Source organism: Cornus florida, unplaced genomic scaffold (genome assembly GCF_030987335.1).
Source record: "Cornus florida cultivar Cherokee Brave unplaced genomic scaffold, ASM3098733v1 CherokeeBrave_3.0.0_Hap2_Chr05, whole genome shotgun sequence".
In the NCBI taxonomy this organism is placed as follows: domain Eukaryota; kingdom Viridiplantae; phylum Streptophyta; class Magnoliopsida; order Cornales; family Cornaceae; genus Cornus; species Cornus florida.
Window position 1 is genome coordinate 16,009,888 of NW_026775575.1, and position 72,089 is coordinate 16,081,976.

A 72,089-nucleotide genomic window follows, 5' to 3' on the forward strand; every position below is an offset into this window, starting at 1 on the left:
AAAACTCATAAAAAATAGATAAATACAAGGGTTATATACTTATATGTGATAGAGTTCTCTTTTTGTATTAATTAATAAATATTTTTTATATTTAAAAATGAATACTGAAATGTTCAAATTCTTTAACATTTATATTTTATTTATATGTATTATTATATTATTATATATTTTCTTTAAATATATCATTGTCTAATATAATAGAGTTATAGAAATTGTTTTATTTTTTTAAAATATATCCTTATTTAATTAGATTTTATTTAATTAGAAAACTTATAATAAATAGATAAATATAGGTTATATGTGATAGAGTTTTAAAGAAAATAAAATACTTAATTTGTGGTAAAATTTTGGTAATTTGTGTTAGAGTTTTATAAAAACTATTTAAATATATTGTTATCTAATGTGATAGAGTTTTATTGCAAATAAAATAAGTAATTTGTAGTACAATTTTATATAAATTATTTATTTTCTTTAAATATATATATCCTTGTCCAATTAGATTTTTTTTTTAATTAAAAAACTCATAATAAAATATAATTTGTGGTAGAGTTTTAGAAAAATTATTTTATTTTTTATACCAATTATTAAATATTTTTTATATTAATAATTCTTATCTAGTTATATTATATTTTATTAAAAATTTCATAATAAATATATAAATAGGTAATTTTTATTAGAATTTTATATTAACTCTTTTAAAAAAATAATTTATTTTCTTTAAATATATCATTGTCTAATTAGATTTCCTTCATATAAAAACTCACAATAAATAGATAAAAAGAAGTTATATGTGATAGAGTTTTAAAGAAAATAAACTAGATAATTTGTAATAGAGTTTTATAGAAATTATTATATTTTCTGGAAATCTATTTATAATAAATAAATAAATAGGTAATTTGTGCTACAGTTTAACAGAAATTCTTTAAAAAACTCTTTTTATATCAATTAATAAATATTTTTTTATATTAATAATTCTTGTCTAATTAGATTCATTTTATTAAAAAAAATTCATAATAAATAGATAAATAGGTAATTTGTGTTAGAGTTTTATAGAAACTCTTTTCAAACCTCTTTTTATATTAATTAATAAATATTTTTTTATCTTAATAATGCTTGTCTAATTAGATTTTCTTTTATTAAAAAAACTCATAATAAATAGATAAATAAGTAATTTCTGATATAGTTTTATAAAAACTCTTTCTACATTTAATAAATATTTTTTAAATAAATAATTAAATACTGAAACTTTAGATTTACTTTTATTAAAAAATTCATAATAATAAATAGATAAATAGGTTAATTTGAATTTTATTAGGTAGATTTTAGAGTTTTATTAAGTTTTATTTTTTCCTTTATTTAATTTTTTTTTATAAAAACTCTTTTCATATCAATTAATAAATATTTTTTTATATAAATAAATAAATACTGAAACTCTTTGCACATTTAATATTTTATTTTCTTTAAATATATCCTTGTCTAATTAAATTTAATTTTATTAAGAAACTCATCATAAAAGTTAATTTGTGGTAATGTTTTAGAAAAATTATTTTATTTTATATATCAGTTAATAAGTATTTTTTATATTAATAATTCTTGTCTAATTCAATTTTCTTTTATTAAAAAATTCATAATAATAAATATATAAATAGGTTAATTTAAATTTTATTAGATAGATTTTGGAGTTTGATAGAGTTTTTTTTTTTTTTTTAAATACTTTTCATATCAATTAATAAATATATTTTTTAATAAATAGATACTTAAATACTGAAACTCTTTGCACATTTAATAGTAGTATAGATAAATTTTTTTTTTATATTAATTAATAAATTTTTTTTTATATAATTAAATAAATATTGAAACACTTTGGTAGAACTTCTGTATTTTACTCTGAAAATTAGATTTTCTTTTATTAAAAAATTATAATTTGTAATACGTGTTAGAATATTATATAAAATATTTTAAAACTCTTTTTACATGAATTAATAAATATTTTTATATTTTAATAATTCCTATCTAATTAGATTAACTTTTATTAAAAAAAAAAAAAAACTCATAGTAAAAGGTAATTTGTGGTAGAATTTTAGAAAAATTATTTTATTTTTTATATCAATTAAAAATATTTTTTATATTAGTAATTCTTGTCTACTAAGATTTTCTTTTATTTAAAAACTTATAATAAATAAATAGGTAATTTGTGTTAGAGTTTAATATAAACTCTTTTTATATCAATTAATAAATATTTTTTATTTTAATAATTATTGTCTAATTACATTTAGTTTCTTTAAAAAACTAATTATAGATAGATAAATAGGTAATTTGTGTTAGAGTTTTTTAAAAACTCTTTTAAAACCTCTTTTTGTATCCGTTAATAAATAATTTTTTATATTAATAATACTTGTTTAATTAGGTTTCTTTTTATTAAAAAATTCATAATAAATAGATAAACAAGTAATTTGTGTCAGAGTTTTATAGAAACTCTGTTGATAGATGTTTATGGAAAATAAAATAGGTAATTTGTAATAAAATTTTATAGAAATTATTTTATTTTCTTTAAATATATACTTGTCTAATTTAATTTAATTTTATTAAGAAACTCATAGTAGAGTTATATAAAAATTATTTTCTTTTATATATCAATTAATAAATATTTTTTATATTAATAATTCTTGTCTAATTAGATTTATTTTATTAAAAAATTGATAATAATAAATAGATAAATAGGTTAATTTAAATTTTATTATGTAGATTTTAGTGTTTCATCATATTTTTTAATAAATATTTTTTTACATAAATAAATAAATACTGAAACTCTTTACACATCTAATAATAGTATAGATAAAAACTTTTTTTATATCAATTAATAAATTTTTTTTTATATAAATAAATAAATATTGAAATAGTCAAATTCTTTGACAGAGTTTCTGTATTTTACTCTGAAATTCAACTCTTTTTATATCAATTAATAAATATTTTTTTATATAAATAAATAAATACTAAAACTCTTTGGCAGAACTTCTGTATTTTACTCTGTAATTCTAGATTTTTAGAATTCTCAATTTCTGTACCCCTTCCTCCTTCCTCCATGCCTCTATATATAAGCTTCTTGAATGAATAGGATAATGACATGTGTCCTTTCTGATAATAACATAATTATAACTGGGCCGGGGCGGTTATATTGTGATAATTATCTATAAAAAATAACTAAAAATAAGAGTTTTATATAAAATATGATTGATTTTATTAGGTAAATTTTAGATTTTTATAAAAACTATAATTATCCATAAAAAAAAAAACTAAAAATAAGAGTTTTATATATAATGTGATTGGTTTTATTAAGTAAATTAGATTTTCTTTTATTAAAAAACTTGTAATAAATAAATAAATAGGTAATTGTATTAGAGTTTAATATAAACTCTTTTAAAAACTCTTTTTATATTAATTAATAAATATTTTTTATTTTAATAATTCTTGTCTAATTAGATTTACTTTTAGTAAAAAAAACTCAAAATAAATAGTTAAATAGGTAATTTGTGTTTTAAAAAACTCTTTAAAAACCTACTTTTGTATTAATTAATAAATAGTTTTTTATATTAATAATACTTGTCTAATTAGGTTTCCTTTTATTAAAAAACTCATAATAAATTAGTAATTTGTGTTAGAATTTTATACAAACTCTTTAAATATATATTGAAATTATTTTATTTTCTTTAAATAGATACTTGTCTAATTAGTTTTAATTTTATTAAGATACTCATAATAAAAGCTAATTGTGGTAGAGTTTTATAAAAATTATTTTATTTTATATATCAATTAATAAATATTTTTTATATTAATAAATCTTGTCTAATTAGATTTTCTTTTATTAAAAATAGATAATAATAAATAGATAAATAGGTTAATTTAAATTTTATTATGTAGATTTTACTGTTTTATAGATTTTTTTTTTTTTTTGTTTTAGTAAAAACTCTTTTCATATCATTTAATAAATATTTTTTTTATATAAATAAATAATGAAACTCTTTACACATTTAATAATAATATCGATAAAAATTCTTTTTATATCAATTAATAAATATTTTTTTATATAAATAAATAAATACTGAAAACTCTTGACAGAGTTTTTGTATTTTACTCTGAAATTCAACTTAATTAATAAATATTTTTTATATAAATAAATAAATACTGAAATACTGAAACTCTTTGGCAGGGCTTCTGTATTTTACTCTGAAATTCTGAATTTCTAGAATTCTCAATTTTTGTACCCATTCCTCCTTCTTCCATGCCTCTATTTATAAGCTTCTTGGATGAATAGGATTATGACATGTGTCCTTTTCTGATAATGACATAATCATAATTAGATCGGGCCAGTTATATTGTGATAATTATCTATAAAAAATAACTAAAAATAAGAGTTTTATAAAAAAAATGTGATTAATTTTATTAGGTAATTTTTAGAGTTTTATAGAAACTATAATTATTCAAAAAAAAAAAAAAAAAAACTAAAAATAAGAGTTTTATATAGAATGTGATTGATTTTATTAAATAATTTTTAAAGTTTTATAGAAACTATTTTTACAAAAACTATTTTTATATCTATTAATAAATATATTTTTATATAAATAAATAAACACCGAAACTCTTTGCACATTTAATATACTAATAATAGTATAGATATTTATATATGCTCATATATGTGTATAACATAGATGATCAGTTTTTCCAATCGCCCCCTGCCGCCGTTCGATTCGATGACGCGATTCCGAAGGGAAAGAACATGGACAAGTCCAATATATCGTCAGATTTGGGCGAGTCTCCGGGCAGTAAGTAGGATTGGAACGAAGTCTCATTGATCAACCAGCTCTTCAAATCAAAAAGCCCAGCTGACCCATATTGAGGTCCATATTTGTCATGGGAAGCTTTGTTTTCCTTGTTTTAAGGTCCAACGAAACCAATGAAATGATCAGAGGTTCCATGAGAACGACGTTGGCACGAGGTTTTCTTTCGGCAATTTGTCGTTCCTCACTCCCAATGGCTTTTCGCGCCGTTGGACTTACAGCTGCTAGTGATACTTACGACGGTGGCGGCCTTGGCGGGGTAGACGAGTGCTTCGTGGTGTATATGTGTGTATATATACATATAGGTTTCAATCAGTTCCTTTTGTCCCAAATGGGTCTACTAATATATTGAGTTTCTGTGTTATATATATATGTGTGTGTGTTTCTGTACCTTAAACTTTCACAGTTCTTGTTCTATATATATATAGAGAGAGAGAGAGAGAGAGAGGTCTATATATTTGGGTCCTGTTATATTCTTTTTTTTGCGTGAAAGGTTACCATAGGGTTATTTTGGTCCATACAAATAGTTTGAAAAGGTTAAAAAGGTAATTATATTATTCAATTAGGTCCATTAATAAGTCAAAGGGTAATTAGTATCAATTCATTGGGTGTCAGATGTAATTAGGATGCCATTATTAACTTTATATTAACTTAAATTCAATTATGGCAATATATATCTTGGTTTGGGAGACTTTTTCTATTAAATCTTTAAATAATTAAAACTAGAAGTTATAATTTTTTTACCATGAATTAGTAATCTCTTTTTTCTCGTGAATAAAAACCATTTCTTATTGGAGTGCGGATTAGTGCTTCTAGTGAATTTTGGAGTGCCAAATTTCAACTCTCTGCATCTATTAATCTAATTTCTATCCCTTCTTATCTTGTAAAAAAAATAATAACAATAAGGTGAAGAACTATTTCTATTAAATCATTAGATAATTTAAACTATAAGTCACAATTTTTTACCTTAAATGAACGATTTATTTCTGATAAATAAAAACCCTAATTTATATAATTTACTTGAAACATTTTATGATTGTTTTTTTATTTAATATTTTATGATAAAGGTTAAATTTGAAAAAGATACTCAGCACGTATAGAGTAGTTGAAAAATAAAGACAGTGCGAATGATATATATATATATATTATTTTACTAATTTTATAATTATAAACTATTTATATATTTATGACTAAATCATATCAGCTCGGTGAGCGGCAAGTCTTTTCGTTTTTTATATCAACCACTCCCTTAGCTTTGTCGTTGATAGCTTCCATGTAAAGGACCATGGACACGTATGTATATTGTATGCATGTGTACAAGTGTATTTTTCGTAGTTTAAAAACAACATAATTCACCACTATTTCTAGAAAGTCATATAAACAATATTGTTAATTTATATTATTAAAAAGTATAAATTAATTCTCTTGATCACATTTATCACGCTCTTTAAATAATATCAAACGGTCCTCAAAATAAGGAAATAGGAGGTGGGCTTAAGAAATGTGCAACCATCTAAAAAAAAACGTGCGTGCCACATATATAGAGAGAGAGAGAGAGAGAGAGAGAGAGAACTGGGAAATAGTAGAGAGGATGTGATAAAAGGTGGACCTTTGAAATATGGCGCGCAAATGACAATGTGTCGGAGATATTTTAAAACGTGCCAAATTATGACAGCTAGCATTTACCATAATATATGGATCTCGCCAATTGACATGATGAGCACAAACAGATCTGAGCATTGATTGCTTTTCTGATTTTTTTTATTGTTGTGTTTTTGTTATTTATCCTTTTTCCTTTTCTTATACTAACATGTGTGTGTGTATATATATATATATATATTACATGGTGTGGGCCTTTGCCCAAAGACAGTCCAATAATTGGGAAAAAAAAAGCCCAAGGTGCGCAAACAATGGAACAAGCCCAGCCCAGTAATACCAACAGATGACCACACTTAATGGCCAAATCATAGCCATTAATGGAGTGTGTGTGTGTAATATTCCGAATGCGGGCAACTCTAGACATAAAAATGCCGAGAATAAAGAAATTTGAGGAACACGGCTCTGGTAGAGTTACCAAAGGTAGACGTCCCTCAGAAAAATCTTATGGGACACAAGAGTGCCAAGGGGAACTTATCAAAGCGACCTGCCTCGAGTAGAAATACTGAAGACAAGTATCCATTGTATAGTCATTCCAAGGCATAGATTGGAAATATTTAGTTGCAAATTCAAGGGATACACGACTCATTAGCATGATAAATATATATATATATATATATATATATATATATATATATTGTTTACAAAAAATTCTGGAGATAACATCTCCATCATACAAAATATATGAAGAAAACAAGCCCTTGCACAGGCTACTTGTTCTTTTGATTAACAGTGCCTGAGGGGAACGCCATAGTTATGTTGTGGCCAGGGACGTTTGGAGTAGAAGAAGAAGCGACATCACCCTTGGCTGCAGAGCTATTCTCCTTGATTAAGGCAACAAAGAGTTTCTCTTCATCCTTAACTGTAGGCTCGGCCAGATAGGGAAAAGAAACTCCATAATCCTCATCAAACTTCTCAGGAGTTATTTGCAAACACATCTAAAAGAGTAGGCACTCCTCAGACGAACTATTTAAGAGTACCTCTCTTGTGTTAGAAATTAAATTTGATTATATTTTTAAATGTCTTTGAAGGTTATGGACGTTTTTTATTTGATGTTTAATTTTATGTTTATGTGAGTTTTTATTGAAGTTAGTGGGGGGCATGAGAGTTACAACTAGTAATGGTCATATTAGTGGGTTAGTGTGAGTTTTGCCTACTAAATGTTATGTTAGTAGGGTGTTAATTTTTCATTTACATTTATGTTTTGAAGCCTATATAAACCCATGTATTGTACCCATTTTCAATCAAGTGAAATAAAAAGTGTTTTCCTCCATTTTTATTCTCTTCTAAATAGTATAGTGTTGTGTGTGTAACTAGGCCACTATTTCCAATAAAATGGTATCAGAGCTAGTTTGTGTGAGAGAGAAGAAATGGCAAACAATTAAGTTCCATTTCAAATGCCTCGATTCACCAAAGATAACTATGAAAATTGGTGTATCCGTATGAAGGCAATTTTGGGAGCACAAGATGTGAGGGAAGTTGTTTCCAAAGGTTATAACGAGCCAGAAGATGAGGCAACTTTGTCTTAAGCCGAAAAATATGTTTTGTAAGTGTGGAGGAAAAAAAACTCCCTCCAATAAAAAGCACACACGTCACCACTACACATATCTACATTCTAAGGACATATAAGGTCCATCATGCTCAAGCCCAAATTGAGGGTATTCACAGCCCAAGACCATTGTTATTTGTCCTCCAACCTCCATCAAGGCCGAATCAAGAGGTCATCAGCCCAACTTGTTAATATTTAACATCCGGTCCGTTACTCAAGCCCAGCCGGATCAAAATATGTTCAGCCCAGTTATTCAAGAATGCACAAGTCCTACCAGTTGAAGGATTTACTGTAGAAGGAAAATTCTGAGATAGGAAGTTCTGTACAAGGCAAGTTCTATGTATGGAAAATTAGACAATGAAAAGAACTCTATTAGTAAAGAATGTTTATATAGAAAGAATTGGAGGGCAAGCAACGCGAGTCCTACCATAATTTTATAATCTTTTGTATATAAATAGAGGCTAAGACCTCCAATAAAGGGATCAAGCAATTCTACGCTTCTCTATACACTGTTCTTATTTATTCTTATTGTTTTTTGAGTGTGTTGTTCTATTTTTCTCAATCATTGGTTGAGCGAAATTTTGCACATACACTTTGGCGCCGTCTGTGGGAATCGTATAAAAATATACTCCCACTTGTTCTTCAAATCAAATCCTTAGTTGTATCTGGAATGTCAAACGGAGAGTCAGCAATGAATCAACAGATAGAATTGATGCAAAAGATGCGAGAGGAGTTCTTATACCAATTTGAGACACTCCGGCAAGCAAACGATACAAGTGTCGCTCAGATAGCTGCGCTTCAGCAGCAGACTCATACGCTGCACACGGCAATGGCCAGGCTAACGCCACAACCACCACCAGGCGATGCTGCAGCACCACCCCCCACCCAGAATTTACCTCCAGTTCACGAGCCTCCGGCCAATGGGACACCACCCAACGGGGCTCGGCCTAATGAGGTTCAGCAAAAGCAAGGGACGAGGTCCGAGGCAGTTACTTCAGATAATCTCCCGTGCCGCACACAGGACGAACAGGCCGAGTCCAGCCATAGGCTTACGGTATGGTCCAATGGCGTTCCAGATGGCGCACGCGTACAAGATGCCTTCGACGAAAAGAAGCTATTAAGAGTTCAGACACCAGCCGAGATGGCTAAAGAGCACAAGAACTCCTTGGTCAAGACCCCCTTTACTGACGATGTGTACCTTGTGGAGAGACCAAAGAAGTTCACTATGCCATCCTTCACCCAGTTCGATGGGGCAGGAGACCCCTCTCGGCATCTCGATCATTATGCGCAAAAGATGGCACTGGACGATCATAACGATCCGTGGATGTGTAAGGTTTTTCCTACCAGTTTAACCGGAGCAGCGTTAGAATGGTTCAGGAATAGGCCACACAAGTCTATCCCTGATTATGAGACCTTGTGCACTATGTTCTTAGCCCAGTATTGCGGAAATAAGAAGCAGAAGAAAAGTATCGCCAGCCTTTTCACCATAAGGCAAAGGAAGGGAGAAACTCTGCAAGATTTCTTATCCAGGTTTAACATGGAGGCCTCGGAGATAGCAGATTGCCACCCTGCCACGGCAATCGAGACATTTAAGTTGGCAATGATCCAGGGAACCAAGTTTCACACATCCTTGGTCAAATATTCCCCCCCGGATATGCAAACTTTGAACGCTAGGGCACAAATCTACATTCGGTTGGAGGAAAACGTAGCCCACCGTGCATAGCACGCTACCCTCGTCACAGTGGAAAATAAGTCTCGAGAGAAAGCTGCGAGCACAAGGATGCAGAAGGTTCCTCATACCGCCACACAAGTCACCCAAGCGCCTGAGAAGAGGCGAAGGACAGAGGACAGGCTTACCCCTCTCCGTACTACCTTAGCGCGCCTATTCCAAGAGAATAAGACGAGGTTCGCAACTCCTCAGCCCATGAAACAACCCTTGGAGCAGAGGGACAAAAGCAAACATTGTGCCTACCATAGAGACTATGGTCATACCACCAATGACTGCAGGTCCCTTCAGCGACAGGTAGAAAGCATGATAGCGAGAGGAGAGTTGGTGAAGTATCTCGCCACGAAGGAGTACGTAAAACCTCGGGAGGTTAACCCTCGACGGGTAGAGGGCGGTCAGGTAAAGGTTATCCATGCTATACACGGAAGGTCAGAGGATGATGAAGAGTCTGAAGAGTTGTACAGATCCAGGTTGAAAGAGGCTCATAAGTTACGAAGATTGTCTTCGGTAAACACGGTTGCACCAGGCAACATCAACATTGGATTCGGTAACAATGATCTGTCTAGAGTCCAGCGCCCGCATGAGGACCCCTTGGTCATTAGCCTCCTGGTAGCGAATTATATGATCAGGAGGGTGCTGATAGATCCGGGAAGTAGCGCCAACATCATTACAAAAACAGCTTTTGATCAGTTGGGGGTTTCACCATCGTCCATCAGGCCAACTTCCAGCCCCCTAATGGAATTTGATGGTACTAAGGTGAATCCGCTTGGGGTGATCGATCTATCCGTTACTGCAGCAAAGATGACTCTGAAGGAGAACTTTGTCGTGACGGAGATTCATCCATCTTATAACCTCATTATGGGGAGAGGTTGGATCCATCGTATGAACGGAGTCCCCTCTACCCTTCATCAAGTAATGAGGTGTTTATCTCCAGATGGCAGGGAAGTCATCGACCTCTGGGGAGACCAGGTGGCTGCAAAAGAATGTTACATGCTAACGCTACATGAAGCAAAGAAGGCGTCGAAATCACCTCAGTTAGAGGCGAATCCCAAAGGCGCAATCAAATAGCAGTTACAGTATCCTCTGCCCAAGTATCTCAAGGCAGAGGAAGAAGCCGAGGCTGAAGCACCTACCGAGGAGTCCCTCGAAGCTATAGAGGTAGTCCTCGGAGACCCTCAGAGGGTCACCTACATTGGCTCATCTTGCACAGCCGAAGAGAATGAAGCATTGATCAGGGTCATTCGGTGCAATTCGGATGTCTTTGCCTGGGATCACTCGGACATGGTGGGGATCGATCCTATGGTCTCATGCCATAGTTTGAGGGTTAACGCAGATGTCAGGCCAGTCAAGTAGAGGCACCGACGGATCGCACCTGAACGGAATCGCATAATAGCCAAGGAAGTAAATAAACTATTACAAGCAGGATTCATTCGAGAGGTGCAATACCCACAATGGCTCTCAAATGTAGTAGTCGTTCAAAAGAAGAATGGGAAATGGAGGGTATGCGTAGATTGATCAAATGGTGGATGCTACGACAGGTTATGAGAGGCTCACATTCCTCGATGCATACTCCGGCTATAATCAGATTCCCATGAATCCTGAAGATGAGGAGAAAACCGCTTTCATCACAGAGATGGGCACTTACTGCTACAGGGTGATACCCTTCGGTCTAAAGAATGCCGGAGCCACCTACCAGCGACTTGTCAATAAAATTTTCAATAATCTACTAGGGAATACAGTTGAAGCTTATATCGACGATATGGTGGTCAAAAGTATATGGAAAGAGGACCACTCGAAGCACCTCCAGGAGGTCTTTGATACTCTCAAGAGGTACAATATGAAGCTGAACCCCACCAAGTGCTCCTTCGCCGTCTCGTCAGGACAGTTCCTCGGGCACATTAAAATATAAGAGGAATAGAAGTAAGCCCAGCTCAGGCAAAGGCACTCATACAGAACCAAGAGCCAAAAACCCGCAGGGAAGTGCAAGTTCTAACCGGCCGAATTGCGGCTCTTAGCCGGTTCATATCCCGATTATCTGATAAGTATAAACCTTTCTTTGATGCTATTCGATCCAAAAACAAAGATATGTGGGGACCTCAGCAGCAGGAAGCTCTCAATCAATTGAAAAGCTACATGACAAAACCCCTAATCCTTTCTGCTCCAGCGCCCGGAGACACTCTCATCCTGTACTTGGCAGTATCAGCTGTAGCAACAAGCGCAGTGTTGATCAAAGAAGGAGGCAAGGTTCAGTACCCAATCTTTTACACAAGCAAAACGATGACGGATGCCGAGACACGGTACAGCAAGACGGAAAAGGTAATCCTGGCGTTAATTTATGCCAAGAGGAAACTTCGACATTACTTCGAATCTCACAGCATAGTGGTACTTACAAATCACCCTATACGGGCTATCCTAGCTAAACCAGACTTGTCTGGTCGAATTACAAAATGGGCTATTGAACTTAGCTCTTTTGACATCACCTGTGCACCGAAGGTATTTCACAAGGGGCAGTCAGTAGCGGATTTCTTACTAGAGTATGAAGATCAACCTGAGGAACCGACACTTCAAGAGCCGTACTAGGAGTTACGGGTTGATGGCTCTTCCAACCAGAAAAGGGCAGGGGCCGGGATTGACATCACAACACCCGAGGGTACCAAGTTGCAGCAGTCAATTTTGCTAGATTTCCCAGCTACTAATAACGAGGCCGAATATGAGGCGTTGCTTGCCGGACTTCGGCTAGCTAAACAGCTACAGGTACGGTGTTTAAAAGTTTTTAGTGACTCACAGCTTGTGATCAATCAAGTGACAGGGCACTATTCTCCCAAGGAGGAACGTATGAAGTCATACAAAGATGCTGTAGAGAGTGCTATCCGGGAGTTCGATCAAATCGAATTCCATCAGGTACCACGAGATGAAAATGCCAAAGCAGATCGATTGGCCGCAGCCGCATCATCTTCAGACGAAGAGTTGATTCGGCTTGTTCCAATCGACGTTCTCGAAGAACCCAGCATTAATCCCCGGCAAGAGGTGATGGTAATCCCAGAAGTTCCACGCGAGCCATGCTGGATTGATCCAATCGAGGCCTACCTCAAGGAAGGAGTTCTCCCAAATCAAAAAGCTGAGGCAAGAAAGCTTAGGCTTACCGCGGCCAAGTACCCAATCATCAATAACCAGTTGTACCGAAGGTCATTCTCCGATCCTTATCTCAAGTGTTTAACCCCCACTGAGGCTCTCACAATTTTAAAACAAATTCATGAAGGAGATTGTGGAAATCACTCGGGAGGAAGATCCCTTACACACAAAATTCTAACCTAAGGTTATGTTTGGCCATACTTGGCTCGGAATGCCGAACAATACTCAAGAAGATGTGACAAGTGTCAGCGCCATGGTCCAATAAAGCATCAACCTGCCGAAGGTTTGCACGCCATGGCTAATCCATGGCCGTTCGCCCAATGGGGGATTGATGTAGTAGGACCGTTACCCAAAACCATGGAAAAAAAGGAGCATGTGCTTCTGGCTACGGATCACTTCACCAAGTGGGTAGAAGCTGAAGCCTTCTCTAGCGTCACCCACGAAGAAGTAAAGCATTTCATTTGGAGCAACATTATTTACCGATTTGGGGTACCAAAGGTCATCATAATGGACAATGGTAAGAACCTCGATAACAGAAGTACAAGAAAGTTCTTTAGCGAACATGGAATCCTGCAAAAATTGGCTGCAGTTAGTCATCCACAAGGCAATGGGCAAGCTGAAATAACTAATCGCACGATATTCGGGTGCTTAAAGAAAAAATTGGAAAAATTGAAGACAAAGTGGGACGAGAATCTCCCTCAAGTGCTCTGGGCCTATCGAACCACTCCAAGATGACCCACGGGAGAAAGCCCATTTGCTATGGCATATGGATCCGAAGCTGTCATTCCTACCGAGTCCATAATCCCAACCCTTCGGACATCCTTGGTACTGGAAGGGAACAATGAGCAACAACTCGAACATAGCCTTGATCTTATGGACGAAAGGAGAGATGCAAAAGCAATTCAGCTCGCGGCATACCAACAGCAGGTGTGTAACAGTTATAACAAACGCGTCAGATTCAGGAGCTTTGTGGTAGGCGATTGGGTTTTGAAGCAGGAGACAGCTCATGTAAAGAAACTGGAACCTAATTAGACCGGACCCTACAGGGTTACCGAAGTAGTGGGGAAAGGAGCATATCGTTTGGCCGAAGCTGGCGGACGTCCCATTGCGCGTCCTTGGAACGCAATACACCTTAAAAGGTATTTCCATTAGTTAAGTTTGTTAATTTTGCTGCAAATTCTTCACAAATAAGGCTGAGTATGTCCACAGTCAGCCAAACTTCTCTTTATTTTGCTTCTACATTCAGTACAACTCTACTCTATTTATTTCTTTCTATAAAAATGGGGGCCATACTACTCTATGATTATTCAACTTTTATGCATGCGTCGCATTAGGCAATTTTTAGGCATGCCAAGTCGCACTATGCAATTTTTATGTAATTAGAAGCAAGCTGCTAAACAGCATTCGTCACAATGATTTTTAAGAAAAAAAAAAAAAAAAAAAAAACATAAGTTATGGCCTATGCTTAAAACTTTCTATCCCACATCGACAAAAAAGTATGTGCTACATTCTGTTATATGTGGGAATATTCAAATAGTTAATTACGGTGTAAGGAGGGCCCACTGGTATTTAAGGCTGTCAAGCTCGATACCAGAGGCATTCCTTACACCGACCTTTTTGACAAAATTTAGTCTATATCCCACATCGGATAGAAATAGAAAAGAAATGCGGTTCATATATGCGTGGTCCACAACATTTGGTTGCCAAGAAGGGAGTATCAGTGGAGGAGGAAGGTCTCCAAAGTCAACAAATGGGAAACTTCACAGCCACTGTTACTCGCTTTTTTGGCCTCATATCATTTTTGAATCCTCGGCCTCATGATAAGTTGTTTGAGGAAAAATATAAACAAACTTCCCCTCAGGCTCAGCGCCGTGGAGTAGTTCATTCGCCTCGGACCCTAAGTGTCGGCTCGGCAAAACCTCCCCTCTGGCTCCGCGCCGGGGAGTAATTCATTTAAACCTCCCCTCAGGCTCAGCGCCGGGGAGTAGGTCATTCGCCTCGGACCCTAAGTGTCCGGCTCGGCAAAACCTCCCCTCTGGCTCCGCGCCGGGGAGTAATTCATTTAAACCTCCCCTCAGGCTCAGCGCCGGGGAGTAGGTCATTCGCCTCGGACCCTAGGTGTCTGGCTCCGCAAAAATCTTGCCCCGGACCCTAAGTGTTCGGCTCGGCAAAAATCTCACCTCGGACCTTAAGTGTCCGGCTCGGCAAAACCTCCCCTCCGGCTCTGCGCCAGGGAGTGTTTAATTCGCCTCGGACCCTAAGTGCCCGAGGCAGCTTCGAACCCTAAGTGTCCTATTCAGCACTATTCCTCCACGACTCAGTGCCGAGGGACAATTCGCCTCGAATCCTAAGTGTCCGAGACAGCTTCGGACCCTAAGTGTCCTATTCAACACTATTCCTCCACGACTCAGTGCCGAGGGACAATTCGCCTCGAATCCTAAGTGTCCGAGACAGCTTCGGACCCTAAGTGTCCTATTCAACAATATTCCTCCACACTCAGTGCCGAGGAATAATTCGCTTCAGACCTCTGGTGCCCGGATCAGAACTCTTGCCTCCGGAATCCAAGTGTTTAACACCCAGTGGATGTGGATATATCATAAGTTCATCATGATCCACCCCACATCAGGAACACACGAGAAGGAAAGAGTATGTATACGTCTACTGCAGGCAAGTAAAAGGCAAGAAGAGTTCATTTAACAGTTAAATCATTGTCCATATGAATCATCCTGAGATATCAACTAAAAGGATCTCCTTCTTCCCACCATCCTTGCTTTTTCTCGGATAGCATAAATCCGAAGCATAAAGACAATGTGTTTTGTTTAAACACATTACCAGTCAGAAAAATATGAACAGTATCAAAAGCATACAGCAAAAACAAGTCAGGTATTGGAAGCCTAAAACAAAAAATTATATTCATTATCCAAAACATGCTGTCCATAAAAACAAAATACATGGTTTTACTTTCTCTTCGGATCGAAGTGAGTAGATTCAAAAGCATCCACTACAGTAGGACTTGGGGTAGGAGGAATTGGAGCCGCAGGGGCAGAAGAGCTAGGAGTACCCTTCAGGTGCGCCTTCACCATCTCGGCAAAGCGGATTTTAGCTTCCAAAGCCTCTGGCCCTTCATCATATGGGAAGTGCACCCCCACCTGCTTGTCAAAAGCGTCCGGATCCATCGTCCTAGGGCCTGAGCCCTGATTATAGCCAGACCGGAACGCTTTAGCACTAGCCAGGTGTGCCAGACAGGAGTAGCGCCCCTGCATTTGCTTCCCCGCCTTGAAGCAAGTAGTAAGAGCCTCGGTCAGGCGTTGAACTTCGGCCTGAAGAGAATCCACCTTAGCCTCAGAGGCTGACAACTGCCTCTTATACGCATCCTTGGCTTCAGAAGCTATCTTCAGATTGGTAGAGGCAGTGGTGGCTCTCTTCTCTGCATTGTCAAGATCCTTTTCCAGCTTCTTGATGGAGAGGGATTGGGCTTCAGCAGTGGCGCAGAGGGCCATGGTGTGGTATAGACTCTGTATAACAGAGGAACAAATATGAGCATAAATGGAAACATAAGCAAGCAAGAGTAACATAATTCTGAAGGAGCAATGCGAACCTCTATGGCCCGGACCGGGGCAGAGGGGAGTAGTTGTTCCAACCCCATTTGGCTGATGGCTTCCTCGTCCTTTGGGAGCCACATCCCTCGAGCCACCGCCAATGCAGCTGAAAGGTCTGTAATCACAGAATCCCCTGAGTGCAGGACTGACCTGTCAGCCCTGGTGAAGGAATGAGTCCAAAAAGCCCCAGTCTCAGCCAGAACAAAGGCCCTGACTTCATCTTCAGGTTCGGCCTCTCCAGCCTTTTTCCCTCTGCTTTTAGAAGGGACCTTACCCTTGCCAGAGGATGGGGTTTGAGGCGAGATTTCTTCATTGGTGGTTCCTCAGTCTCCACCTCATCCTCAGTTGATCTAATAACAACCAAGGGTTGGGCATCTTCGGCTTTCTTTTTTAAAGCCTCGACCCTCCGTATCTCCTCCTCAGTCATGGGGAAACTGTCAAAGGATGGTAGAGACAGATCCATGAGGTCTGCAACAACAGCACTGGAGGCAATATCCTTGAGGTTTGAAGAAGTTAGCAGGTCCTCGATAGACGAGGGGTCACTCCAGACTCGTTACTCAAGAAAAGAAAGTCTGTTCCTTACTGCGGAGGATGGGAATGTAGCTGAAAAAACACCAAGAAACTCATAAGTACGGCAAAACATTAAGACTTGGCAAGGAAAACAGCCAGAACACTTGGTATGAAGGGAGGTTAAGTATTCTATACCTAATCTCCCGAACTTGCACAGGATGGGGAGCGTAATTGATTGGGACACGAACCATTTTCCTTTAACTATAACCATCCTTTCTTTCCATTTCTTTTCGGATGAAGGAAGGTTCGTGCATATCCTCTGATGAAGGGGAGAGGTAAAAAAGAAGCGACCAGGCTCAGTCCCATGCTTAGATATATTGTAAGTAAGTAGAAGGTCGGCAAGGGTCAAATCCAGAGCCTCTAATTTCCGGCGCACCAACAGTGCCGAAAGGATGCGAAAGAAATTAGGATTTACCTGAAGGGGGGCAAGACCTAGCTTGTTGAAAACTAAATGATAGAAGGGATGAAGAGGGAATCGGAGGGCGTTAAGATGCCCTACCGAAAGAAGCAATTCATTTTCCTCAATTCCCTCGCCGGAGGTAAAATCGGCACCCTCGGGATATTCTGCAATTTCTACTCCCTCAGGAATATCAAATTCTTCCATTACCGAAGCAATAGAGAACTTGATGCGACGAATAGAGATGATTGTTTTCCTCTCTTCATGAGTGAGAACATAATCAGAGCCTGAGGTGGATGTCTCGGCTGGAAGGGGGGAAGTACCTAATGGATTCAACGAAAGACGATCTGTAGAAACCCTAGGAGGGGGAGCCTTAATGCGAACGGGGGAAGATGAAGGTGTGGATTCAGAATCCCCAATGTCTATACGTTCGGGAGTAGATGAAGTACTCATAATGAAAGATTGAAGAGAAAGATGATAAACTAACCTGACAAAGCAATGGAATGAAGAACGCAGAAGTGCAGCAAGGGCGAATGTTACTCTTGCAAAATCTTGTATGACGGAGTAATAATGAAAGACCTCGAACTGTTTCTGAAGTAAAGTAAAAAACCGGTTTCAATTCCCTCTTTAATAGGAGCCGTCACTCAATTAAAAATGAAATTTGGGGCAAAGTGTGGAGGAAAAAAAACTCCCTCTAATAAAAAGCGCACACGTCACCACTACACATATCTACATTCCAAGGACATATAAGGCCCATCATGCTCAAGCCCAAATTGAGGGTATTTACAGCCCAAGACCATTGTTATTTGTCCTCCAACCTCTATCAAGGCCGAATCAAGAGGTCATCAGCCCAACTTGTTAATATTTAACATCCGGTCCGTTACTCAAGCCCAGCCGGATCAAAATATGTTCAGCCCAGTTATTCAAGAATGCACAAGTCCTACCAGTTGAAGGATTTACTGTAGAAGGAAAATTCTGAGATAGGAAGTTCTGTACAAGGCAAGTTCTATGTATAGAAAATTAGACAATGGAAAGAACTCTATTAGTAAAGAATGTTTATATAGAAAGAATTGGAGGGCAAGCAACGCGAGTCCTACCATAATTTTACAATCTTTTGTATATAAATAGAGGCTGAGACATCCAATAAAGAGATCAAGCAATTCTACGCTTCTCTATACACTGTTCTTATTTATTCTTATTGTTTTTTAGTGTGTTGTACTATTTTTCTCAATCATTATTGGTTGAGAGAAATTTTGCACCTACAGTAAGCCATGAGAAAGAAGGACCAAAAGGGGGTGATGACCATCCATCAATGCTTGGATGATGGAATGCTATAAAGAGTTGCTACTGTAGAAAATGCAAAACAACTATGGGAGATTCTTCAAAATTCCTTCCAAGGAGTTGATAAAGTGAAGAAGATATGACCCTTATACCTTCAACGTTACGGGGTGAATTTGAAGCATTGCATATGAAGGAATCTAAATCAATTTCAGATTATTTTTCGAGGGTCCTGGCTATCGTAAATCAACTAAGGAGATATGGCGAAACCACCATGACTAATATAAGGGTCGTTGAAAAGATCCTTCGGTCGTTGGATTCTAAATCCAACTACATTGTTGTAGCCATTGAAGATTCAAAGGATTTGGATTCCATGACTGTTGATCAACTCATGGGTTCGGTGCAAGCTCATGAAGAAAAGGTGGTGAAGAAACAAGAAGCTTTGGAGCAAATGCTACAAATAAAGTTTTAGTTGAATGAAAGAGACGAAAAACATAGAGGAAATCAAAGGGGTCGATGACGTGGAAATGCATGTGGCCGAGGAAGAGGAAGAGGCTGTGGAAGAGGAGAAAGAAGCGGTCAACACGCAACCAACAATGAAGAAAAAATCCGTGACTCGCAACAAATAAGAGGTCGTGGTAGAGGAAATTACTCAAGGTCATATGGAAGGAGGTATGATAAGTCTCAAATTCAATGTTACAATTGTCAAAAGTATGGTTATTATGCTTCGGAATGTAGAAATGTTGCTAATGATACTGAAGAAAATGCTAATTTTGTTGATGAAGAAGTGGAGCCAGCTTTGTTGTTGGCATACAAAGGTGAAAGGAGTGATCAAGAAGATGTGTGGTATCTTGACACCAGTTCTAGCAACCATATGTGTGGTAGTAAAAAGAAGTTCGTTGATATTGATGAATCAATAAATGGCAAGGTGCCATTTGGAGACTTATCACAAATTCCGGTAAGAGGGAAAGGTAAAATATTGATTCTGAGGAATGTGCATCATCAATTTATCTCTAATGTTTATTATCTGCCTAATATTAAGAATAATATTTTGAGTTTGGGACAACTCTTAGAAAAAGGCTACAATATTTCCATGAAGGATTGTAGTCTTTCGATAAGAGACCCATTGGGTAATTTGATTGCCAAGGTTCTAATGACAAAGAACCGGATGTTTTTGCTAAATATTCAAGCCGACAAGGCTAAATGTTTGAAGGCTTGTTTTAATGATTTAACTTGGCTTTGGCACTTGAGACTTGGGCACTTGAATTTTGGAGGATTAAAGTTGTTGGCCAAAAAGAAGATGGTGAAGGGATTGCCTTTCATTAGCAATCCAAATTAATTGTGTGAATGATGTCTCGTTGGAAAGCAATTAAGGAAAAGTTTTCTCATAGAAGCTACCATAAGAGCTACGGTGCCACTACAACTTATCCATTCGGATATTTGTGATCCAATTTCTCCATCATCATTTGGTAAGAATAATTATTTTTTATTATTCATTGATGATTTTAGCTGAAAAACATGGGTATATTTTCTTAAACAAAAATCGGAGGTGTATGGAATTTTTAAGAAATTTAAAGCATTTGTTGAAAAACAAAGTGGCTATGATGTAAAGACTCTTCGATCCGATAGAGGTGGTGAATTCACATCAAATAATTTCAAAAAAAATGGTAAAGAAAATGGAATTCACCATCCTTTAATGGTTCCGACACTACAAAAAAAATAATTTTTTACCACGGTGGAAAAACCTTTCTACCACGATTTTGAATGTGGTAGAAACAGCCGTGGTGGAAAGTCGAGACTTTCTACCACGGTTTTGCACCGTGGTATAAAGATGACTTTCTACCACGGTTAAAAACTTTAACCGTGGTAGAAAGTCTATTTTCAACCACGGTGGGGAACCGTGGTAGAAAGTTTATTTTCTACCATAGTTCCCCACCGTAGTAGAAAGTCTTTTTTTTCTACCACGGTGCATAACTTTCGTAGAAAGTGTTACATATATTTTTTTTTTTTTAAATAATACTTTAGCCCTTATGAAGGCCTTTTTTTTTTTTTTTTTTTAACTACTACTAGCCTTACAGAACCATAAATAAATCAAAAAATAGCATCATAACCAAAATAATTTACAACTCATATAGTTTATAACCAATTCCAAATCATTGTTTTATACAAAAATTAACCATATACAAATTTGAAAGAAGTACATGATCCACACCTTATATATTTACTTAACCAAAATAAAACAAAAATTCTTCATAACTTCTTGCAACTTCTTCATGAACCATACAAAAAATATAGCGGCAACAAAAACAGTAACTGCAACCGCAAACCGCAATCCTAACTTTGACTTATGATGAGCGCTGAAAAGTGCGTATTTAAACTGTGATGACCCTAGTTTTTAGGCCAGCGTGTCCTGTAATGAACCGAAGATTTGACCCGATAACGGATCCAATATACGAAAGCGAAAACAGAAAACAGGACTCTAAGAAATCAAAGTGACCTTCCATGAGGTCATGGAACTCAATGAGAACTGATGCGGAAGCAAAATGTCAAAATATGACAAATAAGCCCCCATGGGCAAAATAGTCATTTTTGAAAAATGTGGATTCAGGTGCCACCGAGGACACCGCTGGAAGGACAACGAAAAACTAATCAAGATGGACTCAAGAATCGCATGATTCGGAGTCCGGACGAAGGAGAAACGGCATGACGATAAAAAACAGACACTTAAAGCTTTAAGGGCAAACTGGTAATTATCCAGGAAGAACCGGGTGTAACCGAGCACACCGTTGGAAAGACAGTGAAAAATTAGTCAAGTTAAAAAAAAAAATTCACTTGAATCGGAGTCCGGACGAAGGAGAAAAGCCCAAAAGAAGAATTGACGTCGCGGCGGCCCGACGAGGGCCATGACACACACGGCGCCCATGCGCGAGCCCACCGGCGCCCAAAGACATGGCTGGTGGCAGCCCTTGGCTGCTACTACATTTTTTTTTTATCTGCCCAGAACTGAGGCTTGAAACGGAGGTCAAGACGAGTTTTTCTAGAAAAACACAAAGAAGAAACCCCCCTTAAAATCGAGTTTTCTACCCGACTATGCGAACGGAATCGGAAAAAACTCACTATGAAATCCCCAAAATGTCCTTAGATCAGAACTGAATAAGAGGGTCATAAAGCTGCTAAATGAAAACTGGAAGCTGAAACTTCACGAGGGATTTCCGGTACCAAGACAACATTTTCTGAAAAAATACGAAGAAGAAACACCCCATAAAATCATGTTTTCTATTCAACCATGTCAAAAGAAGAAAATAAAACTGATGTGAGAGGTCCATAATGCACCTAGATCAGAATATGCAAAAAAAAAATGCGAAATGAATTCACAAGAGGCTCAAAACACAAACGATAAGGTTTTGCCCTGAAACGACCATGCACGCAAACATAACTTACTTATTTGGACGTGCTAGAATGGTCCACAACTTAAAAATACCACCGATACAAAATCCGACCACCCAACGAGCAAAAAGGCAAAAATGGAACTTGGAATGAAAACTCGAAATCCAAAAATACAAAACGGGATCAAATAACCGTTTGACCCTTGGCCACACTTTAAACATGATTTATGAGACCCTATGAAAGAATGAGAATGGAATTCCCACACCCGATGCAACCATGGTGAAGTAATGACTTGCGATTTTTCAAGATTTTCACAATATTTTATGAAGTTAAAAAGTACATAGAATACAATATAATGTTCAGTGGCCTCCGGCCTCATCCCATACATATCAAATACATTGAAAGAAGTGTACTTAAGTAAACATTACATACATGGAATCAAATATACAAAATGACATTTCATGCTAACATTCGCATGAAATGGAAACTTGAAAGCTACACGACACCCAAGGAATGCTAGGTGTCACGAGCCAAGTCTTCGTATTTGAAATATGCCCCAGTATCGTAGGGGTAAGTAACATAAAGCTACTCGTATGAGATGAGCATGCATCGACCTAGCATTTTACATATTTATCACCTTAAGGTGAAACATGTTAAAGGGGTTCATGCCACCTAACGTCTATATCGAAATGAGACTCAGGGAGCATCCTAAGCTACCTTCGAGTGTTTCTAGCATAAATCACATCATCTATGCCATTTAAACAATATGAAAGTACGTTATACAAAGCAACAAGATATAGGTTCTTAAAGGTATTAACTTGCAATCTCGAATACAGAAACAACTAAAGTGATCATGTCACCTAACATCTATATTCTAAATAAGTCTAAGGAATCATCCTAGGCCATGCTGAATAATCAAACCGCAATTTACAACTTCAATGCAATCTAACCACATAAAAGTATATTATACATGGCAATAAAATATAATTTCTTAAAGCTATCAGCTTGAAATCTAAAGCACGAAAACAACAGAAGTGGGTCATGCCACCTAACGTCTAAGTTATAAATGAATCAATAGGATCAATCCTAAGCTTTGTTAGAACGTCAAAACACAATTTTCAATATCGATGCAATTTAACCAACATTGGAACTTTCAATACAACGCATAAAGCACAATTTCACAGAGTTAACATCATATAACTTAAAATGGAACGACAAATAAGAAACAACAAGTTACACATCATCTAGTTATCAACTTGAAAATGAAATGTGAAATCAAACAAAGTGGATACTCGGACGTCACGCCGGATCAGACCGACAACATAGTTACTTTAGGGTTACTAGCCCATGGGTAACCTCCCTATGTACGCACTAGACCATATAGAGGGACTATCCCCCGTACTAGAACCACGTCCTAGCCATAGTCAAATAACATCCCCAAGTTTCCAAAATCAACAAGTTGTGCAACAACGCATTATCAACAGGAATATGCAAGATAATCAACTATCTACTAAGCACAACCAAATTTGGAAACCTATACAATACATGCTCTAAATCCACAACTAATATGATATGATGAATGTCGAATCTTCAGTGTGCGATTCGTTACACGCTATGCATGAAAGATGTTAAATACGAAGTGTGCAAATCATTACACAAGGCAACAATATATTCAATAAGGAAAACATATTATCACGAATACAAACATAGCAACTATGTTATCCAATGTTTAAAACATAACCAAATGAATATACAATAAGTCTAAATCCATGATTTGAATATAGAAACCATTTTTAAGACACAACTAGATTATGGAGCAAATTGATAGAATTTAAATAGATAAACACAATTAAATTCTTTAGATTCCGATTCAATTCCAAATAATCTCAATTTAATACATGTTAAATGACATGGCATGGTCATCACCTATATCCATTCTAAAACTCAATTAGGTTGTTGGAACAACAAAGTAGAACTTTAATTAAATCATGCTAATTTAATTACTAAGGTTCTAAAACAACTTCTAACAGTCCCAAATTAATATATACTAGTAAACAAGTCATGGCCAATACAAATATCACGTTAAAACCTTAATTAAGCTAATGGGACCACAAAATAGATTTTAATTAATTCTTTTAATTAAAATCTCTTGATTTTCAAACTTAACCAAATGCTCTCCAATGAACCTATGTTGGAAAACATGCCAAGGACTAATGTAATATCACATTACAAGTTTATTTCATTCAATTTACGACCATGCAAATTAAACCTTCACTAAAGTTAAATATAAAACAAAAGTTGCAATTCTCATACAATAAATCCCAATTTAATACATGTGAACAACCATACCAAAACTTAATTTTCTAGCATGCCACAATACAATTCCAAGTTGTATATCACCATGAGGATTAAATCTTAAATATGGAATTTAATTAAATAAAAGGTTTCAAAACATAACCGAATATTCTAAATCAAATATATGTGAAACTATATGGCATGTAAATCAAAAATATCAAGTCAGAATTTAAATAGAGTGAATAGTGCACTCGAGGCAAATTAATTAATCAAATTAATTAATAATTACTAATTTTCAAAACACCTCCAATCACTTTCAAATTCAACTATATTGGAGAGCATGCTAAGGCCTAATTTAATATGCTAACACATATTGATTTTAAGCTAGTTAAGGTCATGTGAATTAATCTTTCACCTAAGATGAATATTAAATAAAATCTTTAATACTTATTCAAATGTTCCAATTTTAATACACAACAATGAGCATATCAAGGGGCAACATAAAATCATGCTACATGTTTAAACCAAGTCATGAGCAACCGGGAAAATTAGATCCCGTACAAGAAAAATAAATAATAAAATCTTTAGATTTTATATTTAATCATACAAACAAGTAGTATAAGCATCGCAAACATGCTATATAACAAGAATTTAAACCTAGAACATCTCCTACCTCAATTTGAAATGAAAATCCCAAAGGCCCACCAAAATGGAACGGCTCCAAATCCGACGAAACTACTAGGTTTTGTCGGGGACAACGCCGTGAACATAACCCCCATGAAAGCCCCATCAAAATCATAACTTGACCTCAAAACCAAACTCAAAAAATGGTCAAAACTGAATTCTAATAAGGGGGAAAAGTAGAGCACGGCTAGGGGAACAACAAACTTTAAGGCCGAAGACTTTCCATTAAGGAAAAGTGAACCAAAAGAGGAGAGAGAAGATGGCAGCACCCCTTGGGCTGCCATGGGAGCTCCAGGTCGTGCATGAAGAGGGGAGAAGATGAAAAATGAAATATCTCACCCCCCTTTTATAGAAATCTCAAAAAGTGCCCCGAACGGGCCCCGTTGGGTCCGAAAAAGTAAAATTTGAGCAGACGCTCTCAAATGGCAAAACTTTGTGAATGAAAAAGATTTAAAATGATAAAATATGAATAACGGAAGAAACGGCGTCGAAAACCGAGTCCCGAGCAGAAAGTTATGCCCAAAACAAGTTTGGCGCAAACCGAGGCCAGAAATCCTGAAACTGGAAAACATCGACCAGGAGGAAATTCCAAGAGTACACAACTCGACAAAATATGAAAATGAATCCCGTACAAGGATCTAGGCTCAAACAAGACATTTTGCAATAATTTTCATTAATTGCACAATGGCCCCTCCAAAAAGTGAAAATTGCACTTATGGCTCAGAAAAAAAAATATCTTCCAAAAATATTTTCTTAAAAACTCCTGAAATAAAATATCTTCAAAAGATATTTATGAAAAACACCCAAGAAAAGAAAATAATTTCAAAGAACTTTGTATCCATGCCCCTATGAACACCGGGAGTAACCAGAGTACTTTATTGCAAAAGTAAAGATACGTATTTCGTGAAAACCACTCAAGATGGAGATACATGAAGTCAAAAACCAACTTCGAACACAAGAAGTGTGGTTACGCCAACAAAGTGTCAAACGGGGAAAAGACAAAATAGGGAAAAGGACGAAATAGGGAAAACGACGAAAAGTGAATAGTGTCGAAAAACGAAAAATGTGAAAATGACTCGGTCCTCAAAGGAAGTTGTCAATCCATGGAAAAGAGTCTCAGGAACCAATTCTGAGCACTCGAGATGACACTAAGCGACACGAAACAGAGCTCAGAAAAGAAAATTAAACGAAAAAATTTCATTCGTAAAATTTCAGGAAAAAGGAAAGGAAGGCAAATGACTGGTTCGTTACATAAACCCCTTAAGCTTAGGTATTCTAATACCCTTATCTATCTTACTTTACCGTTTTAGATTGATTTCGTGTTATTTCCATTTTCAGGCACTTATCCCGAAAATAAGCTAACTCAGTCAAATAAGAGCAGAAATGAAGCAATTCTAGGATGAATAAAAGAAAAGAGCCAAGTGGAAGCAAAAGGAAAAAAAAGGTGGAATTCAACATCTACGATCGATCTCAGGTCAAAGTTCGATCGATCCAACATGATCAATCTCAGCACTTCAAGGTGGATCAGAGCTATGATGACATTTTCAGAGATCTCAAAGTTCGATCGATCCAACATCATTCTTTGATCGATCGAACTACCGTATCCTTATCCAAATGATTGATCTTATCTAGTTGTACCACCCGACCAACCACTTTTGTCTTTTTCCCAAAAATATCTTGGAAATATTTCAGATTTGTTTTTATCCAAAAAGGCGCCGCCATTGAGGATCGATCCAACTTCAGTTCGCTAGATCTCAGCCATGTTCAATCGATCCAAGTCCAAGGTTCGATCAATCGAACTTCCTCTAGTGCGAAAAAGTTAAATTTCTAGCTCATTGAAAGCTGTCCTTATCCAATCATTGGGAAATATTTTGTGCACTACCCCAGCCCATTTTGTGTGTCACTTAACCTACCTATATAAAGAATATGATACACTTTTTGAGAGGGGATAGATTAGCATTCTTAGGATTGATCTATCACAATAGAGGCTATTCTTAGGGAGGAAGCAAGGAGGAGAAGGCTAGAAACACAAGCTTGGGAGCTCTTCATCAACCAAGGAGTAGATTTTTTCCATGGAGTTTGCCCTTGAGGGTTAGAGAAGCATTACCATGAGTGGCTAAACATCCTCTTGGGACTGGAGTTAGCCCCAAACATGCTTTCTACATCTTGATTTTGTGTATTATTGAGGGATTAGTGTTGTAATACATGTTTTGACACTTTTGTATATATAGATCTTGTTTGTTCAATGATTTATGTGGTTTAATACTTCCAATTGATCATTTCATTATATCCATATGTCTATGTATACTAAAATAGATGTTCATGTATTTGTCTCTATTTCTTGTGTTATTGATGCATGTCTATGTGTATTAATGCCATAGATCTAGAGATTGTTAAAACATAGTGCTTAATGGAATGCTCTTGTAATTTTCTTGATGGTTTATGCTCATTTCTTGATGGATCTCTTTCTTAGCTTAATTAGTTTAATTTCATGTCATTAGCTTAATTGTAGTGTAGTGGTAGCATAGTTGTTAGATGGGAGGACAATCCATGCTTGTTGTTTGATGTTCCATACTTTTGAATGCAAGTAGCATATGTCTCTAACCTTGTGGTGTATTTGACTTGTGAGCTTAATGAAATGCTTAATGACTTGCTAGATATATTGTACATTTCACATGCTACTTAGACAATATATACTTAATTGTTGGATATATTGTGCTTTTCATATGTTGATTAGACAATATATACTTAATTGGTCATCTTTGCTAATTGAATCAACAAAACACACACACACATATCAATATTGCAACACACATTTCTCTCACTAGTCACTTGTTAAGGGTATAGAAAAGTATTGTTTGGTGGTGACCTCTAAACTCCAATATCTCTCTCTCTTACTTACTCTTTATTACATTCAATTATTTAGTTTAATTTGCTTTCTAGTTAATCAACCAACCAACTATTTGTTTGATCACTCGACCTACTAACCCTAATAGTGATTCCACAACCAAATTCGACTCCAATCCCTTGGGACGATCCTTACTCACCTTAACTATATTTTTAGTAAAGGTAGTAGTAGCTTTTATAAATGTAAAACTTGGCCCTCGCCTTAATGCATACTCTCAACCTTATAGTGTAGAGCGGCGAAACCACCACCAGTTTTTGGCGCCGTTGCCGAAGATTAGCCAACGTCGTATTTGTGGAATCAATTAGGAATTAGTATTTTTTTGATCGTGTCTTTACTTTGTTTTTATTTTTCTTTTGATTACTTATTGTGTTTGTTCATCTTTGACAAGGTGCATTGAGCTAGGAGGTAAGTAAAGGAGCTACCAAGCAAAGCAAAGCAAAGCTAAGCAAGCAAGGAAAAAAGCTAAAAAAATAAAAATAAAAATAAAAAAAATTGCTAAGCTAAGCTAAATTTGGAGTTGAAGTGTTAAAGGACCTTTGTGAAACTTTCTTTACTCAATCCCTTAGTTAAATCGTCGGCACGCGTGGAGGCTTGTTTTTAAATTATTAGATAAATCGTGAGCCCGCGTGGAGGCATTCTTAATTGTTCTTTGCATCATTGTTGTTAAAACATAGGAGTACTGGTTATGTGTTTGTGGAAGAAGTTTCATTGAATTGTTGTGAAGTCGAAGTGTTTGTTCATTCATTGTGTTTGTGTGTTTTTACATTGTGCATGCATGGTCGTAGATCACTAAGACCAACTCTTGTCCCTCTTGATTTGCATCTTGAATCCGTAGTTAGAAATCCTAGGGGAAGACGAAGTTCTAGTTCTACCCAATCTATTACATCAATGGAAGGCCATGATGAAGAGCATGTAGAGGACTTTGGTCACATAGACCAACAAGGCATCCTCTATCCAAATGTGCATCATGAGAACATTCAAGTACCATTAGGTATGCCTAAACCATTCATTCACCAACCACAACAACAGCAAGGTCAAGTTTCATTGGGAATGCCAAGGCCAATGTATACTCCACAACCTCCCATCATTCAAGGAAATCAAAATCAAGGTGCCCATGTTGCACCTCAAATTGCTAATCCTCCACTTGCTTTAAGAGATCACTATGTGCCTAATGAATATAATGCACCTACATGCATTCAATTGCTGCCATTTAGAGCACATCACTATGAAATTAAGCCACAAACTATTCAAATGCTTCCTAACTATCATCGACTTCCAAGTGAAGAACCTTACAAGCATTTGGATGAGTTTCTTGAAGTATGCTCCACCGTAAAATATACGGACATGCCTGAAGAGGTCTTAAGGCTCAAACTTTTTCCATTCACCTTAAAAGACAAGGCAAAGTATTGGTTTAACAATCTTAGGCCTTTTTCAATCACTTCTTGGGCAGAGATGCAACAAGAGTTTTTGAAGAAGTACTATCCATTTTCTAAGACCAATGCCATAAGAACCTCAATTCGGGAATTTTCACATGGGGATGGAGAAACATTTCATAAGGCATGGGAACGCTTTAATGAATTGCTTAGGAAGTGTCCACATCATGACATGCCCAAATGAAAATTAGTTCAATATTTCTTTGAGAGCTTATCGGATAATTACAAAGGCATGGTTGATACTTCCATGGGTGGCTCTTACATTGATAGGCATGAGGATGACGTGTGGCGTCTTTATGAGAGCATGAGTGAAAATTCTTTGCATAGAACATTATCATCGAAGAATGGTAGAAATTTACAGGGTAGGAAGAGTGTTGGCTTACATCAAGTTGACCATTCAAATGAAATAGCCGCCAAAATGAAGTCTTTATCTCAAAGGTTTGATCAATTTTTTATTAACCAAAACTCGGCGAACCAAGTATCTTCCTTCCCTAACCATTCTCATCGCGCATCAAATGAATCATATATGACTTGTTCTAGTGTTCTTCATTCTACTTCTCATTGTCCTCACGGACAAGTGCAAAATGAACCTAATGAACAAGTCAATGCAGCTTTTGTGAACCAAGGGAACAATCCTTATGGTACTCATTATAATCCAAGTTGGAAAAATCGTTCGAACTTCTCTTGAAAAAACCAAGGAGAGGGCTCAAACCCTTCCCAAGGCGGTTTTTAAGGGAAGTACATTCCACTTCCACTTCAAAGCCAAGGATCCCAAAGTTATAGACCTTATCAATCACAAGGGAATCAATTTGCTAACTCTCATTTTCCCAACCAATCTTATTCCCAAGGAAATGCTAGAAGTCTCGCCTTTGAAGAAAAAGTTTTAAATGCTTTGGGCACTCTTGAGGCAAACACACAATTGCTTCATTCCTACTCTCAATTTATTGCGAAGCTCGAAACCCAAGTAGGGCAAATAGTAAGCACTTTTAATGCAAGAGAGAAGGGAAAGATGCTTATGAATGCCCCACCTAAGCAATAATGTGTTGTGGAAACCCATTCCTCATCGGAAGGCCACACCATTGAGTATGTTAATGCGGTGACTACCTTGCGGAGTGGTAGGATTGTGGACAACCAAGTGGGTAAGTTCAATGAAGAGAGTGAACCGGTGCAACCACAAGTTGTCACCCGTCCCGTTTCACATCCCATTCCTCCTTCATTGCATATACATGATCTTGTGAATGAGAAAGATTCAAAATGTGATTTGAAGAATGATTTTGAAAATGATTTGAATAAAGATTTACCGAAAAATGAATTTGAAAAGTTTTTTTTGAAAAATGATTTGAAGCAAAGTGATTTGAAAAATTCTTGTGTTGAAGAGTTTTCAAAAAAAAATGCTGAAAAAGTGTTTGAGCCAAAAGCTCCATTTTCGAATGCCTTAAAAGGATCCATTTCAAAAGGTAAGCAAAAGGCAAAAACCAATGAAATTATGGAAATGTTTAGGCAAGTAAAAGTCAATCTTCCACTTTTGGATGCAATCAAGCAAATTCCGACTTATGCCAAATTCTTGAAAGACTTGTGCACCCAAAAGCGGAAGAATAAGAGCCAAGCACCAATAAAAGTGGTTTTAACCGAGCAAGTGAGCTCAATTTTGCAACATAACACTTTACCAAAGTTTAAGGACCCTAGTTTACCTACTACTTCATGCATCATTGGTGATCATATCATTAATCGGGCACTTCTTGACTTAGGAGCAAGTGTTAACCTTCTTCCATACTCGGTTTATGTCAAATTGGGCCTAGGAGAATTGAAACCGACGTCAGTAGTTTTACAACTTGCCGACCGATCCATTAAGAAGCCTAGGGGTATCATTGAGGATGTTTTGATAAAGATTGACAAATTTTTCTTCCCCATTGATTTCATTGTCATTGATACGGAACCGGTCCCCAATCCTAAAAGCCAAATTCCCGTTATCCTTGGCCGTCCTTTCTTGGTAACTGCTAATACCAACATCAATTGTAGGACGGGGATAATGAAGATCTCATTTGGCCACATGAAGGTGAAGTTGAATATCTTCAATCCCACACCCAACTTATTTGACAAATATGAAGGAGAGGTTAATGTTGTAGATAAATGCTATGATCTTCAATGTCAAGGAAGCGAGCTTTTGTGTAAGACCAAAACTTCAAACGGATCATCTTCAACCTTGCATTCTTAAAGTGTTATTTTAAATTCTTGCTTTGAAAGGGTATGGAAGCCCAAAGATTGTGATTGCATTGACAAGGGATCAAAAGTTTCTTTTGAGCATAATCCAACAAGTTCTTCAAAGAACCATTTGTTGGGTGGAGTTCAAAGCATCTATCACCCCAACAAGGAGGGGATGCATTACAAGATCTTTGATCCGGGCTAAAAAACCCAATGTCTTGCTAGAGACATTAAAAACTAGCAAAAGTATTCGTAGGGTGTCAAAACCCTATTCCTCCCTCATTTCTATCTTTAATTTCATTTCTTGCGAAGTCTAGATACTTGTTTTTGGTTCATATGCATTGCTAGGAACTGCGGTTAGGATTGTATGAGCTTTCATGTTGGAGTTGAGCATTTTGCATAAGTTCGATCGATCTCAAATGAGAGTTTGATCGATCGAACTTCTACCTGCATCCAACACTTAGAAAAATTTTCGACCTGCATCCACCTGCATCCAAATCACCTCTCTGTCCCATCGTTCAAACTTATTCTCAGATCGATCAGAAGACCTTAGATCGATCCAACTTCAAAGTTCGATCGATCTTGAGTTCCAACACTTAGCCAAATTTTTGAACCAAAAACCTGTATATTTTTGCTCTCTGTCTGATCGATCGAACATTTTGTTCAGATCGATCTCAGTTCTTTATCTCACCATCTTTGACTTTGTTTGACTTTTTAATTTTCAAAAATTCAAAAAGATTTTATTTTATTTTATTTTTATTCTAAATTTTCAAAAATCCAAAAATATTTTCTATTTTTCAATTTTAATTTTTAATTTTTAATTTTAGCTCTTAATTTTTCAAAAATTTCAAAAATTCCAAAAATACTTGAAGAAAGATCATCACAATTCGATCGATCGAACTGAACGGGAAAAGTTTTTAAAAATAGAACCTAAGGGTCTCAAGATCGATTCATTAGATCGATCCAACCCTCCAAACCCTCAGTCCCTCATTCCCGTCGCCACTGTGCACCCATCTTCATCATCATCTCCGGCGAATCTCCGGCGAGATCGAGTGAGCTTCGACTCTCTCTCTCTTTTCTCTCTCCTCTCGGATCTGAGTTTGCATCACCCTCTTCGCATCCCATCTCCTCTCCTCGATTTTGGGTAAGATCCGAACCCCATCTTTGATTTTAAGCTTTAAGTTGTTAAATACATGTTTAAAATGTTGAATCCATGATAAATTGATGATGATTTCCTCCATTGATGAAGCTTGAAGCATGTTGTATATATGTGTATATATATGTTTATATGTTTTGGATATATTTGAGTTTTGATTTGTTTTGTGGTAGTATGGGCCTAGTTCAGTGACTAGGATTGAGAAATTGTTGTGTTGATGGGCCTACAACACTGTTCGTGAAGGCCCCGTGCCATCCACGTCACAGATCTGTGACCTTTCGATTTTCATCTTCGTATAGTTCGATCGATTGAACTTCCATCTCAGACCGATCCGGAGAGATTGATCGAACTCATTTTTTTCAGTTTCGCAGATCGATCGAAGTTCTCAGATCGATCTCACAATTTTTAGTGATCGATCGAATTTCACAGATTTTATACACACATTGCATGCATCTTATCTTGTATCCATGCTATCTCATCCATGCCCAATGCCTGTGATTTTCCACATTGGATGCATTTTACACTTATACTGTTTAGCATGTTCACCTCTTATCACTTGTATAGATTCATGTCATATATGTTTTGTCTATCTTATTTGACATGCATATTTCTATTTTGTGCTTTCAAATTCTTTATTCTAGCACTGACTCCCCTTGCAAGTTTTAAATTATTTTTCAGGCCATGACTAAGCTCAAGACTGTTGCCAGGAGGCAACACGGACCTCAGAGACGTCTCAGACCTACGATAGAGGAGCCAGCAGAGCCTTCTTATATACAGGATGAGCCAGCAGAGACTACTCCACCTCAGTCACCTTCTCATGAGGCTGAGGCTGATCATATTCCATCTACTTCACAGGCTCAGGCTGCGTTCACTCCATCTCCATCACAGGATGAGGCTGAGGCTGAGCATTCTCCTTCTCCTTCTGAGGCTCAGCCAGTATTTACACCATCTCCATCTCCTCCACACCAGCTAGCTCAGCCAGCTCGAGAGCGTGACAAGCCCACGCCTAGATATGCACAGATGTCAGTGGCACATGATTCAGTTTTTGATGTCGACTTCTTCTCCAGATTGGTGCTAACCCGATCAGCTTATGATGGCATTATCCGAAGGGGCCTTGCAACTATTCTTGGCCTAGTTACTGAGCCAGTCTACTCGCGGCTAGTACGGATGTTCTTCCAGAACCTCCGACCGTCCTCGCGTACCACGGCAGAGCTGGTCACTACCATAGATGGCCACCAGATTACTATTACAGTGGACACACTAGCCAGATCATGCCATTGTCCACACCGATGCCCTCCGGAGCTATAGGAGCTATATCTGAGGCTATTAGGCCTTCTTATGCCGACATAGCAGTATTTCTGACAGGTCACTATGCCGATGGCGAGACTTTCGCCACCTGCACTTATTTTCCAGATGACCTACGGTTCTTTGATTCCGTTCTCTTTCGGAACATATATATGGCCAGGCACAAGATTCAGCGGCGAGGTGACTATCTGACAGCCCTCTACGCATTTTATACAGGCCACTAGGTATCTATCCTCGCGCTCATCTGGAGCGTGATGAGGAAGCTCTACGATGAGCATATCAGCAAGGAGAGGCCCAAAAGGGCCAAGTCTCTCCCATTTGGCCACCTCATCACCCAGATCCTGATTGACCAGCGATATCCTTTCCATCCTCTGGAGCACCCTGAGAGAGGTTCCTGTCACTTCTTGAAGAAGGACTAGGACAAGAGCTATAATACTATTATTGCCCGACTACAGGAGGATGCATCTCAGGTGGCAGAGGACTTAGTTTTAGAGGATTTAGAGGCTGAGGCCCCAGTAGCAGCAGACCCGGCAGCGGACGACGCACCAGTTGATCAGGCTGTCGAGCGTATGGACATTGATTTAGAGCGACTTGCAGATAACGCAGAGCAGCACTCTCTAGCTGGATCACCCATTCATGCGGAGGAGCAAACTCAGGATCTTTCATCTGATTCATCCGTACCTGAGGCTCCTAGTCAGATCCCCAGCTTTGGAGAGCGTCTTCAAGCTCTTGAGGATATAGTGGTTGCTATCAGAGTTGATACTGTTGCCATTCGAGCCGATGTTATGGCCCACCGAGCTGATTTTGCTACATTCTGCACGGATGTCATGACTGCATTCCGAGACTTATCTCACGATATTCGCGGAACTCGCCCTGCCCGTCCTGCCTCGTCCACCTGAGATTCCCAGTTTCTTCTATCTTTTCATACTACACCTCTATAATCTATACTTCATTTTTGTCATTGTATATTATTTGCAGCTGGATATATCGGCTTTGCTCTTTTGATGTACTTTATAATTTATTTTCTTTATATATATGTTTTTGCTATGAATGTCATTTATCATATTTTTATATTTATTTGTTTGACTCCATCAGGTGCATCACAGTGACTACAGTGAGAGAGAATGCTACATAATTTTTAGGACCACCCTTATATCTCTCTCCATACTCTATCTGTTTTATCCCATTTACACTTGCATGTCCATTGTGCACTGGTTATCCCTTTTGTTATCTGATGAATTTATCCGAGTGCCAAATTTTAGGACCACAGCTAATCCTAAGTTTGGGAGGGCCATGCCACCCACTTTGGATACTTCAGTCCCAGCCATTCTTTACTTTAATTGCACCGGTATACTCTTTCATTTCTTCTCTTTGCACATTGAGGACATTGTGCCGTTTAAGTTTGTGGGTAATGGTGTATGTTACAGTGTTTGCTTTTTAATTCAAAATTTTGAGCATGACTGGTGTATTTGAGAGATTTTATATGATTAGTCCATATTAGCGATGATTTTAATCTTTTGAAGACTACATTGCTTAGAATTTAAAAATTGTTTGACTTGAGAGTCCAATACTTCTTGTATGCCTTGCGGATGCCATTTAGGAGTAAATTTTTTGAAAGATTGATATCTTGCTTGCACTTGTGGTCCACATCATCCTGATTTTGTGATTGTTTTGAAATTCACTATAGTATTCTACACTAGCACAGGCACACACTAGCATTCATTTGTGGGGTACATGCTTTGTTGATTATTGAATTGGTTATATCCCAATTGGGCTAGTAGTGAATTGAAAGCTTTCATTCTTAATAAAAAAAAGTTACAAAAGTAATAAAAAAGTGAGGACTTCTCCTAAAAAGGTGAGAAGTGGGAAATAATTAAATGGAAGTTGTCTTGATTTGTAGCCTAGTTGATTTGAGCTTGTAAGTCCGTAGGGGTGTTTGAACGCCTAATGCCCTGAAGTCGTCTGATTTGGGAGTCATTAACCTAACGCTCGACCTCATGAATCGCTAGAAAGCTTAATAGATCAACACATTGTACCATGCTTCCATCTTTGATCTTAAAAAAAAAAAAAAAAAAAAAAATTGAGTGAAAAGAATAAGCGCACCTAGAACAATAAAGCTTTAATAAAAGGTCCACTTTTTGTCTTGATGATCGGTACTAGATTTGTGTGCTAGTTTGAGGGTAAGGATGTGATTAATTCTTTAGTTGGCTTAGATAGCAACACACTTGATTCCGGTCCACTCAAAAAGGATTCTAGAGTTGTTTCGATTTGCATGATCATTTTCTTGATGTGTGGAGGACCATACTTATTTACTTGATGTTGAAATTTTAGGAGATTGCTTGGAAATGTTTGAAACATTGCATACATGAGGTAGTTTTCTCCCAATGCTTATTTGCAATATTGGTACTTCTTTTAAAAGAATGAGCTTAATGTTTGTGGGTATCATTTCTGAAAACCCTCACGAGACTTCACTCGTCCACTAGGGGTAACCTAGGGGTTTAAAAGGCTTCTTACATATGCTAAGTGCAATCGTGTTCCCTACAAAAGTGGCGTTATCCATTTATTGCTTTCTAGTATATAGTTGTATAGTTGTTCATTTCATTCCTTTACTTTCTAGTTCATTGTTAGGGACTAGCAATATTTAAGTTTGGGGGTGTGATGAGCGCTGAAAAGTGCGTATTTAAATCTCTTAAGCTTAGGTATTCTAATACCCTTATCTATTTTACTTTACCGTTTTAGATTGATTTCGTATTATTTCCATTTTTAGGCACTTATCCCAAAAATAAACTAACTCAGCCAAATAAGAGCAGAAATGAAGCAATTCTGGAATGAATCAAAGAAAGGAACCAAGTGGAAGCAAAAGGAAGAAAAATGTGGAATTCAACATCTTCGATCGATCTCAGATCAAAGTTCGATCGATTCAACATGATTAACTTCAGCACTTCAAGATGGATCAGAGCCATGATGACATTTTCAGAGATCTCAAAGTTCGATCGATCCAACATCATTCTTTGATCGATCGAACTACCTTGTCCTTATCCAAATGATTGATCTTATCTAATTGTACCACCCTACCAACCTCTTTTGTCCTTTTCTCAAAAATATTTTCAAAATATCTCAGATTTGTTTTTATCCAAAAAGGCGCCGCCATTGAGGATCGATCTAACTTCAGTTCGATAGATCTCAGCCATGTTCGATCGATCCAAGTCCAAGGTTCGATCGATCGAACTTCCTCTAGTGCGAAAAAGTTAAATTTCCAGGTCATTGAAAGCTGTCCTTATCCAATCATTGGGGAATATTTTGTGCACAACCCCAGCTCATTTTGTGTGTCACTTGACCTACCTATATAAAGAATATGATACACTTTTTCGAGAGGTGATGGATTAGCATTCTTAGGATTGATCTATCACAATATAGGCTATTATTAGGGAGGAAGAAAGGAGGAGAAGGCTAGAAACACAAGCTTGGGAGCTCTTCATCAACCAAGGAGTAGAATTCTTCAATGGAGTTTGCCCTTAAGGGTTGAAGAAGCATTACCACGAGTGGCTAGACATACTCTTTGGCTAGAGTTAGCCCCAAACATACTTTCTACATCTTGATTTTGTGTATTATTGAGGGATTCGTGTTGTAATACATGTTTTGGCACTTTTGTATATATAGATCTTGTTTATTCAATGATTTATGTGGTTTAATGCTTCCAATTGATCATTTTATTTTATCTATATGTCTATGTATGCTAGAATAGATGTTCATGTGTTTGTCTCTATTTCTTGTGTTATTGATGCATGTCTATGTGTATCAATGCCATAGATCTAGAGATTGTCAAAACATAGTGCTTAATGGAATGCTCTTATAATTTTCTTGATGGTTCATGCTCATTTCTTGATGGATTGTGCCTCTCCTTTAGCTTAATTAGTTTAATTTCTTATCATTAGCTGAATTGTAGTGTAGTGGTAGCATAGTTGTTAGATGGGAGGACAATCCATGCTGTTGTTTGATATTCCATACTTTTGAATGCAAGTAGCATATGTCTCTAACCTTGTGGTGTATTTGACTTGTGAGCTTAATGAAATGATTAATGACTTGCTAGATATATTGTGTTTTTCACATGCTACTTAAACAATATATATTTAATTGTTAGATATATTGTTGTTTTCACATGTTGATTAGACAATATATACTTAATTGGTCATCCTTACTAATTGAATCAACCAAACACACACACACACACATATCAATATTGCAACACACATTTCCCTCATTAGTCATTTGTTAAGGGTGTAGAAAAGTATTGTTTGGTGGTGACCCCTAAACCCCAATATCTTTCTCTCTTACTTACTCTTTATTACATTCAATTATTTAGTTTAATTTGTTCTCTAGTTAATCAACCAACCAACTATTTGTTTGATCACTTGACCTACTAACTCTAATAGTGATTCCACAACCAAATTCGACTCCAATCCCTTGGGACGATCCCTACTCACCCTAACTATATTTTTAGTAAAGGTAGTAGTGGCTTTTATAAATGTAAAACTTGGCCCTCGCCTTAATGCACACTCTCAAGCTTATAGTGTAGAGCGGCGAAACCACCACCAGTTTTTGGCGCCGTTGCCGGAGATTAGGCAACGTCGTGTTTGTGGAATCAATTAGGAATTATTATTTTTTTGATCTTGTCTTTACTTTGTTTTTATTTTTCTTTTGATTACTTATTGTGTTTGTTCATCTTTGACAAGGTGCATTGAGCAAGGAGGCAAGCAAAGGAGCTACCCAGCAAAGCAAAGCTAAGCAAGGAAAAAGGCTAAAAAAAAAAAAAATTGCCAAGCTAAGCCAAATTTGGAGTTGAAGTGCTAAAGGACCTTTGTGAGACTTTCTTTGCTCAATCCCTTAGTTAAATCGTCGGCCCGCGTGGAGGCTTATTTTTAAATTCTAAGATAAATCGTGAGCCCGTGTGGAGGCACTCTTAATTGTTCTTTGCATCATTGTTGTTAAAGCATAGGAGTATGGGTTAAGTGTTTGTGGAGGAAGTTTCATTTAATTGTTGTGAAGTCGAAGTATTTGTTCATTCATTGTGTTTGTGTGTTTTTACATTGTGCATACATGGTCGTAGATCACTAAGATCAACTCTTGTCCCTCTTGATTTGCATCTTAAATCCATAGTTAGAAATCCTAGGGGAAAAGGAAGTTCTAGTTCTACCCAATCTATTACATCAATGGAAGGCCATAATGAAGAGCATGTAGAGGACCTTAGTCACATAGACCAACAATGTATCCTCCATCGAAATGTGCATCCTGAGAACATTTAAGTACTATTAGGCAAGCCTAGACCATTCATTCACCAACCACAACAACAATAAGGCTAAGTTTCATTGGGAATGCCAAGGCCAATGTATACTCCATAACCTCCCATCATTTAAGGAAATCAAAATCAAGGTGCCCATGTTGCACCTCAAATTGCTAATCCTCCACTTGCTTTAAGAGATCACTATGTGCCTAATGAATATAATGCACCTACATGCATTCAATTGCTGCCATTTAGAGCACATCACTATGAAATTAAGCCACATACTATTCAAATGCTTCCTAACTATCATGGACTTTCAAGTGAAGAACCTTACAAGCATTTGGATGAGTTTCTTGAAGTATGTTCCACCGTAAAATATACGGACATGCCGGAAAAGGTCATAAGGCTCAAACTTTTTCCATTCACCTTAAAAGACAAGGCAAAGTATTGTTTAACAATCTTAAGCCTTTTTTAATCACTTCTTGGGCAGAGATGCAACAAGATTTTTTGAAGAAGTACTATCCGGTTTCTAAGACCAATGTCATGAGAACCTTAATTCAGGAATTTTCACATAGGGATGGAGAAATATTTCATGAGGCATGGGAACGCTTTAATGAATTGCTTAGGAAGTGTCCAATATTTCTTTAAGAGCTTATCGGACAATTAGTTCAATATTTCTTTAAGAGCTTATCGGACAATTACAAAGGCATGGTTGATGCTTCCATGGGTGGCTCTTACATTGATAGGCATGAGGATGATGTGTTGCGTCTTTATGAGAGCATGAGTGAAAATTCTTTGTATAGAACATTATCATCGAAGAATGGTAGAAATTCACAAGGTAGGAATAGTGTTAGCTTACATCAAGTCGACCATTCAAATGAAATAGCCGCCAAAATGAAGTCTTTATCTCAAAGGTTTGATTAATTTTTGATTAACCAAAACTTGGTGAACCAAGTATCTTCCTTCCCTTTCCATTCTCATTGTGCATCAAATGAATCATGTATCACTTGTTCTAGTGTTCTTCATTCTACTTCTCATTGTCCTCACGGACAAATGCAAAATGAACCTAATGAATAAGTCAATGCAGCTTTTGTGAACCAAGGGAACAATCCTTATGGTACTCATTATAATCCAAGTTGGAGAAATCGTTCGAACTTCTCTTGAAAAAACCAAGGAGAGGGCTCAAACCCTTCCCAAGGCGATTTTCAAGGGAAGTACATTCCACCTCTACTTCACAGCCAAGGATCCCGAGGTTATAGACCTTATCAATCACAAGGGAATCAATTTGCTAACTCTCATTTTCCCAACTAATCTTATTCCCAAGGAAATGCTAGAAGTCCCGCCTTTGAAGAAAAAGTTTTGAATGCTTTGGGCACTCTTGAGGCAAACACACAATTGCTTCATTCCCACTCTCAATAAGCTAGAAACCCAAGTAGGGCAAATAATAAGCACTCTTAATACAAGAAAGAAGGGAAAGATGCCTATGAATGCCCCACCTAAGCAACAATGTGTTGTGGAAACCCATTCCTCATCGGAAGGCCACACCATTGAGCATGTTAATGCGGTGACTACCTTGCGGAGTGGTAGGATTTTGGATAACTAAGTGGGTAAATTCAATGAAGAGAGTGAACCGGTGCAACCACAAGTTGTCACCCATCCCGTTTCACATCACATTCCTCCTTCATTGCATATACATGATCTTGTGAATGAGAAAGCTTCAAAATGTGATTTGAAGAATGATTTTGAAAATGATTTGAAGAAAGATTTACCGAAAAATGAATTTGAAAAGTTTTTTTTGAAAAATGATTTGAAGCAAAGTGATTTGAAAAATTCTTGTGTTGAAGAGTTTTCAAAAAAAAATGCTGAAAAAATGTTTGAGCCAAAAGCTCCATTTTCGGATGCCTTAAAAGGATCCATTTCAAAAAACAAGCGAAAGGCAAAAACCAATAAAATCATGGAAATATTTAGGCAATTAAAAGTCAATCTTCCACTTTTGGATGCAATTAAGCAAATTCCGTCTTATGCCAAATTCTTGAAAGACTTGTGCACCCAGAAGCGGAAGAACAAGAACCAAGTATCAAGAAAAATTGTTTTAACCGAGCAAGTTAGCTCAATTTTGCAACATAACACTTTACCAAAGTTTAAGGACCCCGGTTCACTTACTACTTCATGCATCATTGGTGATCATATCATTAATCGGGCGCTTCTTGACTTAGGAGCAAGTGTTAACCTTCTTCCATACTCGGTTTATGTCAAATTGGGCCTAGGAGAATTGAAACCGACGTCGGTAGTTTTACAACTTGCCGATCGATCCATTAAGAAGCCTAGGGGTATCATTGAGGATGTTTTGATAAAGATTGACAAATTTTTCTTCCCCGTTGATTTCGTTGTCATTCATAGTTGTTAAAGGCTCAAGGCGCACTAAGGCGCAAAGGTGCCTTGGAGCCTGAGGCGCAAGGCGCAAGGCGCAAGGCGAGGCGCGCGCCCGACTGAAGCGATGCGCAAGTTGAGAAAAAAAAAATAAAAAATAACATCTAATAAAGATGCAAAATCATGTAAACCAAATACATAAGTTTAATAATCAACATGCTAACATAAAGATGCAAAAGCAAACTAAACCAAATATTGGCGTTCAATAGTCAACATAGTAACATAGTAATTACTAACATAAAGATGCAAAAATCAACTAATTAAATAAAAAGTAAAACAAACATAGAAATGTTCACTTCATCAGTTCATCCTAACTCCTAAGAAGAACACCAAAGGATCTAAATATCATCGGATCATCCTCATTATCAATAAACATAGCACCATCTTGATCATCACTTAAAAAGTGCAACAGGCATTTTCACAGCAAAGAAAAAAGAAAAAAAAAAAAAGGCATTCACAGGTCACAGTCCAAAGGAAACAATAGCAGGCATGCATTTTCATAGCTAAAATAGCAACATTAGGAAACAATAACAGGCGTTACAGGCATGCATTTTCATAGCTAAAAAGCCTAAAATAGCAGCATTTCACAGGCCACACTCCAGATGAAAAACTAACAGGCATGTTGATAATTGATAGCTAAAATAAATAAATAATTAAAAAAGAGAAAAGCAAGAGCAGAAGGAAAAAAGAAAAACAGAGAAGAAGAAGGAACAAAAAAAACAGAGAAGAAAGAAGGGGGGAAAAAAACAGAGAAGAAAGAAGGGGGAAAAAAAAAAACAGAGAAGAAAGACAAAATAAAAAAAAAAAAATAGAAAAGAAGAAGAAGAAGACGCTGGTTGCCAGAGAAGAAGACAGATAGAGAGAAAAGCAAGAATAGAAGGGAAAAAAGAAAAACAGAGAAGAAAGAAGGGAAAAAAAAAATAGAGAAGAAGAAGAAGAAGAAGAAAAAAGAAATCAGAGAAGAAAGAAGGAAAAAAAAAAAAAAAAAAAAACAGAGAAGAAGAAGAAGAGAATAAATGGTTACCTAGTTGCCGGAGAGAGAGCTCGCCGGAGAGAGAGCTTGCCGGAGAGTGAGAGAGCTTGACAAAGAGACCCATAGCTCCCAAATATTTCGTACAACAATTGAGCCTAATTTGGGTTCCTTTACTTTTTTTATTTGGACTAGTCTTTTAACTTTTTTGGTGGTAGTGGTAGGGACCACCCACCATTTAAAGTTACTTTATCACATCAGAATTTATTATATAAGAAGAAGATTGTGAAGTCTGAAATTCTGAATACAACAAATGTTTAAAAGGCAAAAATTAAAGGAAGAAGACAAAGGCTCACCTCACCATACTCAAGGCGCAGAAGCTGCGCCTTGATGCGCCTGGCGCCCGAGGCGCAAGCCTGGTGCGCCTTTAACAACTATGTTGTCATTGACACGAAACCGGTCCCCAATCCTAAAAGTCAAATTCCCGTTATCCTTGGCCGTCCTTTCTTGGCAACTGCTAATGCCAACATCAATTGTAGGACGGGGATAATGAAGATCTCATTTGGCCACATGAAGGTGAAGTTGAATATCTTCAATCCCACACCCAACTCATTTGACAAATATAAAGGAGAGGTTAATGTTGTAGATAAATGCTATGATCTTCAATGTCAAGGAAGTGAGCTTTTGTGTAAGACCAAAACTTCAAAGGGATCATCTCCAACCTTGCATTCTCAAAGTGTTGTTTTAAATTCTTGCTTTAAAAGGGCTTGGAAGCCCAAAGATTGTGATTGCATTGACAAGGGATTAAAAGTTTCTTTAGAGCTTAATCCAACAAGTTCTTCAAAGAATCATTTGTTGGGTGGAGTTCAAAGCATCTATCACCCCAACAAGGAGGGGATGCATTTCAAGATCTTTGATCCGGGCTAAAAGAGCCCAATGTCTTGCTAAAGACGTTAAAAACTAGCAAAAGTATTCGTATGGTGTCAAAACCCTATTCCTCCCTCATTTCTATCTTTAATTTCATTTCTTGCGAAGTCTAAATACTTGTTTTTGGTTCATATGCATTGCTAGGAACTGTGGTTAGGATTGCATGAGCTTTCATGTTGGAGTTGAGCATTTTGCATAAGTTCGATCGATCTCAAATGAGTGTTCGATCGATCGAACTTCTATCTGCATCCAACACTTAGAAAAAATTTCGACCTGCATCCACCTGCATCCAAATCACCTCTCTGTCCCATCGTTCGAATTTATTCTAAGATCGATCAGAAAACCTTAGATCGATCCAACTTCAAAGTTCGATCGATCTTGAGTTCCAACACTTAGCCTAATTTTTGAACCAAAAACCTGCATATTTTTTCTCTCTGTCTAATCGATCAAACATTTTGTTCAGATCGATCTCAGTTCTTCATCTCACCATCTTTGACTTTGTTTGACTTTTTAATTTTCAAAAATCCAAAAAGATTTTATTTTCTTTATTTTATTTTATTTTTATTCTAATTTTTCAAAAATCCAAAAATATTTTCTATTTTTCAATTTTAATTTTTAATTTTTAATTTTAGTTTTTAATTTTTCAAAAATTTCAAAAATTCCTAAAATACTTGAAGAGAGATCATCACAGTTCGATCGATCTGAAATCTCAGTTCGATCGATCAAACTCCAAACCCTCAGTCCCTTATTCCCGTCGCCACTGTGCACCCATCTTCATCATCATCTCCGGCGAATCTCCGGTGAGATCCAGTGAGCTTCGACTCTCTCTCTCTCTCTCTCTCTCTCTCTCTCTTCTCTCTCCTCTCGGATCTGAGTTTGCATCACCCTCTTCGCATATCGTCTTCTCTCCTTGATTTTGGGTAAGATTCGAACCCTATCTTTGATTTCAAGCTTCAAGTTGTTAAATACATGTTTTAAATGTTGAATCCATGATAAATTGATGATGATTTCCTCCATTGATGAAGCTTGAAGCATGTTGTATAAATGTGTATATATATGTTTATATGTTTTGTATATATTTGAGTTTGGATTTGTTTGTTGGGAGTATGGGCCTAGTTTAGTGACTAGGATTGAGGAATTGTTGTGTTGATGGGCCCACGACACTGTTCGTGAAGGCCCCGTGCCATTCACGTCACAAATCTGTGACCTTTCGATTTTCATCTTCGCACAGTTCGATCGATCGAACTTCTATCTCAGATCGATCTGGTGAGATCGATCGAACTCATTTTTTTCAGTTTCTCAGATCAATCGAAGTTCTCAGATCGATCTCACAATTTTTTGTGATCAATCGAACTTCACAGATTTCATACACACATTCCATGCATCTTATCTTATATCCATGCTATCTTATCCATGCCCAATGCCTGTGATTTTCCACATTGGATGCATTTTACACTTATACTGCTTAGCACGTTCACCTCTTATCACTTGTATAGATTCATGTTATATATGTTTTGTCTATCTTATTTGACATGCATGTTTTTATTTTGTGCTTTCAAATTCTTTATTCTAGCACTGACTCCCCTTGCAAGTTTTAAATTATTTTTCAAGCCATGACTAAGCGCAAAACTATTGCCAGGAGGCAACACGGGCCTCAGAGACGTCTCAGACCTAGGATAGAAGAGCCAGCAGAGCCTTCTCATATACAGGATGAGCCAGCAGAGACTACTCCACCTCAGTCACCTTCTCATGAGGCTGAGGCTGATCATATTCCATTTACTTCACAGGCTCAGGCTGCGTTCACTCCATCTCCATCACAGGATGAGGCTGAGGCTGAGGCTGAGCATTCTCCATCTCCTTCTGAGGCTCAGCCTGTGTTTACACCATCTCCATCTCCTCCACACCAGCCAGCTTAGCCAGCTCGAGAGCGTGCCAGGTCTGCGCCCAGATATGCACAGATGTCAGTGGCTCATGAGTCAGTTTTTAATGTCGACTTCTTCTCCAGATTGGTGCTAACCTGATCAGCTTATTATGATATTATCCGGAGGGGCCTTGCAGCTATTCTTGCCCCAGTTACTGAGCCAGTCTACCCGCGGCTAGTACGGATGATCTTCCAGAACCTCCGACCGTCCCCGCGTACCACGGCAGAGCTGGTCACTACCATAGATGGCCACCAGATTACTATTATAGTGGACACACTAGCCAGATCATGCCATTGTCCACACTGATGCCCTCCGGAGCTGCAGGAGCTATATCCGAGGCTATACAGGCCTTCTTATGCCGACATGGCAGTATTTCTGACAGGTCACTATGCCGATGGCGAGACTTTCGCCACCCGCACTTATCTTCCAGATGACCTATGGTTCTTTGATTCCGTTCTCTTTCGGAACATATATATGGTCGGGCACAAGATTCAGCAGCGAGGCGACATTCTGACAGCCCTCTACGCATTTTATACAGGCCACAGGGTATCTATCCTCGTGCTCATCTGGAGCGTGATGAAGAAGCTCTACGATGAGCATATCAGCAAGGAGAGGCCTAAAAGGGCCAAGTCTCTCCCATTTGGCCCCCTCATCACCCAGATCCTGATTAACCAGCAATATCCTTTCCATCCTCAGGAGCACCCTGAGAGAGGTTCCTGTCACTTCTTGAAGAAGGACTAGGACAAGAGCTATAATGCTATTATTGCCCGACTACAGGAGGATGCAGCTCAGGCTGCAGAGGACTTAGCTTTAGAGGATTTAAAGGCTGAGGCCCCAACAGCAGCAGACCCGGCAGCGGACGATGCACCAGTTGATCCGGTTATTGAGCGTATGGACATTGATTTAGAGCGACCTGCAGATGACGCAGAGCAGCACTCTCCAGCTAGATCACCCATTCATGCAGAGGAGCAAACTCAAGATCTTTCTACTGATTCATCCGTACCTGAGGCTCCTAGTCAGATCCCTAGCTTTGGAGAGCGTCTTCAGGCTCTTGAGGATGCAGTGATTGCTATCAGAGCTAATACTGCTGCCATTCGAGCCGATGCTGTGGGCCACCGAGCTAATTTTGCTACATTCCGCACGGATGTCATGACTGCACTCTGAGACTGATCTCACGATATTCGCGGAACTCGCCCTGCCCGTCCTGCCTTATCCACTTGAGATTCCCAGTTTCTTATATCTTTTTATACTACACCTCTATGATCTATACTTCATTTTTGTCACTGTATATTATTTGCAGCCGGATATGTCGGCTTTGCTCTTTTGATGTACTCTATACTTTATTTTCTTTATATATATGTTTTCGCTGTGGATGTTATCTATCATATTCTTATATCTGTCTGTTTGACTCCATCAGGTGCGTCACAGTGACTACAGTGAGAGAGAATGCTACATAATTTTTAGGACCCCCCTTATATCTCTCTCCCTACTTTATCTATTTAATCCCATTTACACTTGCATGTCCATTGTGCACTGATTATCCCTTTTGTTATCTGATCAAATTATCCGAGTGCCAAATTTCAAGACCACAGTTAATCCCAAGTTTAGGGTGGCCATGCCACCCACTTTGGATACTTCAGTTCCAGCCATTCTTTTCTTTAATTGCACCGGTATACTCTTTCCTTTCTTCCCTTTGCACATTGAGGACATTGTGCCGTTTAAGTTTGGGGGTAATGGTGTATGTTACAATGTTTGCTTTTAAATTCAAAATTTTGAGCATGACTGGTGTATTTGAGAGATTTTCTATGATTGGTCTATATTAGCGATGATTTTGATCTTTTGAGGACTATATTGCTTAGAATTTAAAAATTGCTTGACTTGAGAGTCCAATACTTCTTGTATACCTTGCGGATGCTATTTAGGAGTAAATTTTTCAAAAGATTGATATCTTGCTTGCACTTGTGATCCATATCATCCTGATTTTGTGATTGTTTTGAAATTCACTATAGTATTCTACACTATCACATGCGCACACTAGCATTCATTTGTGGGGTACATGCTTTATTGATTATTGAATTGGTTATATCCCAATTGGGCTAGTAGTGCATTGAAAGCTTTCATTCTTGATAAAAAAAAAGTTACAAAAGTAATAAAATAGTAAAGACTTCTCCCAAAAAAGTGAGAAGTGGGAAATGATTAGATGGAAATTGTCTTGATTTATAGCCTAGTTGATTTGAGCTTGTAAGTCCGTAGGGGTGTTTGAACGCCTAATACCTTAAAGCCATCTGGTTTGGGAGTCATTGACCTAACGCTCGACCTCATGAATCGCTAGAAAGCTTAATAGATCAACACATTGCACCATGCTTCCATCTTTGATCCTATAAAATAAAAAATAAAAAAAATAAAAAAATAAAAAAAAGTCGAGTAAAAAGAATAAGCTCACCTAGAATAATAAAGTTGTAATAAAAGGTCCACTTTTTGTCTTGATGATCGGTACTAGATTTGTGTGCTAGTTTGAGGATAAGGATGTGATTAATTCTTTAGTTGGCTTAGATAGCAACACACTTGATGCCGGTCCACTCAAAAAGGATTCTAGAGTTGTTTTGATTTGCATGATCATTTTCTTGATGTGTGGAGGACCATACTTGTTTGCTTGATACTGAAATTTTAGGAGATTGCTTGGAAATGTTTGAAACATTGCATACTTGAGGTAGTTTTCTTCCAATGCTTATTTACAATATTAGTACCTCTTTTGAAAGAATGAGCTTAATGTTTGTAGGTATCATTTCTGGAAACCCTCACGAGACTTCACTCGTCCACTAGGGGTAACCTAGGGGTTTAAAAGGCTTGTTGCATATGCTAAGTGCAATCGTGTTCCCTACGAATGTGGCGTTATCCATTTATTGCTTTCTAATACATAGTTGTATAGTTATTCATTTCATTCCTTTACTTTCTAGTTCTTTGCTAGGGACTTGCAATATTTAAGTTTGGGGGTGTAATGAGCACTGAAAAGTGCGTATTTAAACTCCTTAAGCTCAGGTATTCTAATACCCTTATCTATCTTACTTTACCGTTTTAGATTGATTTCGTGTTATTTCCATTTTCAGGCACTTATCCCGAAAATAAGCTAACTCAGCCAAATAAAAGCAGAAATGAAGCAATTCTAGAATGAATCAAAGATAAGAGCCAAGTGGAAGCAAAAGGAAGAAAAATGTAGAATTCAACATCTTCGATCGATCTCAGATCAAAGTTCGATCGATTCAACATGATTAACTTCAGCACTTCAAGATGAAGCAGAGTCATGATGACATTTTCAGAGATCTCAAATTTTTTTTGATCGATCGAACTACCTTGTCCTTATCCAAATGATTGATCTTATCTAGTTGTACCACCCTACCAACCTCTTTTGTCTTTTTCCCAAAAATATCTTCGAAATATCTCATAGTTATTTTTATCCAAAAAAGCGCCGCCATTGAAGATCGATTCAACATCAGTTTGATAGATCTCAGCCATGTTCGATCGATCCAAGTCCAAGGTTCAATCAATCGAACTTCCTCCAGTGTGAAAAAGTTAAATTTCCAGCTCATTGAAAGTTGTCCTTATCCAATCATTGAGGAATATTTTGTGAACGACCCCAGCTCATTTTGTGTGTCACTTGACCTACCTATATAAACAATATGATACACTTTTTGAGAAGGGAAGGATTAGCATTCTTAGGATTGATCTATCACAATAAAGGCTATTCTTAGGGAGGAAGAAAGGAGGAGAAGGCTAGAGACACAAGCTTGAGAGCTCTTCATCAATCAAGGAGTAGATTTCTTCCATGGAGTTTGCCCTTGAGGGTTGGAGAAGCATTACCATGAGTGGCTAGACATATTCTTGGGGCTAGAGTTAGCCCCAAGTATGCTTTCTACCTCTTGATTTTGTGTATTATTGAGGGATTAGTGTTGTAATACATGTTTTGGCACTTTTGTATATATAGATCTTGTTTATTCAATGATTTATGTGGTTTAATGCTTCCAATTGATCATTTCATTCTATCCATATGTCTATGTATGCTAGAATAGATATTCATGTGTTTGTCTCTATTTCTTGTGTTATTGATGCATGTCTATGTGTATTAATGCCATAGATCTAAAGATTGTCAAAACATAGTGCTTAATGGAATGCTCTTGTAATTTTCTTGATAGTTCTTGCTCATTTCTTGATGGATTGTGCTTCTCCCTTAACTTAATTAGTTTAATTTAATGTCATTAGCTTAATTGTAGTATAATGGTAGCATAGTTGTTAGATGGGAGGACAATCTATGCTTGTTGTTTGATGTTCCATGCTTTTAAATATAAGTAGCATATGTCTCTAACCTTGTGGTGTATTTGACTTGTGAGCTTAATGAAAGGATTAATGACTTGCTAGATATATTGTGTTTTTCACATGCTACTTAGACAATATATACATTATTATTAGATATATTGTGCTTTTCATATGTTGATTAGACAATATATACTTAATTGATCATCCTTGCTAATTTAATCAACCAAATACAAATACACATATCAATATTGCAACACACATTTCCTTCATTAGTCACTTGTTAAGAGTGTAGAAAAGTATTGTTTGGTGATGACCTCTAAACCCTGAGATCTCTCTCTCTTACTTACTCTTTATTACATTCAATTATTTAGTTTAATTTGCTCTCTAGTTAATCAACCAACCAACTATTTATTTAATCACTCGACCTATTAACCATAATAGTGATTCCACAACCAAATTCGACTCCAATCCCTTGGGACGATCCCTACTCGCCCTAACTATATTTTTAGTAAAGGTAGTAATAGCTTTTATAAATGTAAAACTTGGCCCTCGCCTTAATGCACACTCTTAAGCTTATGGTGTAGAGCGGCGAAACCACCACCAACCTACAAAGATAGTTAAAGTAAGAGAATTAATGTAAAGTAAGTTGTAAAGTTGCCAAAATTAAACCAAGCAAAGCAAGCATTATAATAAAGGTACTTTGAAAGATCTACTCTTCGTCTTTACTCAAGCAAAGCAAGTATTAACATGGTCTTAACTCAAGCAAAGCAAGTTCAGTGTGTCAAGGAAATAATCCCAAAGCAAGTATTAACATGTACAAGTACTTTTGAATTAAGTCCAAATTACGAAAGTTTAGTAGTTCAGCTTCTTCCATTTGTCAGCCGAGTCAAATCTCTGAAACTAGAGAATTGGATTCTTGAGGAGCTGCTTAAAAAAGATGGTCTACCCTATATGATTAATGTGGAAAACTTGGATATACAAGGTTGTTGTAAAAGACAACATAAAATTCCTGCACTGGCCTTCTTTCTGGGAAGTTTGCCTAATCTGAAGACGTTGAGTGTGAGCTGTATAGACTACATTCAATTAACACATAAATCAACACCACCAGTATCTGAATTAGACTACTGGGAATCTCAAGATCTTGAATTTCTACTTTTTATGAAGATAACAAAGATTGAGATTACAAAAGAGGAATCTGAAATTGGACTCATACAATATTTGATAAAGCATGCAAAATCACAAGAGAAGATGATAGTCATTGTTTCCCAAAAGGAAATTGGGAGAGCAGTTGATCAGATTGTGGAAAAGTTAATAAGATTCAGTAAGAGTTTCAATGAAGGAGCACTACATTTTGTGTTAAAATAAGAAGCTAATATTTGTGGTGAAATTAACGCTTATATGTGAGTTAAATCTTGAAAAGTTAGATGGGGTAAACAATCTCAACACTCAAGCAAAGCAAGTTCAGTGTGTCAAGGAAATAATCCCAGTATTAAAGCTTAAGCAAGGCTTATTTAATAGGTAAACAATTTCTATTGGTGCATGCATGTTCATCAGAAATGTTAGTTCTGCCAAGAAGCTTACAGCAAGATGAATCCTCAAGGAACTAACAAACATAAATACATTGTAGCATCATCATCCACATACATTAGTTGCATCCACATATAGAAATCAATGTACTACTTCACTCAGAGAAGGATAATTTCCAGTATCTAGTATCATGACACTACCGGGCAAATGCATAAACTTGCCCAACATTACCTCTTTCCAAATACACACCCAATAACCATAATCTCTAGAAGTGGCAGCTAGCAAGCATCACTCCTCCCACAACAATCAAAAGCTATTCTCAACTCAAAGATCAGTTTCAAATTACTATGACTTACGCTTTCACCAATGCCTTAGTGCTAATTTCATGAAGTCCTTGAAATTATGGTTTTAACACAAAAAACACCCAAAATTGGTAGTTTGTGATTTAATCCAACGACCTGCTTCATGTTTATAAGGTTTGGATTTGATTCTTCAAACCCTTCGTATCATTTCAAACCCATAATTGAGTTTCAGTCGTTTCTTACTACTTTCAATTTCTCCTAGTATCATTTCTTCCTGTACAAATTTAAAAGTAGCACAAAAGAGGCAAGACAACGAAACAATTAACAACTAATTAATAATAATAAAAAATGAATTTCAATTTAAACACGAAAGGGACAACTTTGAAACTGAAAACTATCTTGAAACTATGCCAAGATATGAATTTCAAACTGAAAACACGAAAGGGACAACTATGCCAAAAAAAAAATATAGAAATAGAACTACATGTAAATTGAAATTCATTTTTTTTTGAGTTACCTTTTTAGACTTGATTCTTGCAATGCCTTGTTCAAGTCTGTTTTCCATCTGCTCCAATTCCTTCGCATTTAAAGAGCAGCCTTCGCCCGTCAAATACCTGTAAGCAAAGAGGACAGTTATATACATACATATATATATAAATGTACATATATTAGAGAGTCCATATAATTTTTTACTTATTCAAGATTTTAATGCTTGTAATTGATGATAATTAATCATAAAGAAAAACCTGTTGGTATTCTGAAGCATATCTATTTGTTGTTGTAGCTTCTTCAATTCTTGCTGATAAAACTATATATATGCAACCCAAAAAACAGAATCAAATAGATAAAAAAATTGGTTAGTTAAATACTAAACTCATTCCTGCCAAAAGAGATTAAATAAACTCATTCCTGACTTACCATTTACCAAGCTAGCTAGCTTGTTCCCTATATATATATATATATATATATATATATATGAAGACTGGCTAACATGTAGGTTGCCCTATTTTGCCAATTCTTTTTCTTACAAGGAAGAGAATTAAAATGGAATACTATGTCAATTCTAATATTAATTGGGATTAATTTGTAATAAAACACAGAATCAGCAATGCAAAATGTCAAAAAATAAAATTATGATGCATGAACGACGATAACCATTCTTATAAATTACCTTGTTTCATTTATACACATGAAATGCACTAGTTATCATACTGAAAAACTTACCTAGTTATCAAAGCAATTAATTAAGTGACCATATATATATACATAGATATATAGCCTAACGAAATTATCAGATCAAAATATAAATTGGAAGCTAAGAAAGAAAAAGAGAGGGTGACCATATATATATATATATATGTTAGCTTATGAGGGGAAGAAGGAAACTACCAACCACTTTAACAGTATTTAAGCAAGCCATTGGTGTTCCCTTAGAGATGTCATTGATAAAGATCTTGACGAATGGTAAATAGATATACCGTGTTTCCAAGAGCAATGGCAAGAACATTGCTGCTACCCCAATCTAATAAATTCAAGTAGTAATCATCAACCAGATCGGGAGCATCTAATGTCCTCTCAGAAGTCTGCAAAACCACATTAACACCATTCAAAATCAATTATAAGAATTATGCTTAAGAATATCCATTCAATAAATCCTAATTGCAAAAATAAAATTCTACACAAGGAGATTCTAATTTAAAGCAGGGGTCCAAGCTATCAAACCAAACTTCTAAGTTCACCCTAGCCACTTCAAATTCAACAATCCACACACTATCCAACCAACAACATTTCTAACTAAACAGGTAATAAATTTGTGTAATTGGTAATTTCCCAAATATCCTTATAATTGATTTTGATAATTTTCATGTTCACTCAATATTGGGGGCATCTTGTTCACTATCCAGTACCCATTCCAAATCCAAATTCAACTAATTCCTTAATACCATGAATTTCAAAAGGCATTACATATCAATAAAAGATTAGAATCTATATATAACCCACGAAATTAACCACTGTCTCTGTTAGAAGTATGGGGCGAATCCCATACCATACCTATTTGAGTATCAATTTGATGAATATAACAGGGGATGAAAATACAAACCTCAATTCGTGTCCTTCGAATTTAGGGCTTCGAATGAGAGAGGGAGCTAGGGTTAGGGCTTGGAGAAAGGGGCGAATCCTTGTTCAATCTCGAAGCCAATCAGCTGTGCCGCTATCTTCTCTGCTCTAACGCTACGCTGACCGTCGATTCAACCCTCAGTGGCTTCGGTAGAAGGGTTGGGCTTGGAGAGAAAGAGGAATGACGGCTTGGACGGTCTGAGAGAAAGGGGGTGGCCGGCTTTCTTTTCATCTCCTTGCTCTGCTTTCTTATTTTCTTCCTTCTTTGGCGGCTTCTCCTCGGTAGAGCTTCCTCCTGCGTTGCTGCCTCCGAATCGTGAACTAGATCGAGAAAGGGGTGGTCGGCTTTTGACATGTATGTTTGTGTTCTGTAAGTGTGTTGTATGTGTGTAGTTTGTATATATTTTTACAGAGACACACATATATATATTTATTGACACCAGCGGGAATAAGACCCGCCAAAAGATATGTAAAAAATTTTCACTTTTCTACCACGGTTTTAAAATATCCGTGGTAGAAAGGCCCAAAAATAATTCACCTTCTTTATAACCATGGTAGAAAGACTCACCTAAATTATTAATTCACTTTTTACCCCGATTATAAAACTAACAGTGGTAAAATCATATACTTGCTACCACGGATATTTTTAAACTGTGGTAAAGGAATATACTTTCTACCACGGTTATTTTTAAACCGTGATAAAAAGACCCGCCTAAATTACATTAAAAATAATTCACTTTCTACCTTTATAACCGTGGTAAAAGAATATACTTTCTACCACGGTTATTTTAAAACCGTGGTAAAAGAATATACTTTCTACTACGGTTATTTATTAACCGTGGTAGAAAAGGTCTTCTACCGCGGTTTAAAAATAACCATGGTAAAAAAAGCATGGTAAAAAATTATTTTTCTTGTAGTACAAGATCGCCCCAACAAAATGGAGTTGCAGAAAGGAAGAACAAAACCATTCTCAATATGGCTCGAAGCATGTTGAAAAGCAAGGAAATGCTTAAAGAATTTTGGGCTGAAGCGATTGATTGTGCGGTGTACTTGTCCAACCAGTGTCCTACTAGAAGTGTGCAAAACAAAACACCACAAGAAACATGGAGCGGAAGAAAGCCAAGTGTCTCTCATTTGTGGGTTTTTGGGAGCATTGCCCATGTGCATGTGCTGAATGAAATGAGGACCAAGTTAGACAAAAAAAGTGAAAAAATGGTATTCATTGGCTATGATGCAAGTTCTAAAGGCTACAAGTTGTACAATCTAAGCAATGGGAAGATTGCCATTAGTAGAGATGTTGAATTTGAAGAGGGAGCCACATGGGATTGGAACACTCCAAATGAAGATTATAATATTTTTCCAATTTCGGATGAGGAACAAGAAAATGAAGGCATGGAGCAGCCCATTTCTCCACCAACATCACCTCCACCACCATCAATTCAAATCAATCAACTCCATCATCATCAAGTTCAAGTGACACACCACCAGTTCACATGAGGAGTCTTCGTGACATATATGACGAAACGGATGAGGTAACAAAAATGTTAGGTGATCTAACACTTTTTTGTCTCTTTGCGGATTATGAACCCGTAGGATTTGAAGAGGCGGCACAAGACAAAAAATAGAGAAATGCTATGGATGAAGAAATTAAATCCATAGAGAAGAATGACACATGGGAACTTGCTACACTTCCAAAAGAGCAAAAGGCAATTGGTGTAAAATGGGTGTATAAAGCAAAGAAGAATACAAATGGTGAAATTGAAAAATATAAAGCAAGATTGGTCGCTAAGGGGTACAACCAAAAGCCCAGAATTGACTATGATGAGGCATTTGCACCTGTAGATCGTTTGGAAATAATTAGATTGTTAATTTCTTTGAAAGCCCAAAACAATTGGAGAATCCACCAAATGGATGTGAAATCAGCTTTCTTGAATGGGTTTCTTGAAGAAGAGGTGTATGCTCAACAACCCATGGGCTATGTTGTAAAGGGGCAAGAAAATAAAGTCTTGAAATTGAAGAAGGCTTTATATGGCTTGAAGCAATCACCAAGGGCATGGAATAAGCAAATTGACAAATATTTTCAAGACAATAATTTTTCAAAGTGCCCATATGAACATACTCTTTACTCCAAAGTAAGTGAGAATGGAGATATATTTTTTGTTTGCTTGTATGTGGATGATTTAATCTTCACAGGTAGCAATCAAAAAATGTTTGAAGATTTCAAGAAGGTTATGGCTCGAGAGTTTGAGATGATGGGTATTGGCATCATGGCTTATTATCTTGGCATTGAGGTCAAGCAAATGAAGGATGGAATTTTCATTCACCAAGAAGGCTATGCTAAGGAAATTCTCAAGAAATTCAAGATGGAAGATTGTAAATTGGTGAACATGCCCATGGAAGTTGGAATTAAATTGTCAAGAGATGAAGATGGAGAGACGGTGGATCCAACATTTTTCAAAAGTCTTGTTGGAAGCTTAAGATACTTAACATGCACAAGGCCGAACATATTATTTGCAGTTGGGCTTGTTAGTCGGTTTATGGAAAAACCTACCATAACGCATTTCAAGGCGGCTAAAAGGATTCTTCGTTACATCAAAGGTACCCTTAATTTTGGGTTATTCTATTCATTTTCTAATGATTTCAAGCTTGTGGGGTATTCTAATTGTGATTGGGCCAGAGATTTGGATGATATAAAAAGTACTTCTGGCTATTGTTTTTTCATGGGAAATATTGCTTTTACATGGTGTTCAAAGAAGCAACCCATTGGCACCCTCTCAACTTGTGAAGCAAAATATGTTGCAACCACTTCATGTGTTTGTTAAGCAATTTGGATGAGGAATTTGTTGAAGGAATTACACATGCTACAAGAAAAGTCAACGGAGATTTTTGTGGACAACAAATCAGCAATTGCTTTGGCCAAGAATTCAGTGTTTTATGAATGAAGCAAGCATATTGATACAAGATTTCATTTCATTAGAGAATGCATAACCAAGAAGGAGGTGGAGCTCAAGTTCATCAAGTCACAAGATCAAGTTGCGGATATTTTCACTAAGCCCCTCAAGTTTGCAGATTTTCACAAGTTAAGGAGTTTGCTTGGAGTTGAAAAAAAGTTTAAGGGGGGGGGGGTGTTAGAAATTAAACTTGGTTATATTTTTTAATGTCTTTGAAGGTTAAGGATGTTTTTTATTTGATGTTTAATTTTATGTTTATGTGAGTTTTTATTGGAGTTAGTGGGGGGCATGAGAGTTACAACTACTAATGGTTATGTTTGTAACGACCCTGGTTTTTAGGTCAGCGTGTCCTGTGATGAACCAAAGATTGACCCGATAACGGATCCGATATGCGGAAGCGAAAACAGAAAACAAGACTCTAAGAAGTCAAAGTGACCTTCCATGAGGTTGTGGAACTCAACAAGAACAGATGCGGAAGCAAAAGATCGAAAATATGACAAATAAGCCCCCAGGGGCAAAATAGTCATTTATGAAAACTGTAGATTCAGGTGCCACCGAGTACACCGCTGGAAGGACGACGAAAAACTAATCAAGATGGATTCAAGAATCGCATGATTCGGAGTCTGAACGAAGGAGAAACGGCATGACGATAAAAAACGAGCACTTAAAGCAAAAAGGGTAAACTGGTAATTATCCAGGAAGAACCGGGTGCAACCGAGTACACCGTTGGAAAGACAACGAAAAATTAGTCAAGTTTTAAAAAAAATTCACTTGAATCGGAGTCCGGACGAAGGAGAAAAGCCCAACAGAAGAATTGACGTCGCGGCGGCCCGACGAGGGGCCATGGAGCGCACTGCGCCCATGCGCGAGCCCACCGACGTGCATGCCGGCACCCAAAGACATGGCTGGTGGCAGCCCTTGGCTGCTGCTACATTTTTTTTGATCTGCCCAGAACTAAGGCTTGAAACGGAGGTTAAGACGAGTTTTTCTGGAAAAACACGAAGAAGAAACCCCCCCTAAAATCGAGTTTTCTACCCGACATCATAAACGGAATCGAAAAAAACTCACTGTAAAATTCCCAAAATGCCCCTAGATCAGAACTGAACAAGAGGGTAATAAGGCTGCTAAATGAAAACTGGAAGCTGAAACTTCACGAGGGATTTCCGGTACCAAGACGACATTTTCTGGAAAAACACGAAGAAGAAACCTCCCCTAAAATCATGTTTTCTATTCAACCATGTCAAAAAAAGAAAATAAAACTGATGTGAAAGGTCCATAATGCCCCTAGATCAGAATATGCAAAAAAAAAAAAAATGCGAAATGAATTCACAAGAGGCTCAAAACACAAACGATAAGGTTTTGCCCGGATACGACCATGCACGCAAACGTAACTTACCTATTTGGACGTGCTACAATGGTCCATGGCTTAAAAATATAGCCGATACAAAATCCGACCCCCCAACGGGCAAAAAGGCAAAAATGGACTTGGAATGGAAAACATGGAATCCAAAAATGCAAAACGGGGTCAAATGACCGTTTGGCCCTTGGCCACACTTCAAACATGATTTATAAGACCCTATGAAAGAACGAAAACGGAATTCCCACACCCGATGCAACTATGGTGAACCAATGACTTGCGATTTTTCAAGGTTTTCATAGCTTTTCAAGAAATCAAAAGATACATAGGATACAATATAATGGTCATTGGCCTCCGGCCTCATCTCATACATATCAAATACATTGAAAGGAGTGTACTTAAGTACATATTACATACATGGAATCAAATATATATATTTTGACATATAAGTCTACAAAATGACATTTCATGCTAACATTTGAATGAAATGGAAACTTGAAAGCTATACGACATCTAAGGAATGCTAGGCTTCACGAACCAAGTCTTCGTACCTGAAATATACCCCAGTACCATAGGGGTGAGTAACATAAAGCTACTCGTAGGAGATGAGCATGCATCGACCTAGCATTTTACAAATTTATCACCTTAAGGTGAAACATGTTAAAGGGGTTTATGCCACCTAACGTCTATGTCCAAGTGAGACTCGGGGAGCATCCTAAGCTACCTTAGAGTTTAAGCAACAAGAATCATGATATACATACGTGTATGAAACGAATCATAGTTGGGATAATCCAAAGAACACGACAAGAAGAATGCTTGAGCATAGATTAACATGAACTGCATTTTCAATACAATTTAACTAGGTCTAGAGTAATCCATACAACATGACAAAAGCATATTTGAATACAAGTTAACAAGAATCACATTATCCATGCAATTCAACAACAAAAGAGCATGTTATACAATAGAACAAGGTTTAAGTTCTCAAAGCCATCAACTTAGAATCTAAAGCATAAAATAACAGTAGTGGTTCATGCCACCTAACGTCTATGTTATAAAAGAATCAATAGGATCAATCCTAAGCTTTATTAGAACGTCAAAACACGATTTTCAATATCGTTGCAATTTAACCAACATTGGAACTTCCAATACAACGCAAAAAGCACAATTTCGCAAAGTTAACATCCTGTAACTTAAAATGGAACGACAAATAAGAAACAATAAGTTACAACATCATCTAGTTATCAACTTGAAAATGAAATGCGAAATCAAACAAAGTGGATACTCGGACGTCACGCCGGATCAGACCGACAATATAGTTACTTTAGGGTTACTAGCCCATGAGTAACCTCCCTATGTGCGCACTAGACCATATAGAGGGACTATCCCCCGTGCTAGAACCACGTCCTAGCCATAGTCAAACAACGACATCCCCAAGTTTCCAAAATCAACAAGTTGTGCAACAACGCATATATCAACAGGAATATGCAAGATAATCAACTATCTACCAAGTACAACCAAATTTGGAAACCTATACAATATATGCTCTAAGTCCACAACTAATATGATGTGATGAATGTCGAATCTTCAGTGTGCGATTCGTTATACGCTATGCATGAATGATGTTAAATACGAAATGTGCAAATCATTACACAAGGCAACAATATATTCAATAAGGAAAACATATTCTCATGAGTATAAACATTGCAACTATGTTATCCAATGCTCAAAACATAACCAAATGAATATACAACAAGTCCATGTCCAGGATTTTGATATAGAAACGACTTTCAAACACAATTAAATCCATGACTCAATTCGATAGAATTTAATTAAATAAAAATAATTAAATTCCTTAGATTCTAATTCAATTCCAAATAACCTCAAATTAATACATATTAAGGAATATGGCATGGTCATCACCTATATCTATTCTAAAACTCAATTAGGTTATTGGAACAACAAGTAGAACTCTAATTAAATCATGCTAATTTAATTACCAAGGTTCTAAAGCAACTTCAAATGGTCCACAATTAATATATACTAGTAAACAAGTCATGGCCAATACAAATATCAAGTTAAAATCTTAATTAAGCTAATAGTACCACAAAATAGATTTTAATTAATTCTTTTAATTGAAATATCTAGATTTTCAAACTTAACCAAATGCTCTCAATTTAACATATCTTAGAGAACATGCCAAGGACTAATGTAATATCACATTACAAGTTTATTTCATTCAATTTACGACCATGTAAATTAAACTTTCACTAAAGTTAAATATAAATTAAAAGTTGCAATTCTCATGCAATTAATCCCAATTTAATAAATGTGAACAACCATACCAAAACTTAATTTTCTAGCATGCCACAATACAATTCCAAGTTGTATATCACCATGAGGATTAAATTTTAAACAAGGAAATTAATTAAATGAAAGGTTTCAAAACCTCACCGAATATTCTAAATCAAATATATGTAAAGCTATATGGCATGTAGATTAAGAATATCAAGTCGGAATTCGAATGAAGTGAATAGTGCACTCGGGGTAAATTAATTAATCAAATTAATTAATAATTACTAATTTTTAAAACACCTCAAATTACTTTCAAATTCAACTATGTTGAAGAGCATGCTAAGGCCTAATATAATATGCTAACGCATATTAATTTCAAGTTAGTTAAGGCCATGTGAATTAATCTTTCACCTAAGATAAATATTAAATAAAATCTTTAATACTTATTCAAATGTTCCAATTTTAATACACGACAATGAGCATATCAAGGGGTAATATAAAATCATGTTACATGTTTAAACCAAGTCATGAGCAACCGGGAAAATTAGATCCCATACAAGAAAAATAAATAATAAAATCTCTAGATTTTATATTTAATCATGCAAACAAGTAGTATAAGCATCACAAGCATGCTATATAACAAGAATTTAAACCAAGAACATCTCCTACCTCAATTTGAGATGAAAATCTCAAAGGCCCACCAAAATAAAAGTGCTTCGAATTCGACGATACCGAGAGGTTTTGTAGGGGACAATATCGTGAACATAACCCCCATGAAAGCCCCATTAAAAATCATAATTTAACCTCAAAACCAAACTCAAGAAATGGTCAAAACTGAATTCTAATAAGGGGGAAAGGTAGAGCACGGCAAGGGGAACAACAAACGTTAAGGCCGAAGACTTTCCATCAAGGAAAAGTGAACCAAAAGAGGAGAGAGAAGATGGAAGCACCCCTTGGGCTGCCATGGGAGCTCCAGGTTTGCATGAAGAGGAGAGAAGATCAAAAATGAAATATCTCACCCCCCTTTTATAGAAATCTCAAAAAGTGCCCCGAACGGGCCCCGCCGGGTCTGAAAAAGTAAAATTTGAGCAGACGCGCTCAAATGGCAAAACTTTGTGAACAAAAAAGATTTAAAATGATAAAATATGAACAACGGAAGAAACAACGTCAAAAACCAAGTCCCTAGCAGAAAGTTATGCCCAAAACAAGTTTGGCGAAAACCGGGGTCAGAAACCCTAAAATTGGAAAACATCGACCAGGAGGAAATTCCAAGAGTACACAACTCGACGAAATGTGAAAATGAATCCCGTATGAGAATCCAAGCTCAAAACAAGACATTTTGCAATAACTTTCATTAATTACACAATGGCCCCTCCAAAAAGTAAAAACTGCACTTATGACCCAGAATGAAAATATCTTCCAAAAATATTTTCTTAAAAACCCCTAAAATAAAATATCTTCAAAAGATATTTACGAAAAACACCCTAAGAAAAGAAAATAATTTCAAAGAACTTTGCGTCCATACCCCTATGGACACCGGGAGCAACCAGAGTACTTTCTTACAAAAGTAAAGATACGTATTTCGTGGAAACCACTCAAGATGAAGGCACGTGAAGTCAAAAACCAACTCCGAGCATGAGAAGTGAGGTTGTGCCAAAAACTGACAAACGGAGATAAGACAGAACAGGGAAAAGGACGAAATAACGCATAGTATCGAAAAACGAAAAATGTGAAAATGACTCGGTCCTCAAAGGAAGTTGTCAATCCACGGAAAAGAGTCTCAGGAACCAATTCCGAGCACTCGAGATGACACTAAGCGACACGAAACAGAGCTCAAAAAAGAAAATTAAACGAAAAAAATTTATTCGTAAAATTTCAGGAAAATAGGAAAGGAAGGCAAATGACCTGGTCGTTACAATGTTAATGGGTTAGTGGGAGTTTTGCCTACTAAATGTTATGTTCGTGGGGTGTTAATTTTTTATTTACATTTATGTTTTGAAGCCTATATAAACCCACGTATTGTACCCATTTTCAATCAAGTGAAATAAAAAGTGTTTTCCTCCATTTTTATTCTCTTCCAAATAGTATAGTGTTGTGTGTGTAACTAGGCCACTATCTCCAATATCCTGCATCTTCTTCCCAACAGCTTTGCAGGTCTTGATAGACTCCTCCCACCGCTGGACCTCCTTCTCCCTTAGGAAAGAAATTCTATCTTTAGGAATTGAAGTTGGGAAGGAAGCTGAAACAAAACCATAAGATTCATAAATATGACGAAACAAAATTACTTGACATGGCAAGCACCCGGAGCAACTTAAATGAAGTAAAGGAGGGGTCGTGATACTTAATTTACCAAACTTCTGAGGGAAAAGAAATTTGCTAGACAAAGGGACTTGCCAGTTCCCTTTTACGATGATCATTTTTTCCTTCCACGTCTTCTCGAATGATGGAAGATTGACACATATTCTTTGGCTAGTACTAAAGGTCGAGAAGAAATACCTACCAATTTCACCTTGATGTTTGTTAACTTTGTAGCTAACTAAAAGGTTAACTAACCTAAGATTAAACCCCTCTAGTTTGCTACAAATCAAAAGAGATGAAATAATTCGGAGAAAATTAGGGTTAACTTGCAGAGGAGAAATAACGAGTGTTTGAAACATATGATGGTAAAAAGGATGAAGAGGGAAATGAAGGGCATTTAGGTGACCAACCGAAAATAGAAGCTCACCCTCATCAACTCCCTCGCCTACACAAAAATCAGAATCTAGAGGGTATGGACTTATTGTCACCCCCTCGGGAATGTTAAATTCGTCATAAAGAGGGTCTACCTCCACCAACTCAAGCGAGACGGATAAAATTGAGGCCTATTCATCTTCAGAAAATGGGCAAATAGGTCCAGAAGTGGAAACCTCTACTTAGGAAAAGGATTCCCTCTCTTTTGTTGACGTATAGTCACTGGAAATGACAACGGTAAAAGATTTACGGGGAGGTATGTGAACTAATCTAGGAGATGCAGTGGGTGTTGATTCCAGATCAACCTCGAGATTAGGGATGGCATGAGAACTTATGATTAATGGAAATGAAAAAAAAGGAGAGAGTAGGGACTTACCTGAGGAAATCGCTGTGAGAAATAATTTATGTAATTGGCTAATTTCGGTGTCAAACTAAGTCCGATCAAGTTGTAATTTTCAAGTTACCAAATCAAGATCAAGATTGGCTACGGAATTGGAAAGTTGTTCAAGGTTGATAAGGATTGATCAACAAAAAAGGTATGAACAACACTTTAGGAAGTTATTTCCCACTTAGGACACTATACATAGATGGTATGTTTTTTAAAGTTACCAAAATAGGAATTTTTCCAAGTTGTAAACCTTCCCTTAGAAATCTGTCTTTTGGGAACTGGTACCAAACTTCTTCTACCAGTTAAGGAACTTGTACTTCAAAGAATTGCATTCTGTCCTTTGGGAACTGGTTCCACTTCCTGAGTACCGGTTCCACTTGCTGATACAGTTTAGGATTTTAGTTTACTGTTCTGTTTAAACTTCCTATTTGATATAGAATTCTTTCCTAAAGTCCTATGCATGAAAATGACCTTTTCCTATGAATATCTAACTCTTTGAAAGTCTATATAAACCTTAATTTTCATTTAGGTTGATACAACTTTTGCATAAATTCTTTTGATTCATAAAAGCTTATCCGAGAGATATTTTGCAGAAAATCAAATATGATTTTTCTGTCTTTATTTCTAGAACATACACATAAACACAAGAGTGAGTTTAGAGTGTTTGTTCAATTCCGGATCGTGTTTAACAATTTATTGAATCTTACATTTACAATGATCAAAGAAAACAAATATACTTCTTCTACATCAAATTCAGATCTTTAAGAACAGAGCTAAAATGATCACACTTTGAAAGGGTCAAAGCGTTCGAGGAGTATTGTTTGATCTACCAGTAATACTTCTACAGAGATCAAGAGTAAGCTTGAAGTTGAGAGTTGTTGGACGGGACGTCGCAAAGCAAGAGGATTGTCATTTGTCAGCGATTGGTGTTTAGTAGAACAATAGAGTGTAAGCCTAAGTCAAAGTCAATTGTACTTTGTTTCAAATATAGCGGATCGGTTTACTTTAGACTGCACAATCCATGAGGTTTTTCCCACAACAGTTGGTTTATTTTACCAATTGTGGTTTCCTCGCTAAAAATCCTGGTGTCATCTCTCAATTCTATTTGCTTTACTTTATTATTATATTGCATGTGATTAATTGATTAAATAGTCATTTTTGTAAATATGGATTCGGGTGCCACTGAGCACACCACTAGAAAGACAACAAAAAACTAATCAAGATGGACTCAAGAATCGCATGATTTGGAGTTCGGACGAAGGATAAATGGCAAGACGAAGAAAAATGAGCACTTAAGGCTAAAAGGGTAAATTGGTAATTCCAACTAAAATGGGTACTCCAGTGTACACCATTGGATAGAAAATGAAAAATTAACAAATATGGACTCAAGAATCACTTGATTCGAAGTCCGGACGGCAAAGATATCAAGTCCTGAAGTCGAATGAAGGGAAACCCCATCCCGGTTCGAACTAAAAACTGACACAACTCTACTAAAACTTAAATATCTTGAGTTACAAGTAGAATCTGAAGTTGAATTTGGTACCATTGGAAAGCTTATTTCGACGCAGTCTGTTAAGACTCAAGAACGGACCAATTCGGAGTTAAAACGAAGAAGATACGTTAACCCGAAGTTGGAGGTGCAGTGCTGAACCAATACACACACACACACACACATGAACAGTACGGACGAGCGCTTGTCCAAGGGCTATGAGTGCTCGTATAGAGCACATACTAGGGCAAAAACTCATTACCCCATTTACTAGCACTCGTGCCCCATGGACGAGCGCTCGTCCAAGGGCTATGAGTGCTCGTATAGAGCACATACCAAGGCAAAAACCTCGTCCAAGGGCTATGAGTGCTCGTATAGAGCACATACCAAGGCAAAAACCCACTACCCCATTTACTAGCGCTCGTGCCCCATGGACGAGCGCTCGTCCTACTAACAAGCTTAACAGCTTTTTGAGTTTGAAAAGTGATTTTGAGGACTTTCTGGGCCTTTTTGAAAAAAACACAAAGAAGATACACCCCCCCCCCTTGAAATCATGTTTTCTACCTTACAACGTGGAAGGAAACAAAAAAAAAAACTGCTATGAAATGTCTAAAATGCCCCTAGATCAGATTAGGCCCAAAACAGCGAAAATGCAACTTTGCACCAAGTATACATTTGACCCCAAATGCACTTCTAGAGTGACACGAATAAGCACGCAAACATAATAAGTGATTTTGAGCACGCGGAAATGGTCCGCGGCTCCCGAAAATGGCCGATGCAAAATCCGACCCCCCGACGGCCAAAAAGGAAAAAATGAACTTAAAATAGAAAAATTTGAAAACTAAAATTAACAAATGATTGCAAATTGATAAGCGCTGAATATTGTATATTCAAGCGCCCTAAATTACATTAACAAAGTTCATTAATTGATTATTTTATGTAGATTAACTCCATTTGCATGTTTTTGTGCATTTTCAGGCTAAAGTGCAAAAAGGAAGCAAAAATGATGCCTTGTGGAATTTTGAACAAAAAGGGTGCCAATTCTGAATTTCTGGCAGCAGTAGAACCTGACTTTTGTCGCCATTTTTGACCTACCAAACTCAAGAACTGGACTTCCATCATAACATGAAAGATTTAGAGCTCTGAATCAACTTTCCAAATCTTCAAGCGGTTCATCATTCGGAGTTCGGAGCAGAGAGTTATGATCTTCTTAACAGAGGTGCGCAGAACTGCCTGGCAGCACTGAAGTACTGCCTTTCTCCCCATTTTCGACCAAGCAGACCTAAGAATTGGGTCTTCATCAAAACATGAAGTTTTTAAAGCACTGAACCAGCTTTCCAAATCTTCAAACAGATTGTCATTCGGAGTTCGGGGCACAAAGTTATAGCCGTTTTACCAAAGTAGGTTAGTGCTGAGCAAGAAGAGCATGTTGCACATTACACTAATTTAGAGTGCTCGAGACCACCCTTCGAGTGCTCGAAATTCTGGTAGATTGCACTCGGAAATGGCTCAATTTCAGCCACTTGCACATTGGTTTCCTCAATGCCATCTTCCTTCTTTATGAAGTGGTTGGAGGTGTTCCTTGGAGGAGAGAGAACCTTGACTTGAGCTTGATAAGAGAGAGGGAGGACCACCCAATATCATCATCCTATATTCTAGCAAGATAGAGGAGAGAGAAGAGAGCAAGGAAGAGGGTGTTCTTGAGTGCTACAGTAGGAGCACGAAAATAGAGTCTTGGATGGAGCTTCTTCCTTCTTCTAGCTCAGCAATGGGTAACTAACTCTTTCTCTAGGGAGGTGATGAAGTCCCTCCCTTGTAAGCATGTCATAGGATAGTCTATTTTGGGGATTTGCCATGTATATTTTATGGTCTTTTCATAACCAAGAGCACCTCATTTGTTGTAATGAATGTTGATACATGTATGGATGATTCCTTTAAGTTGATTATCTTGTTTTAGATGATGTCTTAGAGTAATCATATTGCTTAAGTTTTCATGGTGAGAGTGGAAGCAAGGTTATGAAATGGTTTCATGGCATGTTGATAGGTGACTTTGATAGACCATTGCTTAGGAAATCCTTTGATGGTGTATGTTTAATCTCTAACTCCATGTGCTTTATCATTTTGTCAAGAACTTGATAGTCTCTCATTTAAGTAAATGTGTATAAGCTACACCTTAGTTAGGTAGTCTAAGCATGTTTGTCTTTTGATGGATTATACTTGTTTGAGACCTAATGTACCTCTTGATTACTTACATGGCAACCATGTGTTGCTATGTAAGTCTTGACCATCATATGTTGTTTTCCCCCCAATTTAGGTCTAATCTAGCATATGTATAGGGATGGAGGCGGATTCACTTCCCTAGTCTCCTCTTCTTAATCTTTTCATCCTAAATTCCTTGCAAATTATTGTTTTATGCATTCTGAATTTGTAGTTTAGTGACAAACAAAACAAACCCTCTATGAACACCCCTTATCACTTTAAAATGACTCTAGACACTTAGGTTGCCATAGATTAGTGCAGTCCCAGTGGTTCGACTTACCCGACCAATAGCCCTATTTTACAATGATTCGTGCTATTGCGAAGAGGGTTGATTTATAATTGATTTCGACCGTCAATCAATTTTTGGCGCCGTTGCCGGGGACTTATATACGGTTTAGCGACCAAAGTTCTAGGGTTAAATTTAGTTTGATTGTGCATATTGTGTTTTGTGCATATTTTTCATGTGGTTTAACCATTTTCGTGTTGTAAGATTCTAGGGACTTGAAGCGCCGTGGGAACGCTAGCAAATTGTAAGTCTAGAGGACCCTAGGTAAGTCTCTTGACTTCTAGTTTCAACTTGTAGATACAGTACATGTGTTAATTTTAGAAGTAGTTAATTTAGTTGTGAAGCCCTTGTAGAGGCTATTATCTTGTTTAATTTCGTGTACAAGCATCGGTCCTTGTCGTGGCCATTTATTTTCTGTCTTGATAATTGAGGAGAAAGGGAACATCGTATGTGGAGTATTGATGATGAATTATGTTGTTGAATATATGCTTTGTTGTTGATGTTTGGCCGTAGGTCACTCTCTCTACCCACACTTGACTCGCTTATTGATATAAATTCACTTGAAAGAACTCTTAGACGGAACCTTAGGGAACCCACTCTTACAAGGGATCTTGAAACTGAATTCAATACAATGGGGGATAATGTAGGAAATCCAGGGAATGAAAGGGCTGAAATTCCTAATGTAGAATCAATGACTCTTAGAGATCATTTCATTCCTACCACCTATGCTTCTCCTTCTTGCATAGTAATGCCAAACATCGATGCAGCTCAATATGAGATCAAATCAAGCACCATCCAAATGCTTCCATCATTTCATGGCTTTGATAATGAAGATCCATATAAGCATCTTGATGAGTTCCTTGAAATCTGTTCGACCATCCGGTTGAGAGGTTTTCCGGACAATGCACTCTATCTCCATCTTTTCCCATTCTCCCTAAAGGATAGGGCAAAATATTGGTTGAACTCCCTCGCTCCCAATTCCATTACTTCTTGGGCTCAATTGCAACAAGAATTCCTTAAGAAGTATTATCCGGTGAGTAAAACCAACCAAATGAGGCGTTCCATTCTAAGCTTTTCTCAAGTTGATGGAGAACAACTCCATGAGACTTGGGAAAGGCTATAAGATCTTCTTCGGAAATGTCCTCATCATTTGATCCCAAAATGGCAATTAGTGCATGCTTTCTATACCGGCTTGACCGAAACCCATAGATTCATGGTTGATTCTTCTTGTGGTGGTATGTTCATGTCCAAGAATGCGGATGAGGCTTGGACCCTACTCGAGAATTTAAGCGAAAATTCACTTCAACATAATTCTCGTAGGGCTCCGACCTCAACCATTGCAAAGAACACCAACCCTTGTCAACCAAAATTAATAAGGGAGGAATCATCTCAAGTGGATGCCATCGCTCATAAATTCTACCAATTGATGGCACCACATCTTCCTCCTTCATTGTCTCAAAATTCGGCAAGTTCAGTTTGTGCTTCATGTACTAGTCCATTCCATCTCTCGGAAGATTGCCCCACACCGGAGCAATTTCCCAATCCTAACCAAGAGCAAGCTAATGCCATGTTCTCGCGGCCCGGGAACAATCCATATTCCAACACCTACAATTCGGGTTGGCGAGATCATCCGAATTTCTCGTGGCGGCAACAAGCCCCACAAAATTCCCAATTCCAAAACTAAGGGTGGCAAAATCAGCCCTCTTCTCAATATCAAGGTAGACTTTTCCAAGCCTCTTCAAGCTACCGTCCTCCTTACAATCCAAATGTCTCCAACCAACCTCCTGTGTGTCCAACTGACGAGATAGTAGCTGCAAACAAGTAAATGATGGAATCATTAAATAAGCAAATAATGGATGCCAACAAGCAACTCTTGACATCCTTGCAGCCTACTCTCCAAATGGTTCACTCTCATACTCAATCCATAGCTAATCTCGAAAATTAAGTGGGCCAAATAGCTAACTCGGTGAATCAATTGCTTCAAAAGGACAAGGGCAAGCTTCCCTCTCAACCTTTTGAAAATCCTAGAGGAATGCATGTGATTGATGAAACCCCTCCTCCGAGTGGGCCGACTCATGAACAAGTTCAAGCTATCACCACCTTTCGGAGTGGTAGAGTGGTTGACAACAAGGTTGATGGAGACCCAAGTGAGAAAAACCCTCCTTTGAAAAATCCAAATCCAAGCTCTTCAAATCCAAATTCTTGTCCAAATACCATTCACGAAAATCCCACACATGTCACCCCAAATGTGGAAACTACTTATGAGCCAAAAGCTCCGTTTCCTCAACGTCTTCAAGAGTCAACACATTTTGGGAACAAGAATTGTAAAATTCAAGACATGTGGGAAGTTTTCAAGCAAGTGAAGATTAACTTGCCCCTCTTGGATGCTATCAAGCAAATCCCTCCCTATGCAAAATTTCTCAAAGATTTGTGCACTCAAAAGCGCACTTCTAAAAATCATTTGCCAAAAAAAGTGAGGTTGACTGAAAATGTTAGTGCTATCATTCAGCACAGCACTCTTCCGAAGTATAAGGATCCGGGTGCCCCCACAATCTCTTACGTCATTGGTGACAGCAAAATCGAGAGGGCCCTCCTTGACTTAGGAGCTAGTGTGAATTTAATTCCATATTCAGTCTACCTACAACTTGGTTTGGGAGATCTTAAGCCGACTTCCGTGGTTTTGCAACTTGCCGATAGATCGGTCAAGCATCCACGAGGCATTCTTGAGGATGTTATCATCAAAGTGGACAAATTCTACTTCCCAGTAGACTTTGTGGTTCTTGATACGGAACCGGTCCATGACCCAAAAAAGCATATTCCCGTGATCCTTGGTAGGCCATTTTTAGCCACGGCTAATGCATCAATTAATTGCCGAATCGGGGTGATGGACATTGCTTTTGGAAACATGCAAGTCAAACTCCACATCTTTCATGCAACTCAACATCCCTCCAATGAGGATGATTGTTTTCTTGTGGATGTCATTGATGAAGTGGTCGAAGAATCTCTCCCCTTCATTCTAAGCAAAGATCCTCTTGAAAGTTGCATGTCCCATTTTGACTTCTCAAACTTTGATGTTGATCAAGTCATTCAAGAAGTCAATTCATTGCTTGATATTAATGCTATCATGGATGTACCTCCTTGGAAAATTCCAAAAGAACCACTTCCCCAACTTTCCACCACTCCTCCGGTCCCATCATTGCTATCTCCGCCACAACTTGAGCTTAAGCCGCTCCCGGCCCATCTCAAGTATGTGTTCCTTGGTCCAAAGCAAACCCTTCCGGTCATCATTGCCTCGGACCTTCAAAAAGACCAAGAGACCAACCTTTTAGCGATGCTCCAAGAGCATAAAGAAGCTATTGGTTGGACAGTGGCAGATTTGAAAGGAATTGACCCCTCCATTTGTATGCACCGCATTCATATGGAGGATGACGCAAAGCCTACTAGAGAGGTCCAGCACCGGTTAAATCCAAATATGAAGGAAGTGGTCATGAAAGAGGTGATCAAATTGCTAGATGCGAGAATCATCTACCCTATCTCTGATAGCAAGTGGGTGAGCCCCACACAAGTTGTGCCCAAGAAATCCGGTCTCACCGTTGTTGAAAATTCAGCGGGTGAGCTCATGCCACAACGGACTACCACCGGATGGCGTGTGTGCATTGATTACCGGAAACTCAATTCGTCAATTAGGAAGGATCATTTTCCACTTCCATTCATAGATCAAATCCTAGAAAGGTTAGCCGGCCAAAGCTTCTATTGTTTTCTTGATGGTTATTCCGGCTATAACCAAGTGGTAATCGTCCCCCAAGATCAACAGAAAACAACATTCACATGTCCCTTTGGTACTTTTGCCTATCGACGCATGCCTTTTGGTCTATGCAATGCGCCGGCAACGTTCCAAAGGTGCATGATGTCCATATTCTCCGATATGGTTGAAAAGTTCTTGGAAGTTTTTATGGACGATTTTTCCGTATTTGGCTCCTCCTTTGACTATCTCGTGTGCTCCAAAGATGCAAAAAGATGAATCTCATTCTAAGTTGGGAGAAAAGCCACTTCATGGTCCAAGAAGGCATTGTTTTAGGACATGTCATTTCTAAACGGGGAATCAAAGTAGACAAGGCAAAAGTTGAGTTAATCTCTAATCTTCCTCCTCCGAATTCCGTCTGTCAAATTCGTTCTTTTCTTGGCCATGCCGGATTCTATCGTTGCTTCATCAAAGATTTTAGCAAAATCTCACGGCCCTTATGTAATCTCTTAGCCAAGGATGTTCCGTTCAATTTTGATAATGCTTGCATGGAAGCTTTCATCAAACTTCGTACTCTCCTCTCATCCGCCCCAATCATGAAACCCCCTAATTGGTCTCTTCCCTTTGAGATCATGTGTGATGCATCCGACTATGCATTAGGGGCGGTTTTGGGCTAACGTGTGGATAAACTT

The 72,089-nt window shown here is 37.3% G+C and overlaps 1 protein-coding gene and 1 pseudogene across 3 annotated transcripts; both read right to left on the reverse strand.

Annotated features, from left to right (window-relative positions):
- Positions 1-29,524: 29,524 nt before the first annotated feature.
- On the reverse strand, positions 29,525-29,623 carry LOC132310897 (small nucleolar RNA R71; annotated as a pseudogene).
- A 20,574-nt stretch (positions 29,624-50,197) lies between these two features.
- On the reverse strand, positions 50,198-54,282 carry LOC132306144 (agamous-like MADS-box protein AGL11). 3 transcript variants are annotated; one of them, XR_009481833.1, is made up of 5 exons: positions 53,884-54,282; positions 53,261-53,365; positions 52,529-52,590; positions 52,300-52,396; positions 50,198-50,558 (listed from the first exon to the last, which is right to left on the reverse strand). XR_009481833.1 is itself a non-coding variant. In XM_059803397.1 (5 exons), exons 2-5 carry the CDS (start codon positions 53,287-53,289, stop codon positions 50,508-50,510), a joined length of 324 nt encoding a protein of 107 aa, XP_059659380.1. In that variant the 5' UTR covers positions 53,290-53,365; positions 53,884-54,282; the 3' UTR covers positions 50,198-50,507. The 3 variants fall into 3 exon arrangements, 2 of the variants coding, with proteins under 2 accessions (XP_059659380.1, XP_059659379.1); XM_059803397.1 differs by having other exon boundaries at positions 53,176-53,365; XM_059803396.1 differs by lacking the exon at positions 50,198-50,558 and adding an exon at positions 50,568-52,056 and having other exon boundaries at positions 53,176-53,365.
- Between the last annotated feature and the right edge of the window lie 17,807 nt (positions 54,283-72,089).

Excerpts from the sequence above, each read along its gene's own strand:
- LOC132306144 (XM_059803396.1), bottom strand. The coding sequence starts at position 53,289 with ATGTTCTTGCCATTGCTCTTGGAAACACGGTATATCTATTTACCATTC. Across the intron at positions 52,591-53,175 it reads GCTTAAATACTGTTAAAGTG|TTTTATCAGCAAGAATTGAA; the intron begins GTTGGTAGTTTC and ends GCATATATATAG. Across the intron at positions 52,397-52,528 it reads ATGCTTCAGAATACCAACAG|GTATTTGACGGGCGAAGGCT; the intron begins GTTTTTCTTTAT and ends CTTTGCTTACAG.